Consider the following 72,089-nt stretch of genomic DNA (forward strand, 5'->3'; position numbering starts at 1 on the left):
TTATTAAGTCCACAGTGGGCTTTTGTTATGAATCTGGGCTTCAGTAGTAGCAGAAGCAGTGCAGGGCAGCAACAGAAGCAGTGCACAACAACAGCAACAGCAGTGCACAGAAGCATCAACAGCAACAGCAAGTAGTAGCAGCAGCAGTGCAAAGCGCAAGTGCACAGCAGCAGCAACAGCAACAGCAAGTAGTAGCAGCAGCAGTGCAAAGGGCAAGTGCACAGCAGCAGCAAGGGAGAGCAGCAGCAGTGCAAAGGGCAAGTGAATGCAGTAACAAGAACAGGAGAAACAAAAGAGAAGAAAGAGCAAATAGTGGCAGTGAACTGTGATATTTACAAAGCAATGAAGATGGTAGTGAATTAATGAGACAATGGAAATGAAGCAAAGAGAAAGACCAAGGCAGTGAAGTAAATGTGACAGAACAATGAAACTACAAGCAGAGAACAATAGAACCAAGGCCTAAGCCAAGGGCAGGGGTGAGTTTGCAGCTGTGGCTAAGCTAAGGCTTAGAACCCACCTTGTGTCCTAGCTAAACAATGCAAAAACTTAAGCATCCAACTAGAATGGTAAGAAAATCAGCTTGCTCACTGATTTGCCCCCACAGGCATATCAGAGCACCAACTACTTCCCATTACTCAAGCAAAACAGGCCTTCCTAGAAATTCATCATTCATTAGTGCACTAAGGTTTCATCTGAGCCTCATCTAGTGAGACTTATCTCATGACTAACATGCTAACACTAACATACATCATACAAGATAATTGAAACATGAATTCAAAAATTTAACATAAACAGAACATGAACAGAAATTGAAGAACCCTAAATAATAAATTGAAAATTAAAACTAAAATTAAACAGTGATTAACCCAAATTTGGGGGTATCTCGGCTAACCAAGAACACCCTTTAACATCCTACATCATTTCCTATTTATAGTTTACAACAAAACCCTAAATTACAAACCCTAATTTGAAAATCCCCAAATCAGCAGGATTAGGGTTTCGAGAATAACTAAAATTAACTCACCCTCTGATGCAAATAGACTCGACCCATGCTTCTTCTGACCTTCCTGCTCCTCTCTCATGCTTCAATTGACGCCTCTGCTGCTCTAATTGTTCCCTAGTTATTTTTACTCACCCCAAAACCTAGGGTTTCAGTGGTTGTGAGATGGGGAAAATAACTAGGCTAGGGAGATGGGTTTGAGGTGTTGTCGGGTGGTTGTGGTGGTGGTGTGGTTCGAGAAGAAGGTGTAGCTGGTGGAGGTGATGGAGTTGCAGAGCTCTGCAAATTTTTGGGAAGAAGGGGAAGAAGAGCTCGAGAGAAGAATGGGTTAGGGGCTGTTTGTTTTGGGGTATAAGGGTTCGGTTGCTAGGGTGTTGATCGGGGATAGCGAACTTTGATGACATCGAGTAAAGAGCGTTGGATGATCCCATATAGATTGAATCGAACGGCTACGATGGAGAGGTATGTGGCGACCGTTGGATTATGAGATACAACAAAATTGACGACACCAGATGGAGTTAGGTGTTGTAGTGTTAAGCGGAAGTATCGAGGTTTGATGCACAGGCAAAGAAGCGACCGTAGGATCTAAATGTGATCTAATCTGAAGGCTTGGAATTTAGGTACTATGGTGTTTTGCAGGGACTTCAGATTTTGATGAACGATGAATAAGCGACCATTGGATGATGAGATGGATCCGATCTAACGGCTGAGAATGGAGGCGGGTATGGATATAGAAAATGGGTTTGGGTAAGGGTTTTGGGCCTTGGGTATGCCAAGCCCATATCTTCTTTAAGAACAATTCTTCCTTCTTGATCCCATTCCTAGCTTTTTGGACGTGCGCTCCATTCTTTGCGTCTTCCTTGCGTAATTTCTTCCGGCTTTTCACTACTTTTCTGCTCCGCAAATCATCCAAACTTTATTTGGTACCTAAAAATGCAAAATTAATTAAGAAAAATATTTATTCATGAAAACAATGAAAATACAGAATATGGGATAAAATGTAGAATTAATGCACAAAAGATGAGTTAAATGCCAACAAAAAGGGATAAATATATACATTATTTGGCACTCATCAAATACCAAAAACTTGGTGGGCCCGGGAAAGCGTATAAAATTGAAGTGAAATGAAAACGGGCCTACAGTAATACCGCAAGTGCACGGTCGTCAGTTGTAGCTCGTGCAAGTACGGGTCGATCCACAGAGACTGGGGGTTTTTGGAGTTTCTAGCTATTTGGGCTCTAAATTGCTATTGGGCTTCTAATTGTGCTTTGGGCTTAGTGGGTTTGTTTGTAATGATGAAATGGTTTTAGGCCTTGGGCCTTTGAATGATTTTGGAATGAACTGTGAACTTGGGCTTAACAGTTCAATTGTGAACTGGGCTTGGGATTTTGAATTGACTGTGAACTTATGGGCTTTTGGTCTTTTGAATTGCACTGGGCCTTGGGCTAACAGTGAACTGGGCCTTAGACCTTAACCTGAACTGTGGCTGGGCCTTGAACCTGGGCTTTTATTAAGTCCACAGTGGGCTTTTGTTATGAATCTGGGCTTCAGCAGTAGCAGAAGCAGTGCAGGGCAGCAGCAGAAGCAGTGCACAGCAGCAGCAACAGCAGTGCACAGCAGCATCAACAGCAACAACAAGTAGTAGCAGCAGCAGTGCAAAGGGCAAGTGCACAGCAGTAGCAACAGCAACAGCAAGTAGTAGCAGCAGCAGTGCAAAGGGCAAGTGCACAGCAGCAGCAAGGGAGAGCAGCAGCAGTGCAAAGGGCAAGTGAATGCAGTAACAAGAACAGGAGAAACAAAAGAGAAGAAAGAGCAAATAGTGGCAGTGAACTGTGATATTTACAAAGCAATGAATATGGTAGTGAATTAATGAGACAATGGAAATGAAGCAAAGAGAAAGACCAAGGCAGTGAAGTAAATGTGACAGAACAATGAAACTACAAGCAGGGAACAATAGAACCAAGGCCTAAGCCAAGGGCAGGGGTGAGTTTGCAGCTGTGGCTAAGCTAAGGCTTAGAACCCACCTTGTGTCCTAGCTAAACAATGCAAAAACTTAAGCATCCAACTAGAATGGGAAGAAAATCAGCTTGCTCACTGATTTGCCCCCACAGGCATATCAGAGCACCAACTACTTCTCATTACTCAAGCAAAACAGGCCTTCCTAGAAATTCATCATTCATTAGTGCACTAAGGTTTCATCTGAGCCTCATCTAGTGAGACTTAGCTCATGACTAACATGCTAACACTAACATACATCATACAAGATAATTGAAACATGAATTCAAAAATTTAACATAAACAGAAATTGAAGAACCCTAAATAATAAATTGAAAATTAAAACTAAAATTAAACAGTGATTAACCCAAATTTGGGGGTATCTCGGCTAACCAAGAACACCCTTTAACATCCTACATCAGTTCCTATTTATAGTTTACAACAAAACCCTAAATTACAAACCCTAATTTGAAAATCCCCAAATCAGCAGGATTAGGGTTTCGAGAATAACTAAAATTAAATCACCCTCTGATGCAAATAGACTCGACCCATGCTTCTTCGGACCTTCCTGCTTCTCTCTCATGCTTCAATTGACGCCTCTGCTGCTCTAATTGTTCCCTAGTTCGAGTTATTTTACTCACCCCAAAACCTAGGGTTTCAGTGGTTGTGAGATGGGGAAAAATAACTAGGCTAGGGAGATGGGTTTGAGGTGTTGTCGGGTGGTTGTGGTGGTGGTGTGGTTCGAGAAGAAGGTGTAGCTGGTGGAGGTGATGGAGTTGCAGAGCTCTGCAAATTTTTGGGAAGAAGGGGAAGAAGAGCTCGAGAGAAGAATGGGTTAGGGGCTGTTTGTTTTGGGGTATAAGGGTTCGGTTGCTAGGGTGTTGATCGGGGATAACGAACTTTGATGACATCGAGTAAAGAGCGTTGGATGATCCCATATAGATTGAATCGAACGGCTACGATGGAGAGGTATGTGGCGACCGTTGGATTATGAGATACAACAAAATTGACCACACCAGATGGAGTTAGGTGTTGTAGTGTTAAGCGGAAGTATCGAGGTTTGATGCGCAGGCAAAGAAGCGACCGTAGGATCTAAATGTGATCTAATCTGAAGGCTTGGAATTTAGGTACTATGGTGTTTTGCAGGGACTTCAGATTTTGATGAACGATGAAGAAGCGACCATTGGATGATGAGATGGATCCGATCTAACGGCTGAGAATGGAGGCGGGTATGGATATAGAAAATGGGTTTGGGTAAGGGTTTTGGGCCTTGGGTATGCCAAGCCCATATCTTCTTTAAGAACAATTCTTCCTTCTTGATCCCATTCCTAGCTTTTTGGACGTGCGCTCCATTCTTTGCGTCTTCCTTGCGTAATTTCTTCCGGCTTTTCACTACTTTTCTGCTCCGCAAATCATCTAGACTTTATTTGGTACCTAAAAATGCAAAATTAATTAAGAAAAATATTTATTCATGAAAACAATGAAAATACAGAATATGGGATAAAATTTAGAATTAATGCACAAAAGATGAGTTAAATGCCAACAAAAAGGGATAAATATATACATTATTTGGCACTCATCACAAGACTTGCAGTCAATCCTCCATAAACTGCAAATGGTAAAGCGTTTTTCTGAAGGCTATATAATGTTTGCACCACCAGCCGCTTTAAGAAGTCATGCTTCAGGGGGAGTAAACTCGTAGAATCTTTGGATGGACTAAAACGCGTTGTACTCTTTTTCCTTTGCTAAGGTTTTTTCCTGATGAGTGTTCCTTGTCAAGGTTTTAACGAGGCAACATATGCGTGTTCAACACCATTATCGGGCAACGTCCGTTGTACTCTTTTCCTTCGGTCTGGTTTTGTCCCACGCGGTTTTTCAGACGAGGTTTTTAACGAGGCATTATTAGCATTGACGTCAGCATTATTATGAACTTTGGGCACTCAGGTTTTGTCCCAAGTGGTTTTCCTGGTGCGGGCACTCAGGTTTTGTCCCAAGTGGTTTTCCTGGTGCAGGTGTTCAGGTTTTGTCCCAAGTGGTTTTCCTGACGCAGTTTTGTCAAAGAAAATATTTTGTGGCGGCGACCACCCTCATTCTAAGCTCAGATTTTGTCCTAAATGGTTTTCCTGATGCAACTTTGACAGAGGAAGCATTTCATGACGGTGACCAATCTCATTCCAACTTTGTCCTAAATAGTTTTCCTAAATGGTTTTCCTGACACGATTTCGGCGACGGGAGAAAATGTGTGGCTACCGTCATCACTTTGAAGCTACCGATGTTGTACTCTTTTCCTTCGACTGGATTTTGTCCCACTGGGTTTTACCAACAAGGTTTTAATGAGGCAACATCTATGGGTCCAACACTGTTCCGAGGACTCATATTTTCCTACGTTCAGGATTTTGTCCCAACGGGTTTTTCTGACAAGGTTTTTAATGAGATAAAAATCTTAAAACGGTGATCATCACCTAAAGAGATGTATATCTATAGAGTTTTTCTGAGGTTTTCCTTAATGGTTTTTCTGACGCAATTTCGACAAAGGAGGAGACTCATTGAAAAGACCGACATCATTTGGAGTTTGAAGTGTTCGGTTTTTTTTTCCATGGAATTTTACGACAAAACTCCGACAAGAAAATATTATTAGAATGGTGGTCCAAGGGGAAGTATTGCGTGAACAAGGTAAAATAGGTGGCCCACCATAATTGTCCAGTTGGAATAATTCGGACATCACCCACCTCCTTTGACTTGTCAAAGAGCCAGATGTTTTACAAACATCATCTTTATCTCGCGTATGGGATAAACTTAGGCTAGTTTATCTTGAACTTAAAGGATTAAGCATAATGATCCATATGTGACACGTTTGTTCCCACATGGCCTTTTAATGTTTCATTTTAATGTTACTCATAGGCTATAAATAGCCGTGTACTTCCATGTAACCGAGAATAAGAAGAAATGAAATGGGAACTTTATACCCGATTTCTCCTCTTATCTTTCTTCTTATTTAATTTCTGTTATATATTAACACCAACTATATTTAGTTGTTTAGTTGTATCGGCATAATGTAGAAAAGAGTCAGCATGAAAACACAGAATGTTTGAGGTTAACTTCGAGGTTGATTTCAATGTACTATTTTTTGTGACCTTGTTGATCATTCTATTTCAACAGATTAGGTTAAAACCTCGCTTTAAATTATGAGGAATCCAAGGCACCGAACCAATCAGAGAGCTTATAAGTATCAAGAGCAACAAAGGTAATATCGATTATACCAGTGTTTTTTTAGTGTGGAATTTGAATAAATACCCCTTTTTTTGAGGGGTCTTCACAGATATCCCTGAAGGGGTATATTTTAAGTTTTTAGGATCTAGTTTTTGGCACATCCAAAATTGTATAAAGTCATATCAACCTACGGAAGAGGTTGGGTTGACGTTTTCACGCGTCAAAAGCATACTAGTTCATTTTCATTATCAAAAAAGATACTAGTTCATTTTCATTATCCACTTAAAATATACGGGTATTTTTGTAAAGAGAAAAAAAGGAGGGGTATTTAAATAATCTTCCCTTCTTTATTTTGATGGTTGTTGAATGTTTAATACTGATGCATTCATATTCACCAGGGTACCTGAATGTTTTGAAGACGATGACGAATATTCATCTTCAGAAGAAGAACGATTTTCCTGTGATTGTGGTAGTTGTGCTATGGGTAGATGGCGTGATCGGATAGCGAAGGAACGGAACTCGGACGATTGGATGTCGGTAGATTCTGCTGACGACGAAACAAATAACTCCCCCCATCAGTTTTTGAAGTGAAACACCGCTATCAAATGCTTAACCAGAAAGAAACATCCATGGATACAATTGAAGACACGGAAGAACCACAAAAATGTTTAAATCGAGTACAAGAAGAAGAAGAAGTTATTGCCCTCTTAGAATCCTCTAAAGAAGATATTCTCAATGACAAATTGGTAGAAGATGAAAGTGATTGGAATGTACATCATAGTAAATATGTCAAAAAAACAAATGAAGATCAGCAAGAGTCTTTCTATTTTCAACCTGGCTGTACAGAAGTGGATTCATGGTGTAAGGATGAAAGACAGGCCAGTGGAAGTTCGTCTTATGACGATGAGATTTCGATTATAAATACTGATGGTTTCTTTAGAAAGAATAGAAAAGCAGGATATGGAGTTGTTGTACGTAGTCGCTCTGGTGTGCCATTGGTTGGTTCTGCTGGAGTTTATACTCATGGAAAACCAGTTTCACCACTTTATCATGAGTTGCAAGGAATAAATAGAGGTTTAGAGCTTGCGATAAAGTATGGACTTTGTCAAAAAAGTCGTGGTTTATTGTTCCTCATATCTTGCTGCTGATCTTACCGAATCAAGGTTTCGTTGTACCTGTGCTGGTAGATACCATAATTCAACATTCCACATTGTTTGCAAGATATGTACCAAAGACTATATTCCTGAATGTAGTGAGGAAGATTTTCAACTACTGATGTATCCTCTCATTCAGGAAATCGTGGATAATTCCTATATGTTTTCTTTTACCGTTTATGACATTAAAAGAATACAGAATAGAGCTGCAGATTATCTTGCAAAACTTCAGTTAAACAATGAGGAGATAAACCCACGAGAGCTTCCACAGGAACTGAAAGCCATTCTTTACGATGATGCACAAGGCGGTGATTTGATGCCCATCATTCAGCGTGAAAGGGCCTGGTGGCTGCAGAATCAGTAATGGATACAAACCAGCTTGATTAGTTGATTAATCATTCACATGCATATGCTTATTAGCAAAGCATCTTCTGGATTATGAGGTACATATCCTGTTTGACTAATTGACATTAAAGACGGAAGACGCATATATTTCACCAGCCATTTTACATTCTTTGAGTTTGTCATTTCATTTGATAACTGGTCTGCTCAATAGAAATTTGGTCCATATCAGATGTATTGCAAACATTTGAAAGAAATTTCTACTTTTAAGCAAAATATGGAGTCAAAAACAAATGGGAAGATACTCTGAGCATTTTATTTTATTTCCGCTAAAATAGCATTTGGCCTCTTGATGTGCCTACCAGCTTTATCTTTTGCTGGGTTTGGTTTTAACGTACATTTGTGTGACCATGTAAATAGCCCCTATGCTCTGTCAGGCCTTCCAGGGTTTACCTGTGACATAAACAATTATAACTCCAAAAGTTATTTGGTCTTTCTAACATATAATGTACTTTCTCCAGGGTGTTGCTTAAGGCTGTCAGCAGATTCAATGATATAAGTTGGCTTATTCAATTTTGAACTAAGAGGACTGCCAATAAAACACCACGGGCTTCTGCAGCAACCAAAGGAAGGCCTTGATTGAGGAGGAGGGAGTTACTGTGATAAGACCACGTCTTATCGGTCACGTCAACGATTTGTTCCGGTATGTCACTTGAGCATATGCGGTCTTTTGGGTCCGGTATTCGGGTCAACTCTATCGAAATTATGGAAGCCACCTTGGCTAGCCACTGCGAAGCGCGACAACAACAAGTTTATAATTTAATATTTAATTATTTAATATATTAAAAGTTTTTATTATGAAAAATAGGTATTTTACTAGAATTAGAATTTATATTAAAATTAGTGTTTGTTAGGGTTTGTTTTCTTATTTTTCAAGTAATGTTATCTATAATAGGCCTTTCCCATTCATTGATAATTAATCAGAAAAATACAATAAAAACTTTTTTGATTAATACTCGATTATTTAATAAACTCTCTTAAATAATATTTTTGGTCGGTCCCAAATTGGGGACAACGTGACAACTTAATAATTCACTAAAGTTATAAGATAATACATTTTTGATTACCTATGTAGACCTCATATGAAATATAAATTAATAATGCATTATATATATTCAATACGTTAAAGATTTACGAAGACTTTTTGAAAAATAATTTAATTGTCTTCTGTTTTTTGCTAAAATCAATATCATATTGAGTTTCATCTCTAATTTTCCTTATCACACTAAGAATTTTTGGCGTTGTTTGCTCATAGCTCAACAAGAAATTATTCAATGTGGTTGTCGCTTTAACAACCTCGTTTCGTGAAAGGGGTTCTATTGTAGAACTTTCATCATCTTCTTCCACATCTTTATCAGTTCCCATAACACTCTCGATTATTTCTTCATCAGTCAACAATTATGTAACTTCATTTTCTTCCGGATAATTTAGAACATCTTCGACATTCATTGGATTTTGATAGCCCAACTTCTCGATCAAATTTTGCAAGTCTTGGGTGATTTCACTGTATGTTTGTTCATCCATATTGTCTAAACTTGTGTTATCTGTTAATCCAAGTTTGTAATGACGAATGCAGTTTGCAAGTGTAGTTGTACGAACATCGATAGTCCATGCTGAAATTGCAATATGCATTGCATCTAACACATTTATTTTTTCTGGATTGACGCCCCTAATTCATAGCCTTTCAGAAGACCTCTATAAAATCGACGACGATAATGCACTTAAATCAACATTTTTTAAGTTATGTTCGTTCAATTAATATCTCGCTTAATTAATAAATTTTGATGGTCCCGACAGCATTAATTTATAGAGTTTCTACTGTATTAAGAAAATTGTTATTGTTTGATTTATTGGTTCCTCGAATCATAATCCTCTGAGCTTGTTTCTGCTGTCCGTGAATAAGAAACAAATCATTTCTTATCATTGGTATCGGACAAGTTCTTTCCTATCTCAGCTTCCCCGACTATCATCATCAATCATATCTCAAAAAGAAAAAAAAAAAAAAAAAAAGCTTGCGGAAATAGTAGGGCAGCAATTAAGATTGGCCGTTGCTGGTCCAAGTTAAGAGTTTCGAGAAGCTAATTTTGAAGAAACCAATCGCACATCGTCATCGTGTTGGGGTTTTGTGGTTCCGTATTGGCAGGTAAAATTAATCCAGTTTGCTGCATAATTCTTTTCCCATTAGCCGTCGAAACCCTAGGTAGCCAAGCATACTATCCCTTGATATTCGGTCGTAAATATCCACACCCATCTGTCGTGTAATTAATTACCCGTATCATCTGTTAGCACTACCATAGTGCTTTCCTTCCATAAAGTTCCCAAAACGTACATCTTTAGCATCCCGAAAGCCAACAGAAGTTTATAGCATGTCAAGCCCAGCCCATTAATTCATAATCTTAAAACAATTGCCTACAAGCCCAGTTTTTATCTCAACGGTTGCGTCCTAGGCCATTACACGTTGGTAACTATATACAGAGACGGCCAGTTACATTTTCATCCGGTATGTACCAACACGCAAGTACAAAAAAAATTATTATTCCAACAATTCGATGACAGAAATCCTGAAGGTTGGTTATTTCAAGCACAATTAATTTTTGAAATTCATGAAATTTCAGCGGAAGACTTTGTGAGTATGGCTTGTGAACACCTTATTGGTAGTCCACTCAAATGGTATAAGTGGATGAAAGATTATATTTCAGAATTTTGGAAAGATTTTTGTTTTGCTTTATCGAAGCGCTTCGGAAGTGATAACCCAACGCTAGCACTAGCTAATTTGGAACAACATTTAGAAGAAAGTCTGTGTTTTTTGGAAAATGTGCATTCCATGAGTTCAAGGAGCATCAAAGATCTAAAGCAATTAAATCACAACCTGCTGCAACTACACTAGATTGTTCCATTATTGCAATTCCAGAACCAAGTGAGCCTATTGAAGTTTCTGATACCGTTATTGTTCTTTTCGAATTCACGGAAGAAGAAAACAAAGTTGTAGGTGCATCAAAACTGGACCTTGGGGGCAGGGTCCTATTTAAGGAGGATGGAATGATAAGATCATATGTGGAGCCAGTATCGATAAACATAGTGGATTTTGAGGGAAAAGTTCCATTTAAGGAAGGTGGAATGATAAGACCACGTCTTATCGGTCACGTCAACGATGTTGTTCCGGTATGTCACTTGAGCATATGCGGTCTTTTGGGTCCGTTATTCGGGTCAAGTCTATCGAAATTATGGAAGCCACCTTGACTAGTCACTGCGAAGCGCGACAACAACGAGTTTATAATTTAGTATTTAGTTATTTAATATGTTAAGAGTTTTTATTATGAAAAATAGGTATTTTATTAGAATTAAGATTTATATTAAAATTAGTGTTTTTAGGGTTTGTTTTCTTATTTTCCAAGTAATGTAGCCTATAAATAGTCATTTCCCATTCATTAATAATTAATCAGAAAAATATTAAGAAAATTGTTATTGTTTGGTTTATTGGTTCCTCGAATCATAATCCTTTGAGCTTGTTTCTGCTTGCCGTGAATAAGAAACAAATCGTTTCTTATCATAAACCTGGAAAAACAAGTTTGAGGAGAGCTTCACAGGCTCAGTTAGCAACCTATGCTTCTTTCAAAATTATTTATTTATTTAAAAAAAATGTTATCAAAGATCCTTTGCCATCATTATTAGCCTTCAGGGCCTTTCAAAATATCCTGAAAAGCGAAACAACTGCATCTTCGGCGTATTATATTACAAGTACAACAACCTGAGAGTGCTAGACTATGATGTACGGAGAACTGAATGATAGCTTCACGGATACCTGTATGGCTATATTCCAAGAAGCTAAAACATGGAAAAACGGTGGAAGAACTGAATGTATTGGTGCCAGTTAGTACACCAGCACCTGCTTTGTATCGCCCACAGGCTGTTCGCATAATGTTGAGATTATATGTTTTAAAAACATTATTTATTTCCAAAAAATTAGTGTCTCATTTAAATGATTTTATTATGACATTTATTCTTTCTTTAATGAATAAATTTATATCATTTTTAATGTCAATAACCGTTTTTTGTTGAATTGGTTAATGATGCTAATTAACATATTATTAATGCATTTCATTTAATTCTTTGGTTATTATAAATCATTTTTTTGATGAAAGGAAGTTAGAGAGACGTTGAAATTTTTTTCTTCTATTGAGAGAGTTTTTCTTTCTCTTTACATTTTTGAATTACGAAAATAAAAATGAATTTTTAGAAAGAAAACAAAAGTGTGATTCTGAGCAAGAATGAAAGTGTAGAAGTTGCACATCCTCTCACCGAGCAAGAGTGATTGTGTAAGAGATTGAACTCGGATGTTTTATCCTGGAGACGACGCGCCATTGAAGAACTGCTTGCACAATCTTGGGCAGAGCCGCGAAACGTCTTAAAGACAACGACCTAGTCCGCGACTCAGCCATAACAATGTTTTGTTTATCTTTTTTTTTGTTTGATTATTTTGCAGGCATAATTTGGCAATTGTTCTAACAATTTTAAGACGTTTATTCTTCCATGGAAATCAAAAGAAAAAAACGATTGCTAAAACGCGATAAGTATCATTGTTTCGTTTGTTTCGTTTTATAGAATTATAACCGGTATAATTTTAATTTAGTGATTAACATGATGCTTGAGATCTTAGGTAACCCGGTACCTAAAGTTAATTTTATGTCTAATTTTGATGGACTAGGATTATAATATGGATGATATGAAAATGTTATTGATGATAACCCACGAAAATGAATTTTTATATCCTACATGAAAATGAATTGGCTCTAGAAATTTTTACTTGATATACTAAACATCATGAGGATAACCCACGCCGAAATTCAGAATTTTTGAAGAACTAAAAGTAATTTTAAAGTATTTTAGAATACCAACAAAAAAAAACGTATCTGAAAAATTCTGCCGGGCAGAAATTTATTGCTAATTGAATCCGTTTTTGCTAATATTTGTGTACATATTTTGAAATAGTGTAACATGAAACTCATAGATCAGGAACTGATCTTTGAAACCCAATTTGAAGTTTTCCATTTGGATTTTTAGATTGAGAAATGTGGTGATTTCAAAATCGTTGTGTATGTCTATCTAAAATAGGAGATATGATATTTGAGATTGGAGAAATGTAATAAATTACATTAAAAATATGTTTGGATCTTTATTTCTTTATGTTATCGTTTTGGTAATGAAAAGGAAGATTATTGTTAGAAATCAAACTAATGCACCATATGTGCTTGATAATATGCTTATTAGAAAGTTATAATTATATGTACGATTTATAACTAGATAACTTTGATTCTTTGTTTGACACTAAAGAGAAACTTGGAGTACTATATTTTGATTGATTTTTAAGTAATTATGTAAGTGCATAAATTACTTATTTTTGATTTCAAATGCTCACATGTAAGTGGTTGTGACAGGTGCAAATTCACTTACTTGAGAAAGTTTTTATTTTCCAATGAAGTAAAAAATTGCAGGAGATTAATCGATGCGTGGAGCAATGGATTTGCTGATTTCTTTGTTGGTGCAAAGAATGGACAACGGGTTATAACCAATTGAGCTTTAAAAGAAATTGAGGTATGTTTGATGAACTATTTGTAGTTATTGTAGTGGTCAAATAATGGTATTCTAAATTGAATGAATTGATGTTCAATCTTAGAATAAATTTTAGGGAAACAAGTTATTGAGAATTATTGTGTATGACAATAAACATGTGACTCATGTAAGTTTGGAACTTATGAGATGGAATTTTATATGAACCAAAAACCGAATAATTAGAAATCTAGTCAAAACTAATGTGAATATCAACTCTCACCATGAAATGAACATAATATTGATTATGAATTTATTTGCTATTCTTGCACGGAATTGCAAGGATATCAAATGTTATTAACAATGCTTTTCAAGCTAAGTTAATGTGAATTATGGATACAGTGAGAGGTTGGTATATGTTGGTTTACACCATATTTGTTTTGATAGGTTATGGTCCAATATTTGAACCAAATTGTTTGAAAGAAAGTGGTGGTCAGATATACTCACATCACTAGGATTTTCGGTCTTGATACAATCTCAAAGTTTACTTTGGGTAAAACAATCTTGTTAAATATTTCATACTTCCGAAATGAGTGAGAATTCAGTTTCCGCATATCTTGTTATAAACAAGATTGATATTAGAAATTTTTTGAATTTGATCATTGCACTACTACAAATAATATGTTATGGATAAAATGTTTGAATATTATATTACAATTTTATCATAACATGAATTGAATTTTGAATATTTGAAATATGAGATTTTGTCATGCTTTTAAGAAATCAATGAGTTAGTAACGAATGTGAGCATGTTATATTTTCTTATAAACTTGGTGAATTTTTTGAGTAACATGTATGTAATCTTACCTAACTCATAAAAACATGTACACTTTGAAATCTTACGTAACTTGCCATGATATTGGATGAAAAAGAAAAACATTTGAGAATTTTATAAAGATGCTTGGAGTAACTTGTCTTGATATCAAATATGATCTTTTGAGTAGTTAATTAGGCAATGTAGTTTTCACAAAAATTGTTTGAATTTTTATTCACTATTTTGTGCAAAACGTTTTGGGTTTAGATCATTGGGTTATTATCTTTTCATAATTTTTTGGGATCTTTGGATATTGTTTTGAAATTCTTGTTTGAGTGAAAAAATAGTGGGGGTTCCATACCCTATGTTTTACCAACTTAGATTTAAATTAGAGGAACTTGAAAAATGAAAGTGACAAGTAATTCACTAAGAATAAACCTAGAAAAGCATACATAGCGAGACTAAATTTTAGTCATGAATATTTTGTTGCTTATAATTTGGAAAATAACTTCTTATAGAAGTAACATTGTTCTTCAGAAAAATTGAATCTTTGAAAAAAAAAAGGTTTTTATGTTATTAGACAAGCAAACAGAAAATCGTTGACACTTGCATTCATGTCACCAAATTAACTTACATGCTTGTTTTGTTGATGTTGTTTCTATGATGTATGATTGTTAAAGTCATAAGTAGAAATATATACTTTTGTGTAAGTTAAAGATGAGAATATATGTAAACCAAGCATGGAAAACTATGTAATTTCTACCATAAAAGAAAGAATATAAGTTATATAATTTATCTTTATATTCTGAAAACAACTTTAAAACAATTTAAAAGAAATAAATTGTTTACTTGATTCATTCGGATGATTTCAAAATTGATGAAAGTGAAATGCACAATACTCTCTGTTTTGTATGCATAGGTGATTTGTTGAATTTTTATTCTAACTTATATGATGAAAATGAAATTGAGAACATGCTTAGTTTATTGTTTGACATGAAAGACTTGAATGAAGATGGTGTATGTTGTTAAAATAAATTTTTTCTTTGGATCTATTTCATTTCAATGAAAATAGAATTTTAAAAGAGATAGAAATATATATATAATCTGATTGTAAACTATTTTTCACTCATTTGGTTTAGTGCTAATGCTTTTGAGATTGTGTGTGACTACACTACACATGAGTACGGTAGCTCAGTATGTTTCTTTTCTACGTGCTTGACTATATAAGTATTTTTTGTAGTGGGGGTTTATTATATTACCTCCGTCGTGGGGGTTTTATATTCAGATTTATCAATCCTAATATGGAAAATTGGTAAATTTTTTGAGAAGTTTATGAGGTGTTTCAAACACACCTTACACCTAGAACTACACTATCTAAATGGTTACCGCAATCCTTTAAGGATATTGCGAAGCTGATTGGACATCCTTTCAGTTGAATCCTTTAAGGGATGGAGTGATTCAATCCTCTATCGTGGATAGAGGAACATGCATATTAATCCAATGTCATAGTACCGCGGCTATTGCAAGAATTGAGAACGTAATGACAACTATAAGAGTTGATGTTATGAGAATGGATTATATAGTGTCTGGAAAGAGTTTTCATTAATCCTTTGATGAAAGGATTGATAATAAGGTGTGAATACATCTTATGGGATGAGGTTGATGTCCATTGAGATTGAGTTATCTATGATGGATACCCAACCTAGAAATATGTTCAAAGGGACTAGACGAAGTCATGGATGATATGGAGATGCGAGAATCATGCTTTTGAAGAATTCATCCCACGGCATAACATCCTGAAGTGAGTAAATGTTGAGTTTAATTTTATATTTTAAAATTATATTTTAAAATTTTAAATTCTTAATGATGTTTATATCTCTATTTAGAGTGGAGTACTTTCAGGAGTACTCTTGATAAACTCACCTATGTGAAAGTGCGGCCGCTTTCTATGAGAATAAGGGCAGTTCTCTAGATCATTCATTAAACTGGGAGACAAGCGCAGGGTCGTAATGCGTTGGCTTTAGACTTTACACTAGTGTAGTCGTGTGTGTTAAGCAATCTTTTTATCTCCTAGAGTTCAAGAATTATGTTCACTCTATGGTCAGATTTTAAGAGGGCATATTAACACTACGTAAAGGTTCAAGTCGCGAGACACCTTTGCTTATGCACAACTCTATACGTTCTTGCTCAATGTTTTGAAAAATATAAGTGGGGGATTGTTGAGATTATATGTTTTAAAAACATTATTTATTTCCAAGAAATTAGTGTCTCATTTAAATGATTTTATTATGACATTTATTCTTCCTTTAAAGAATAAATTTATTTCATTCTTAATGTCAATAATCGTTTTTTGTTGAATTGGTTAATGATGCTAATTAACATATTATTAATGCTTTTCATTTAATTCTTTGGTTATTATAAATCAGTTTTTTGATGAAAGGAAGTTAGAGAGACGTTGAAATTTTTTTCTTCTATTGAGAGAGTTTTTCTTTCTCTTTACATTTTTGAATTACGAAAATAAAAATGAATTTTTAGAAAGAAAACAAAAGTGTGAGCATCTTTTGTTTTCTACAAGAGTGATTCTGAGCAAGAATGAAAGTGTAGAAGTTGCACATCCTCTCACCGAACAAGAGTGATTGTGTAAGAGATTGAACTCGGCTGTTTTATCCTGGGGACGACGCGCCATTGAAGAAATGCTTGCACAATCTTGGGCAGAGCTGCGAAACGTCTTAAAGACAGCGACCTAGTCCGCGACTCAGCCATAACAATGTTTTGTTTGTCTTTTTTTTTGTTTGATTATTTTGCAGGCATAATTTGGCAATTGTTCCAACACATAAAGTAGCGGAAAAAATTCTCTTTACATTTCCATTCACACCAGTTCGTATAAGCCTTCTTCACCAGTACTTGTCCGCATCAACAGTGTGCACCTGATCAGCCTTGGTTCATTGCAGAGAGGTTTGCTTTGTGAATTACACCTAATGGTTCATATTAAGAAACAAATCTATAATATTCTCGGCTCTTTTAAATGCAGGATTTAGATGAAATGCGCCTTAAATGAAACATACTCTAAATGGATTCATTCCCATAAATCTCCGCCTTAGGTATAAAAACAGGATGATTCATGGATTGGAATAACACTCACTTTCGAAGAAAATAACCAGGACGAGAGTTCTGGTTGATTATCAGGTAATGAATTTTCCTATCTTTGTTAATATCAAATATTTTTCTTAACGATTTCTTGTTGAGTATTGTCATTTAATCATTATATTAGGTTTAGAACCAAATGTTGGTTTCTTTCAACGCATCAGGTTAATACCTCGTTCATCGCTTTAAATTAAGGCACCGAGGCAACCAGAGAGCTTATAAGTATCAAGAGCAACAAAGGTACTATCAGTGTTTCCTTATTTTGATTGTTTTTGAATGTTTACTTTTATGCTAATATTGATGCATTCATATTCACCAGGGTACCTGAACGCTTTGAAGACGAAGATGAATATACATCTTCAGAAGAAGAACATTCTTTTCCACCATGTGATTGTGATAGTTGTGTTATGCGTAGATGAGATGATTGGATATCCAAGAAACAGAATTCGGAGGATCGGATATCTGTGGATTCCGCTGACGATGAAACAAATAACGAAAATGAAACATCCTTGGATACAATTGAAGATAAAGATAGACCGCAATTTTGTTCTGGTGTGCCATTGATTGGTTCTGCTGGAGTTTATACTCATGGAAAACCATTTTCAGCGCCACTTTATCATGAGTTGCTAGGAATAAATAGAGGTTTGGAACTTGTGATAAAGTACGGACTTTGTCATAAAGTCTTGGTTTATTGTTCTTCATCTCTTGCTGCTGATCTCGTCGAATCAAGGTTCCGTTGTTGTATCTGTACTGATAGAGACCATAATCTCCGCACTGTTTGCAAGATATGTATTAAAAATTCTATTCCTGAATGTAGTGAGGAGGAATTTCAACTACTGATGTATCCTCTCATTCAGGAAATTGTGGAAAATTCATATATGTTCTCTTTCACCGTTATTGACATTAAAAGGAGACAGAATAGTGTTGCGGATTATCTTGCAAAACTTTAGTTAGACAGAGAGGAGATAAATCCGCAAGAGTTTCCTAAGGAACTGAAGGTCATTCTTTACGAAGATGCACAAGGCGGTGATCTGATGCCCATCATTCAACGTCCAAGGGCATGGTGGCTGCAGGATTCGGTGAAAGAATCTTTTGAGTTATGAGGTACATATTTGGAAGAAGCATATATTTCACCAGCCATTTAACAGGTTTCAGAAGCTATATATACCGATCTGTTTAATACTCCATGTTGGTAAGATGGTCATGGACTAGATCAGGAAATCTAGTTGGTTAAGGAAACCAAGTACTTGTGTCCTAAGTATAGAAGCTTAAGAGGTTTGTTCTCAGAGCTAAGTTAGGAAACCCTATACTTGTAGGAAAGTATTCCTTGTTAAGGAATGTTTCCACTCCTATTGATGTGTATAAATAGCCATAGAGAGAACTAGACCAGAACTAAGTAAGAGTTATCTTCTTCTCGTCTAAAGGCTTTGTATATTCCAACCTATACGGTGATATATAAAATTGCTTATTCCTACCCGAGGATTAAACCTCGTTAAATACTTGTTCTTCTTGTGTGTGTGATTGTGTTCTTGGCGATACTGAGATACCTCGTAGCAGTGCAAACCTAACGCTTCCGAGCAAGGAGACGCTCTTGGATACGAGTACTCAAATTGAAGTTCAAGTGAAGGTATTTTTTTCTGAAGATTGCTTGAGGTAATACTAATCTCAAGGGTTCTGTTTTTATATATATTTGGTTGTTTAAGAACAATGGTTGACGGAGATAAACCAGTTGATTCGAAAGATCCTTTAGGAGAACATTCGAAGTCCACAAGTAAACATAAAGAAACAAAAGAAGAAATACTTCATTCACATAGATCACAACTCAAGGTAGAAAAGTTTACAGGAACCAATAACTTTGGTTTATAGAGAACGGACGTAATGAATGCTCTTGTTCATCTTAACTTAGAAGAAGCTCTAGAAGATCAGCCAGTTGAGATGTCTGATAAGCAGTGGAAAAAGACGAATAAATTATGTCTTGCTTCGATACGAGGGTGTTTAGAAACTACATTAAGAGTTAATTATCATCACGAGACTTCATCTAAGGATCTCTGGGAAAAGCTAGAGAAGGAATACCTTGTGAAGAACGTGGCCAATAGGATGTATCTTAAAAGGAATTTGTATCGATATAACATGAAGAGAGGTGCAACCCTAACCGAGCACCTAGATTCATATAATAAACATCTTGCTGAGTTGGTTAACTACGATGAGAAGATCAACGACGAGGAACAATCTTTGTGTTTGATAAACTCTCTTCCTGAAAAGTATGAACACGTGATTGAAGATTTAATGCACGGCAAGGATAAGATGACATATGCTGAGGTCACTACAGCATTGCGTAGTGAGGAGTTCAGGAAGATGGATCGTGAAGACCTTGCAAGTGAAGCTAATAATGGTTTGCTTCTTGCAAGAGGTCGTTTATCAGACAGGAGAAAGAAGAATGGTGGTTATGGTAAAGGTAGAGGACGTTCTAAGAGTAGAACGCGACTGCATAAAGATGAGTGTGCTTGGTGCCATGACTTTGGTCATTGGGCTAAGGATTGTACCAAGCTTAAGGCAAGAGAAGGAGATAATAGTAATACCAAGGTGAACATTGCTAAAGGGAATGAAGAATCAGATTGCTTCTGATTTTTCGCTAACTGTGTCACCATCATCTTGTACTATTACAGATGGTACATGGGTAGTAGATACTGGAGAAACGTATCATATATGTCCATATCGGGACTGGTTCTCAAGTTTTGAAGAGCTTGATGGAGAAGTACGTATGGGAAACAATCATACCTACAGGGTGATTGGGATTGGTAGTGTTCGTATCAAGATGCATGATGGTATGGTTAGAGAGCTGAAGGAGGTAAGATTTGTTCCTGCCATAAAGAAGAATCTGATTTCACTCGGAATTTTAGAAGCTAAGGGCTATAAGATAGTCGCTGAAAATGGTGTTCTAAAGGTAATCTCTGGATCTATGGTAATCATGAAGGGCACACGTCATCATAACTTGTACTACTTGATTGGGAGTACAACAACAGGGGATGTGTCTATTTCTGAACACATTGAGAGTGTAGCTACCGAGAAGACAAAGCTATGACACATGATACTTGCACATCCAAGTGAGAAGTCGTTGCATAGGTTGATTCAACAAGACTTGTTGAAAGGTGTTATTGCCTGCAAGTTACCATTTTGTTAACATTGTGTTAAGGGCAAGAAAACAAGAACAAGCTTTGGCACAACTATCCACAATACTAGTGGAGTTCTTGACTATGTTCATTCAGATGTTTGGCGTCCTTCCAAGAATGCATCATTGGGAGGTAAACATTGGTTTGTGTCGTTTATTGATGACTATTATAGGAGTGTATGGGTGTACACAATGAGGCATAAGGATGAAGTCCTAGAATTATTTGTGAGGTGTAAAAAGGAAACTGAGACTCAAACTGGCAGAAAGATCAAAGTACCACGTTCGGACAATGGTGGAGAGTACAAGAGTGATCCATTCTTGCAAGTATGTCAGGATGAGGGGATAAAGAGGCACTTCACAGTTAAGAAGACACCGCAACATAATGGGGTAGCTGAACGCATGAATCGTACTTTGCTGGAGAAGGTACAATGTATGTTATCTAATGCTGGATTAGGTAAGGCGTTTTGGGCTGAGGTAGTTACGTATGTGTGCTTCCTCATTAATAGGTTGCCATCAGCTGCATTAGAAGGTAAAACTCCTATGGAGAAACGGTTTGGTAAACCAGCTTATGATTATGACTCAACTCATATCTTTGGTTGTCCTGCGTGGTATCATGTTAGTGAAAACAAGCTTGATAGCCGTGCCGTGAAAGGAATCTTTGTGGGTATGAAGAATGGAGTAAAAGGGTTCAAGATTTGGAATCCAGTTGAGGAGAAGATAGTCATGAGTAAAGATGTCACATTTGATGAGATGTCTATGGTAAAGTTTTGGGGTTCTCGGAAGGTGGATAACAGAAGCACCAGTACTAGTGAGGCTTTGCAGCAGGTGGAGATTGATGCAACTCCACCAATTCCAGTTAAGTCTGTATCTGTTGAGAATACTTCTGAAGACATTGGGTCCGCAAGAGAAGTATCTACTGAAGTTCCAAATGATAGTGACGCTTTTGAGGAATAGGAACAAGAGTCAGTAGAAGATACAGAAGCTACGGTCACGGAAACCATAGCAACCAGCAAACCAAGAAGATCAACCAGGAAGCCTGGTTGGATGAATGATTACGTTACTTATGCATTACCAGTTGTTGAAGATGGTACTCCTACTTCCTATTTAGAAGTTGTATGTAATGCAGAGTGTAAATAATGGGAAGGTGCAATGCAGGACGAGATGGAGTCTCTTTACAAGAATGGCACATGGATTCTTATGAAGCTTCCGAACGGCAAGAAGTCCATAGGGTGCAAGTGGGTATATGCTAAGAAAGAAGGATCTTCGGTGAATCAAGTTCGCTACAAGGCAAGGTTAATTGCAAAAGGTTATGCCCAAATAGAAGGGATTGACTACAATGAGGTGTTCTCTCCGGTGGTAAAACACTCATCAATCCGTATTTTGTTGGCCTTGGTAGCACAATATGATTTAGTCCTAGTTCAGCTAGATGTTAAGACGATGTTCTTACATGGGGATCTAGAAGAGGAGATCTATGTGACTCAGCCGAGTGGGTTCAAGGTTGCTGGAAAAGAAGATTGTGTATGTAAACTGAAGATCTCGTTGTACAGGCTAAAACAGTCTCCAAGACAATGGTACAAGAGATTTTACCAGTTTATGATAGGCCAAACATACATAAGAAGTCACTATGACCATTGTGTATACTTTAAGAAGATACGTGATGGGTCTTTCATATATTTTCTCTTGTATGTCGATGATATGCTGATTGCATCGAATAACAAGAAAGAGATTGATAATTTGAAGAACAAGTTGTCATCTGAGTTTGAGATGAAAGATCTGGGAGAAGCTAAGAAGATTCTTGGCATGGAGATTCAACGTGAAAAAGAGAAGGGTAAAGTTTGTTTGTCTCAAAAGGCATATTTGAAGAAAGTGTTACATAAGTTTGGTGTCTACGAAGGAACTAAATCTGTAAGTACTCCCCTTGCTGCTCATTTTAAGTTGAATGCTCGTATGTCTCCCACTACTGAACAAGAGCAAAAGTATATGGCCCAAGTCCCATATGCTGAAGCTGTTGGTAGCTTGATGTATACGATGGTATGTACAAGGCCTGACATTTCACATGCAGTTAGTATGGTCAGCCGTTATATGCATTGTCCTGGTAAGGGACATTGGCATGCTGTGAAATGGATTTTGAGGTATCTTTATGGTACGATTAATGTTGGCTTGGAGTTTGTGAAGGATAGAAATAATAATCAGTTGTGTGTTGGGTATGTGGATTCTGACTATGCTGGTGATTTGGACAAAAGACGTTCAATTACAGGGTATGTATTTACCGTAGCAGGGGCACCAGTAAGTTGGAGATCAATCTTGCAGTCTACTGTGGCGCTTTCAACTACGGAGGCGGAGTATATGGCAGTGACTGAGGCATTTAAGGAGGCTATATGGTCACAAAGTTTGCTAGATGACTTAGGAGTTGTGCAAGACCAACTGCCTGTGCATTGTGATTGTCTAAGTGCAATTTATTTGGCTAAGAATCAAGTGCATCATGCTAGAACCAAACATATAGACGCACGATTTCACTTTGTGAGAGAAATTCTTGAAGAAGAAGACATTCTACTTGTGAAGATCAATATCAAAGACAATCCAGCCGATATGTTGACTAAAGTAGTATCTGGGATCAAGTTTCGACATTGTTTGAAATTTATCAACATCCTTCCAGTTTGGTGAAAGGCCCTTTTTATGGTTAAGGTTCTTATGAACCTGGTGGAGGTCTTCTAGCAAGGCCATTTAAGAGAACTACGGTTGGGTTTGATTCCTATTGAGGATACGTAGGCAGCCAATGATGGTTCAATCGACGTTGGAAGATGGAGGTGATTTTGTCTATTGATCTTCTCATGCATGAATGCATGATCCGAGGTGGAGAATTGTTGGTAGGATGGTCAAGGACTAGATTAGGAAATCTACAGTAGAAACTCTTTAAATTAATACTCGTTAAATTAATTATCTCTTTAAAATAATAAAATTTGATGATCCCAACTAGGCTTGCACAAGCTAATTTAACTCGTTAAATTAATAATCTCTCTAAATTAATAAATTTTTCTGGTCCCAAGGCTATTAATTTAAAGAGTTTCTACTTTAGTTGGTTAAGGAAACCAAGTACTTGTGTCCTAAGTATAGAAGCTTAAGAGGTTTTTTCTTAGAGCTAAGTTAGGAAACCCTATACTTGTAGGAAAGTATTCCTTGTTAAGGAATGTGTCCACTCCTATTGATGTGTATAAATATCCATAGAGAGAACTAAAGAAAACACACCAGAACTAAGTAAGAGTTCTCTTCTTCTCGTCTAAAGGCTTTGTATATTCCAACCTATACGGTGATATATAAAATTGCTTATTCCTACCCCAGGATTAAACCTCGTTAAATACTTGTTCTTCTTGTGTATGTGATTGTGTTCTTGGCGATATTGAGATACCTCGTAGTAGTGCAAACCTAACGCTTCCGCAGGCTTTGGCGCAACACTCCATTCTTTCAATTTGTCATTTGTTTCAGATCAGTATCAAGCAAAATATGGAGTCAAAAAACAAATGGAAGGTACCCTGAGCATTTTATTTTATTCTACTTTTGCTAAAATAGCATTTGGCCTTTTGATGTGCCAACCAGCTTTATCTTTAGATGGGTTTGGTTTTGATGTATATTTGTGAATCCATGTAATTCCCCTTATGCTCTCTGGGAGTTTACCTACGGCGTAGACGATTATAAGTCCCAAAAGTTATTTGGTCTTTCTGACATATCATGTACTTTGTCCAGGGTGTTGCTTAGGATGTCAGCAGATTCAATGATATAACTTGGTTTGTTTAATTTGTGAACTAAGAGCAACTGCAGTGGTGCGAGTATAACCAAAGACCAGGGAAAAAAAGATCAAATTTTGGGTTTAGTATGGTGTGTGACGCTACGGTGGAAAGACTAAATTTGGTCAGACGTACATTATACGTTCGCCTGGTGTGGGGCGTAGATTATACCAACGCCTGATTGGGTAGATCCTAAAAAAAATGAAAGAAGTGGGGCGGAGGTATAAAGCCCGCCCCACTAAAATGGTTTTGAAAACAAAGAATGGGGCGGGGTATAATGCCCGCCCCATACAAAATAATAATAAAAAAAATGGGGCGTAGACTTTACATACGCCCCATGTGGAGCGTAAACTATACCAACGCCTGATGTGGGGCGTGGAATATACGTCCGATTGATGTGGGACGTGCACTATATGTCCGCCTGGTGGTGGGGCGTGAAGTATACCAACGCTCGACTATATCTGGGTTTAGTCTTGGTCCCAGACCAAATATACTCTGGGTTTTAGTCGTTGATCAAAATTTGATCGATAGTACGTTCCACTATGTCTGTTCAAAAGACCAAATATTTGGGTTTACTCTTCCACTGTGGACGCTCTAAGAAGATATATTCTGTAAAACACCATGAGCTTCTGCAGCAACCAAAGGAAGGCCTTGATTAAGGAGGAGGGAGTTACTGCCGTAAAAATTAAGCTCCTTCTGATCATGATAATATCGGGTCGTGGTGGGTTCCAGAATGGAGGAGGACTCTTTGCACATGAAGCTGGTTGCTGGTGACCAGCGAGAGTCTCACTGCAATAAATGTTAGCCGAGAAATTTGCTTGCTGGAGGGTAGTTTCTCGGTTTTGTTGAAGACCAGGTACTGTTTCTTGTTTTCCATAAACTCCGTAGAACTCAGATGCTTAAGGATCTACCATGATCTTGTATGTGAAGCCATTGAGCTATAACTCCTGTTATAGATGCTGCTGAATCTCTGACATGTGCAAGTATTATTAAGATTAGTGATTAATAATAATTAGTAAATCATATTAAGATTTTTGATAAATGATTAGTGTGTATTATTATTTGTGTTTGGGGTGAGTGAGGTGAGAATAGAAGGAGGGAAAGAAAATTTGAGAGGGAAATATTCAGGTGAAAATAGAGGATGATTGTGAAGAGAGAATTTTTGCAACTGAAAAAGCTCGGTGCCGGCATGAACGTGGAATGAATACAAAGTCGAAACCATATGTACCGGCATGGTATCCATACCACGTCCATGCCGGCACCGAGCTTATCCCCCATTTTGATTCAAGTCGGCATAGTATTCAACCCAAAAACTATGCCGGTACATAAGTTATTTTTTTCAAGCCGGCATAGGCTTTGATAGTGAAATTCAAAACCTATTCCGTTTTGAATATTTTTTCTGGTTTTCAGTCCACTTCCGGCACAGATAGTTAATTCTCGAGCATGCCGGTACTGCTACCGGCATGGTATGTTGCTTGAATTTCTTTGCCGGCACATGATGTAAAGTATCCCGAAACTTGAGTTTTTTTTCCACTTGACTACCGGCATTGATAGGTTTCTATCGAACATGCCGGCACTTAGTTACGACATTGAATGTTAGTTACCAAGCATGCCGGCACCATTTTCCGTCATGATCTTTATCAATTCCGGCATGATCTTCATCACTTCCGGCGATGTAAAAAAGAAATCCGTTTTGAATTTTTTCTGGTTTTAATCAGTCCACTGCCGGCACAGTTAGTTAATTCTCGAGCATGCCGGCATAGTATGTTTCTTTAATTTCTATGCCGGCACATGATGTAAAGTATCCATAAACTTGAAATTTTTTTCCACTCGACTACCGAAGTGATAGGTTTCTATCGAGCATGCCGACACTTAGTTACGACATTGAATGTTAGTTACCAAGCATGCCGGCACCGTTTTCCGGCACGGTCTTCCTCACTTCTGAATGTAAAAAATAAAAATAAAACGTTTTCAAAGTAAGGAGCCGGCAGAGAAGGAGAAGAAAATTTGAAAGGGAGTGGGGAGAGTTTAGAATTTGAAAGGGAATGGGGAATATTTGGATTTCAAAGCTCTAACCCTAAAAGAAATTAATAAGAAGTGGAGATGGAAATTAGGGATATGATTTTGTAATTATTTGGTTTCAAAGCTCTAACCCTAAAAGTCTTTTTCAAATTTTGTATTCAAACTAATTTTTGATTTTGAGATTTTAGAAATCGAAAAATAACTTTTAGCTTTTCGAATATATACATAAAATTGTATCGAAAGACTTTTAAAATAAAACAAAAGTATCTATATATTTATACGATGTGATTCTATATTTTTAAAAACTAATAACAAGCAACTACTCAGCTTCTTCCTACTCATTTGGCCAGGGGTTAAACTCTCGTAGTATAGGTTATAGGTTCAACCCGATGTCCGTAAAAAAAGAATTATTGGTCTTAAAAGAAATATAACTTTATCGAAAATCAAGAAATAGTTTCAGAATAGCTTTGAGAAACAAAAAATATTTTTGTCACTTCTCACTAACGTGTTTGGATATCAGAAATTGAAGTACTCTACACCTTCGGAAGTTAAATTCAATTCCAAAAACAAAGGTATTTTGTCTAGGAAATAACATCCAAACTAACTTTTTGTTTTCAAAATCGAAAAGTCGTGAATGTCCCTTCCAAACCGGATATTAATCATTTTTGCTTTTAAAAGTCGTGTCAAAATTATATCACCGAATCTCAAATAAACTTTTCAGTTCTCAAGGCTGCTAATGGGTACCATTTTGCACGGGAATGTACCTACCCAGAGGCAATTAGCAATCTTGTCAGTTCTGGGTACCAAACAGACTATCGATTTAACTTAAAATCGTTGTGTTAATGGGTTGACTCGGGTCCAGTTACCAATAAACCGATTCTAGGTTTCCTTTGTTTTTTAAGTCTCCATCCATTTCACTCTTCTTCTTCTTCTTCTTCTTCTTCTTCTTCTTCTCACTCTAACAAAGAGAAAAACAATGTCGAGAGCTCTGCAACTTGGAAGATATCTTCGTTGCATTTCTCGAAGTAACACTAATTTACGCTGTCAATCTTCTCCTCTATTTCTTCTAGTTGATCAATCTTCATTTTCTTCTTCTTCCTCCTCCTCACCTACCCACTCTTACAGATTTCTCAACAATCAACCTTCTTTATATAACAGAAGAAACTTCTCATCATCAATACCACCACCGCCTCCGCCGTCATCACCTCCATCTGACTGTAATCAAAATGAAGAACCACAGAAAATAGCTCAAGGAATATCAACAGAGCTACTCAAACAAGAAGACGACGATACTCTTCCATTAAACAAACGATTAGATCTTCATTTCTCGAATGTTACTACTGAAACCTCAAATCTCCTTCTTCTTCAGGTTCTTAATCTTTCTCCTGATGCTGGTCGGACCACTGTTTTAGGGTTTCACAAATGGATCTCATCTCGTCCAGGTTTTCAACATACTGATCAAACTTATTCATATCTTGTTGATTATTTTGGTAGAAAGAAAGATTTTAAGATAATTCATGAGATTCTTGTTGATGGGCGTGGGGTTATTGGTACTAAAACCCTAGAAACATTCGTTAATCGTCTTGTTAGGGCTGGTAGAGATACTCAGGCTGTATCGTTTTTTGATAAATTGGAAACTGAGTATGGTTTGGTTCGTAATCGGCAATCGCTTAAGATTGTTGTCTCGAATCTCTGTGAGAATGGGTTTGCTAATTCTGCTGAGAAAATGGTCAAAAATCTAGCTCATGAGTTCTTTCCAGATGAATCTACTTGTGAGATGTTGATTAAAGGTTGGTGTGTGGATGGGAAACTTGATCAGGCTAAAAGATTAGCTGGGGAAATTCATAGAGGAGGGTTTCAACTGGGGACGTCGGCTTATAATTCAATTCTCGATTGTGTCTGTAAGCTCTGTAGGAAGAAGGATAACTTTAGACTTCAATCTGAAGCTGAAAAGATTCTAGTCGAGATGGATTATGCAGGAGTACCTAGGAATGTGGAGACATTTAATATATTGATCAACAATTTGTGCAAAATTAGGAGAACTGAAGAATCGGTTAAGCTGTTTGAGAGAATGGGTGAATGGGGATGTAGTCCAAATGCAGAAACTTATCTTTTACTTATTAAAAGTTTATATCAGGCAGCAAGAATTGGCGAAGGTGATGAGATGATAGATAAAATGAAATCTGCTGGATTTGGGAGTGGTCTTGATAGAAAGGCTTATTTTGGGTTTATAAAGGTTCTGTGTGGGATTGGAAGGATTGAGCATGCAATGAAGGTTTTTGCTAAGATGAAGGCTGATGGGTTTGTACCTGGTATCAAGTCTTATGAGTTATTGATTGAGAAATTGTGCTCTCATGGGCAGACTCACAGAGCGAATCATCTCTCCAGTGAAGCAAAGTTGAAAGGTATACTTGTGGATCCCAAAGTGTATAAATTGGATCCGAGATTCACTAAGAAGCCTAAGGTTGAGAAGACTGCTGTCAAGAAGAGGGAAACATTGCCTGAGAAAATGGCGAGGAAAAGGAAAACTCTTAAGAAGATAAATCTAAGTTTTGTGAAGAAGCCAAAGAAAATGATGCGGAGAGCTTATTGATTGCAATAGCTGAACTAAGCGTTTGGGAGGTGGTAGTGTCTTGAGAGTTATTACACAATTGAGAAAAGCTTTTCTGGCGGTAATTTTTGTTCTATTGTGCTTCATTTTACTCTTGTCAACACTAAAATTAAAATTTCTTTTGGTTCTGATTTATATTAGCTTTTCTTTTATGCAATTTTGACTGCTCACTGTAAAGGCAAGTGGTTACCACCCCTTGATAGAGGGTGATCAGGCATCTGCCTAGTTCAATTATTCAATGAAGAACTTTTGGAAATAATATGAGTTCATGACAACAATAACAGTTTCCATTGTCACCAGAAAAGGAAAATAAAGAAGACAGATGAGTTACTGATCTGGAAATTCATAGAAGAATTAAACTTTTCGAAACTTTTCGAGTACCGAGTCACTGACACTGTAGATAGTCTGAATATTTTTTTCTGACACTGATTATCCTCGATGAACACCGATGCCAATTCACTTACTTGATTAAATGTTAAAGTAAAGATTTGAAATTATCGAGTCCCAGTTATCTAGGAAAATGCAAGTCATCCACCATATCTTTAATAGGCACATTATGAATTTTCAGACTGTAGGAATTTCCACGTTTATATGTTTCGTGACTGGTGAAGTTGAAAGGATGGTAACAAATAGTTAACTATGTCCTTATGTAGATTCAAATACTTTTCATAGTTGGAAGATGGTTAGAAATACTGAACCATTTTTATGTAGTTTTCGCTCCTTTTGAGTCCCAGTGTGATTGATGTTATTGTATACATGTTCGTATTGGCTTGATTGTCAGTATCATAGTTCTGTGTTGATATATTTGGATCTTGAAAAACTACGTAATGGTAGAATAAAAGGTAAGTGGCATGTCAGATGCAGCATATCTAAATGAGTTGGATACTGAGAGTTGGTCAGTTGAACTTCCTAATTTTTTATCCTACTGCATTGTAAAAGCTAATTATGCCCTAGTATGGCACTTGTGCTAATGTATGCTGGTAGGGTAACTAACAACTGTTTTGGGCCTCTATATGTAGATAAGGCTCTTCATATTGTGTTGGTCTACTAGTTTGAGTTTTGAAAGGTATATACAACGCAGGTCCAATACAGCTTGAATTCAAATGGCAGTCTGAATTGTTTTATTGTTTCTGATGTTTTCGTTAACGGCCCACTTTGATTTTTGGGTTTTTAATCTCTAATACTGATACTGCAAGATAGCTCATGATGGATCATGTCTTAATTTTTGTTCTATTGTGCTTCATTTTACTCTTGTCACTAAAATTAAAATTTATTTTAGTTTTGATTTATATTAGCTTTTCTTTTATGCAATTTTGACTGCTCATGTAAGGCAAGTGGTTACCATCCCTTGATAGGGTGATCAGATATCTGCCTAGTTCAGTTATGGAATGTAGAATTTTTGGAAATAATATGAGTTCATGACAACAGTAACAGTTTCCATTGTCACAAAAAAAAAACAAAAAAAAAACAAAGGAGATAGATGAGTTACTGACCTGGAAATTGATAGAAGAATTGAACTGTTTGATTACCGAGTTACTGACACTGTAAGTAAAAATTAATAAATTCCGTGATAGTCTGAATTTCTTGTCAGACACTGATTATCCTCAATGGACTTAGGATTTTCAATGTGAGCACCCATGCCAAGTTTGAAATGATCGAGTCCCAGTTATCTAGAAAACATGCAAGTCATCCCCCATATCTTTGTAGGGCGCATTATCAATTTTCAGACTGTAGGAGTTTTCACATTTATATGCTTATGGCTTATGAAGTTGAAAGGATGGTAACAAATAGTTGACCATGTCCTTATGTAGACTCAAATATTTTTTGTAGTTGGAAGATGGTTAGAAATACTGGGCCATTTAATGTAGTTTTGCTACATAAGTCCCAGTGTGATATGATTGATGGTATTGTATACCAGTGTGTGTCTTATACTCGTATTGGCTTGATAGTCAGTTTTTTTCACGGTATTGATATATTTGGATCTTAATAAGCTACCTAATGCTAGAACAAAAGGTAAGTGGCATGCCAGATCAGATGCAGCATATCTAATTGAATTGGATACTGACAGTTAGTCAATTGAACTTCCTAATTTTCTAGCCTACTGCATTGTAAAAGCTAATTGTGCCCTACTACTCTACTAGCCCTTCTGCTAATGTATCCTGGTAGCGAAACGAACAACTGTTTTGAGCCTCTGATAAGGCTCTTCGTATTATGTTGGTTTACTAGTTTGAGTTTTGAAAGGTATATACAACGCAGGTCTAATATAACTTGAATTATTTAAATGGGAGTGTGAATCGTTTTTCTGTTTCTGATGTTTTTTGGCAACGACCCACTTTGATTTTTGGCTTTTTAATCTCCAGTACTTATACTGCAAGATATTTCATGACGGATCATGTCTTACATTTGTGTATCCTGCAATGAATTTTGCTGGTTTGCAGCTAGTAAATATTATGATGACCAAATTTGAATTGCTCTTTTTTTGTGTGTTTGTTTTCTTAAGTGGTCTGGTCTTACATAATTTTACTGGGCTTCATCGACTAGTACTGGTAGGAATTTTGTTTTGCTCATGTTGCAGTTGGTATATAATGTTAGGTCCTACTATTTACATTATCTTTAGCCAAATTTGAAGTTAAGAAATCTTTTTGCGGATCGGTTTTTTCTTCAATCATGCGTTAAATATTCTGCTTCTTGAAGGCGTTTGATTGTCGAATTAAAGATGGTTCATTTTTTATCTTCAGTTAACCAATAACCAATGTTCTCATTTTAGTCCATCACTTCTTCGATAGGGATAGTCATGAATGCTTGATCTCTTTCTCGTCTTCTTATATTCTTTTTAGCACTTGCATGTGGAAAGTACTTTTGAGCACAATTGGCTGCTTGAGTTGGAGTTCTCGACTTCAGTGCGAGTCTCGGTATGCTCCTCTGATTTCCTTTATTGAAGGTTTCAATTCCTACAGAAAAACAACTGTATAAACCACATTATCTGATACGCACCAAAAAAAAAAAGAATATTGAAGTCCATCTTTCTCTTCCTGTTGCTGTTTTTGTTATGTCCTTGTTGTTCCACTTTGAGTTGTCAACGGTGAAAAAAGCTGATTGGCATAGTGCCAAAGGTGCGGTCATTGGACCTTAAACCAAGATTCAGCTAGAAGGTGCTGCCTCCTCAGATTATTGCATTTCCTAGCTCTGCCATTGAGTAGGTTCAACACTTCCTTGGCTGTCGGGAAATTGACAATCGGAATTTGGGTCGCCACTCAAAAAACGTGAACACTGGGAGAGGCACTTGGTGAACAAAAAAAATGAATTAGAAAAAGAGGTGAGCAGATGCACCTACTTCATCAGCAGTTTGACAAGCAAAGAGGTTTAAACAGCAGAAAAAGCAAAGCCACAAGGTACAATGATACTAGTTGTAGTCTTGTTGCAGGACTCTAGTTGTAAACATGGCCACATCCGGTATGAGTTGTTTTTGCGCCAAGGGCAGTGAATTACTACTGTTTACATTATCTTTAGAATGTTTTAGGGCCTGGGATTTCTTACTTTATCAGTTGTGCTTCCTTCTCTTATGGGCCAGGATGAATATGTCAGTAATGAGGTGCATGATTCTTGAGCATGGATGGCGGACAGTAAGGGGATTTTCACGGTCAAATCGGCTAGGAATCTTATTCGTAAAAAATATCCTGAGCTGCCTGGTGCCAATCTGCTTTGGAGGTCTTCAGTATATCCTTCTCTTGCAGCTCAGAATTGGAAGTTGTTGCGAGATGATTGATGTGCTACTCTTGATAAGGTGCAGAGTCGTTTTCAAAGGCCGCTGGCCAACAGATGTGCAGTCTGCAAGGGTGGCGTTGATTCTATGCTTCATATTCTTTGGGATTGCCCTGTAGCTGTGCAGATTTGGAGGTGGATTGCTAGTATTTCTAGTATCCAGCCAGTTTTTGATTTTGTGGCATCTTACAATGCTGCGAAAGGAAGAAGTCGCGTGATAAAGGATCTGTGGCTTATTGCTGTTTTGGCAGTTTGATCAGGGCTGTGGAACTTGCAGAACAGTACGATGGTGCTACTGTCAAGTTTTACAAGCTGAAGGCAAAGGTAAATCAGCAGATTCACATGTTTTCCCACAGATGCAAGGGTATGATGCTTGATTGCCCTGGTGAGGTTAGAATTTTGAATTCTTCAGTGTGGAGCACAGGCAAGTTAATTCGGTTACACGCCCATTCAGTGGTTTTGGAATGATCCTCTGGAAGATGAAGTTCTAATTTGTTGCGATGGAGCGTCCTTGAACAATCCTGGGTTGGCAGTAGCTGGCGTCATAGCCAGAAACATGGTTTGTGAATGTCTGGGTGCTGTTTCTTTTGGCCTGGATGATGATACAACTTATATGGCAGAACTTTCGCAATCACCCACGGCCTTGAATGGGCAGTGCAGTTTGGTTTCAGAAAGGTTCAGGTTAGTTCAGGACTATTCATGCTTGCAAGACAAAGAACTTGCTTTGCAGTACAGTCACAGATGGCTTGCTGCTAGCAGTAGCTTTGATACAGTTACCTTTGAACATGCTTATCGAGAAGTGAATTTCTTACTGGACATCTTAGCTAAGAGAGGTTGCAATTTGCAACAAGGTGATAGAAATGAGTATGCCGGCAGGCCTGACTTAATTACAAATTTACAAGTCTAGAGATTCCATCCTGTGCTTATTTTAGATTTAAGTAGGTTGTAAGTTTTGGGGAGTTTTGGCCTCCTTTCTTGCTTTATCCTGTAACTATCATGTAAAAACGGTGTTCTTTTAATACAATTTTGACTTGTAATAAAATAAATAAAATGGAGGTGCATGAAACCTCTTCTGCTCCTACTTTCCTGGCGACTGGTTCCTCAATGCTTATTTCTGGTCTTGCTGAAGCATTGGTCGGTCTGCAAGAATTCTTCTACGATCAGGTGCCAGATTGGATTGGTTGCGAAATGTGGGTCTCTCCCTCTATTTTTAGCATCTTTGGCCTACAGAACTTCCTCAGCGGCTGGCTTTATCATCTATGCCATCGACAAGATAACAGTGGAAACAATCGAGATACTTGGTTCTCGAATAACCTCAATCGAGCTCATCTTGATTACTTCTACTGGTTTCTAGATGCACTTAGCGATTGCTTACTTGTATATTTCGAAGTGTTACCTTCTATAAGAGGAAGTATGGTATGGTGTAAATAACTGCACTGCTTTTCCACATACAGTGTAACATTTCCTGCAAATTCTTCACGCTGGGAATTAGGCTGAAAAAACTAATGTTTCAAAAGGAGTGAGCTAGTGGGGGTAAAGGTTTAACTTGTTAGACCACGTATGTTTGGTGCTATTAATTAATTCTTACAAGGCATAGTCATCTAACGTTGTATAGAGATGATCGGCTTAATTATGTTTTAAGATATGTACAATATTTTAGTTTTACCATCGTGGTAACAGAAAAATGATGTCTCAATAATCAAAAGAGAGAGAACAATACAAATAGAGAAAGCCTGACTAAAGGCTACAATGAACAGACTTAAGAACTCAAACTACTCTCTCTAAGCAGGACTTCACTGATGACATTAGGTGGATCATTCCACCAGACCTGACTACAGATACTTTTTCTAGCATGTTTTGCCAGCAAACCTGCCGCATGGTTGCAATCCCTTCTTTTAAAAGAAACAACACACCAACTTAAACTACAACGGACTCCCTGACACTCTAAAATCAAACTTTGATCTTCCTAGGGAAAATCTTCAGTCGTACCATTACAACTTTTAACAACTTGATTATCTCCTTCTATGATGACTGTTTGAAGCTTTAGATCTATAATCCATTCCAAAGCTTTAAGCAAAACCAAAGCTTCAGCCTGCATCACGTCTCTAGCTAATGCTGAGAAGGTCATTTCCCCCAGAAATTCTCCTGTACAATCACGAATAAGTAGAGCAAATCCTGCTTTACAATAATCTAAAAACATCACTAGCTGCCTACTATCAGCAAATAACAATAAGATTTAGAGAACAGAAGATCTACTGTAACGTTACTTCACTACTTTGTGGCAACATAGTTCATATGATCTGTTGTTCATAATGGCTTTGACCTCCTTCGGGTTTGGACCCCTAATGTATATCCCAATTTAAAACTCATAACTGATAACCCGAGCTAGGATATACGGATGATGAACTCTGAACCTAAGACGAATCTGGAATAACTCCTCAGTGGGTGACACTAAATCAATTCCAACTAGTTATAAAATTAAGATGTTCTCTACTGAACGATTCCCTTAAGTTCCATTGCTTGAATAAACATAATCTTCCATAATTACTTGTTTTTGTTCTCTGCACAAGTTAAACAATCAACCACAACTTTACAAGAACATGCCATTTTTTCTCTGCACAAGTTAAACAATCAACCACAACTCTACAAGAACATGCCACAAGTACCCCATTTTTACAGCAGAAGCTTACTACACTCACTATGTGGCAACTATAAACAAACCTAACCTTTCACATATTCCACACCCATACTGTGAAGGAAGGTAAAATCAATCTGCAAAATGTAGTCAACTGCAACCTTGACGGACTCTAGGTTGACAGCCAATCAGTAGACCTAAACCTTTGAAGGAGTGGGGTGGAAGTATAAATAGAACAATTTTCTCATTACATCTTATTTTTGTTTTCAGAGAAGTCAAATTCTCTATACTACATTTTGGGTAAAACTGACGAAGAATTAAGGTGGAAGTATAAATAGAACAACTTAGTGAAGAACAGCTTTTGCATCACCAACTGAAACTGAGACCATTCAGTAAAAATGAAATCGAAAGAAATTTGCACCCCTGCATCATTTAAAAACCCTGAAATTGTTTCAGCTAATCAAAAGTCATTCAGGGTGTGAACAGACATTGTTTTCAGATGGTCCTTGGACATGCTATTTTTCTCTATTTTACTGAAGAAGGCTAATTTACTTCTCCTCTCTAGAACAACAAGACTTTTACCAAAAATAAAACGAAAAGTTACAGCATTCCATCCCACTGAAACGCATGTTTGCACATAAACCTATAACTACCAAGACAAAATTCAAACACATGTAATTTGCGATTCTCAACCATCATAAAGGAAAAGAAGTCATCTAGAACTGGACGAGATCACCATGTACCAACTCACATGGGTTAATAGAAAGGATCTATACACAAAGTAGGAAAAAAAATTAAAACTCACTATTTGTAGGGCGCACGCCTCAGAGCGTTAACTTCTTTTCTTTTATAATCCGATGCTCTCATCTTCTGGTACCTGTATAAGAGACAAAAAATTATTTATATTTGATCGCTTAGATAATTCAAAGGATCAGTTCAATTGTAAAGAGTGACTAAAGCTCTTAGAAAGCCTATCAGACTAACAACACTTTGCTCATCATTCACAGGATAATCATGACCATCTAATCAATCTATTTCTGAACATACATTTTTGATTATTGGGTGTAGTATCGATTTCCACCATGCTAGTTTCTGAGCAATGATTTAAGAAATAAACGAGCAATGAATTAAGAAATCAACATATGATAAAGATTCGAGTTCGGTACCTGCACAATCTTCTTCTTTTTTTTCCTTTTTTTATGAAGGGAACCCGCACACTCTTCTTGATGATCAGACCGACCTCTTCTTAAATACAACCTTTTACTTTCATCCAGCTCCGCACCTTCTTCATCCAAAAGTTTTTCAAGTAAACGACCAATAAGACTATGTGCTCCCAAACTTCTCTCATCACAAATTTCTTGTATTGTAAGGTATTTATTCACATGTTTCTGCTCCTCGCCAGCTCCATCGCTTGAATCTTGTCCCACGTTTTCCAGTGTAAAAGCATTTTCACCACTAGTTGATTCAGGCAATACAGCTTGTATTGTAAGGTATTTATTCACATGTTTCTGCTCCTCGCCAGCTCCATCTTGTCCCACGTCTTCCAGTGTAAAAGCATTTTCACCACTAGTTGATTCAGGCAATACAGAACCATCTGCTTCGCATTCCCCAACACTTTCATCACTGTGATTACCTCCATACTTTAACAAATTATCATACTCATCATAACTATTCACTTCGATATCCTTAAAGTATGCATCGTTGTAATCATCATCTATATTATGGTCACAAATTTTATCCAGCATAATTTGCTTATACTGAGCACTAAGATCTCCTACAATCTCTACCTCTTTCTTAGCTTGCTCGTTTTTGTTGCATATAGCTCGTTCATGATGCATTTGTTTGATGATCTTAACAGTTTTCACTACTGAATCTGGGGTCTTCGCAAGCTCACTGTACTCAAAAAGGTGCTCAATCAGCCATCTTTTTAAGGCATCTTGGAATTGTTGCGGTTTCACTTTAGAGTCATTTATTGGATCCAATATAGTTCTCAACTTCTCTACAGTGTCGTCAACCAAGTTTTTGAGTTTGGTGCCATTGAGAATTCCAATACACTTAAGAAGATCCCCATGTATTGGTCTATAAGCATTGGAACCACAAAGCTCAGGGATAAATATTTCCGGATTGTCCAATTTCATTCTAAGGCCCAAAACAGCAACAGACATTGCTTTAGCCAACCCTATGGGAAGTTCCTCTCCTGCCCTAACTTTACAAAGCTCATTTCTCACTTGTGTAATTAAATTGGGTTTCTGTTTATACTTCAATTTATCACCAAACTTAGGTTCTTTCACTTCACCTTTAAGCCTCCTAGACATTGCAGACAATAACTGAAAACTCATTTCTTCGAGGCCTTCCAGTATCTTCCTTGCAGCACTGTGATGAGAAAAGTAAGCAGGGTCTACAACTTGCACATGACTAGTTATGTGGAAGTTAGATGGGTTCTTAAGAAGTTTAGGTAATTCTTCAATAAATCTTTTACGGTTTTTATGCTTAGGGTTCTGTAATATCTCCTTCAAATATTCCAGAATAATCTTTCTCATCTTGAAACGAGTTTTCTCATATGAGACTGAGCCTCCTGTAACTATATTGGCAAACCGCAGCAGACCCGTGCAACTCATAGACTGAATAATGGACCTTAGATGCTTTTTAACATCTTGAAGTATGTCTTTGCTGTCCAAAAGAAACAGAAAGCGATGTACCACATAACCATCTCCTTCAAAACTTGGTAATGCAAAACATTTTTCGACCGATGCCTTCATATTCTCGTATGAGACCTGATGACAAAGTAAAGACCAAACTATCAGAACAAAGAAAAGGAGAAGAGTCTAATTAAGACCAAACTATAGAATAAAGAAGAGTCTAGTTAAAATTGATAAGAACAGGGTTGGAAGTGGAGAAAAGTGATCACTTACATCATCTTCCCTCAAAAGTGATTCTGGCATAGGTCTAAGTCACCACCGAAGTAAAGAAAATATCCAAATAATTAGTATCATATACATAACCAGGAAAACAAGACGTAACACTATCAATAAAAGTTATTATCTACTACTCGGGATGAGATTTAGCGTTCCTACACATTTGAAGCATTCGTAAATGGGAAAAAGTTACTTGTGTTTCCTACAACAATAATAATAATTCAGATGTATGTTTTACAGCTCTCTTAACAATGAGGGATTCGTAATAAGTACTAGAACCCTATCCCAACAAACATCAAATACACATACTAATTTACTAAATTAGACGGACTTACATATCATCCAAAGGTGGAGCAGAAGTACTTCCATCCTGAAGTCCCAATAACGACCTGCAAAACATATTTTAAAGACATCAGATTCATAATTTCTAGATTAATTAGGAAATGAGGTTAATAATAACAATAATAATTCCAATTGAACTCTGAATTTGTTGTTATTCTCTGACCTGATTTTTGCCATGCGTCGACCCTCTTCGCTCTTCATAGAATCCAGTCCATAAACGAGTGCATCTTTAACATCTTCACCGGACTGGAAACACAATCAGAATATCCATGTAATCAAAATGTGAACCCTAAAAGGATTAACATAAAACCCTAAACACTGAGACAGAAAAAAAATAATTAAAATAAGTAAAGAAGTTACCTTTAACTTTTTCATGATAGCTGCTAAGTTTACTTGACTATCCATTAGATCATCAACATGACTATCATTACCAGTATCCATTAAATCATCATCACTATCATCACCACTATCCATCAGATCATCATCACTGTCATCACCACTGTCATGAGTAGAATATGGGCCGTCGTCGTATTCTTCAGCCATCTTAGGTGGTTGGAGTGATTTTTTTCTTCGGTGGCGGCGGCAAGGTAAACAAGACGAGAGAAGAGAGCGGCAACAACAAGATAATAAGAAGAGATAACAGTATGTTAGGGTTAATGTACTTAGTTAAGATTAAGTAGGGTTTATGTTGAAAACACCGTCCGTGCCTAACGGCACGGCACGCGAAGAGACATGCAGCCAGGGTCAGTTGCATCTGAAAATGGAGTGGAGCTCCTCCAATGGATTCCTGATCCTAGTAGCAACTCGATTCAACGGACTATTAGCTTGTTTTTTTTTTTTTGGCTCACCTGATTTTGTCTGACCATGGATTTGACTCAATATGTTTGTTTTTTTTGAGTCAGTGGTCTGTTCCCATAAGTCAGGGATATTTTATTATCCGACTCAAACGGGATCGAATCAAGGGTTAGGTCTGACTCAGATCGCGAGTCAGATTTGACTAAAAAATGATATTGACATCTGACTCAGACCAAGTCAGAGGCCAGATCCCCAAGTCAGCAAAAAAACAAACATGATGTACGTTACACGAGGAGATTGGTGCCAAATACAGATTGAGCTTTTTTTTTTCTCTGCTGTTCTGGAGAAGCCAGTTAGAACTAAGAAAAAGATTTAACTTCAAGTAGAGTCTTATAACTAATGAGAGTTAACTGCACAACAGAGGGTCAATTTCTGTTTGGGGTTTACAACAAAACAAGAAAGTAACATCTCATGCAAAAAAAAACATATGCAGCTAAAACAGATTCTATAGAGCATATTTGGATATTGAGACCTACAAGATTACAGATGCAAGCTACAATCTACAACTGCAAACTGACAAACACCTCTAATTGCCCAGTCAAAAGTCACAATTGGCAGACTCTCTATAATCCTGGCTTTTTCGTTCTCTCTATAAGACCACGTTTTCTTCGCTAGTGTTCAGTTTTTACACTGGGATTTTGTTGGAGATAAATGTTCTTCAAATTGAAAAGCCAGACATCCATCTGCATTCTTTGGTTGTATGGCACAGCATTTCTTTCAAGCGCTTAAAGTGTTTCCTTCCAGAATCGAACTGACCTGTCAGTCCCACATGAGATAAAGGCTGACTCAGTTGGTGAATGCTCCAGACAACGTGGTGCGCCAGTGTGGTTAGACGGCCACCTTGCAACTTTCTCAGCAGTTAAAGCGTCCCAGACAACAATCTGCAACTCGTTTACATTGGTTAATTACAACCAGCTATTACCGTAGTTTGAACCCTAAAGGACAAGGAAAAGAGAGAAAACCTCATTGCTCGGTTCATCAATGGATAGTACAAACTCTTCCGTTTCATTGAAAACAGCCTGTATGCAAAACATAATTCAACCTTTTAATACTTAGATAAATAATACTAGGAAAAGGGATCCCCAACGAGTAATCTTCATCATGTAAATAATGCCTTTAAATGGATTAATGAACATAATGACAGAGAGATCTACCAAATTTGCAGTTACTTTTCAGGAGCGGACACACATCATTTATAAATGGGCACAAACGTCTAATATAACAAATCAAAAAAACAAGTATCATAAAAGAATAGCCGAACAACGTGAGAATCAATTGTTAGATACAGCTATTGTTGGGTTACACGGGATATAAAAAGGCCTTGCAAATCAGGATAAAATTCTATTGCTAATCCGGAAAGATAGAAACACATCACAAAAGGATTTAATGCTTGAATCCTAAGTGATAAAAACATGAGGGAAACTATGCAAATATGAAACTAATTCGCGTTCATTACTGTTTCCAATATTAACCTCTAACAAGGTTATTAACAGATCCAAAGGCAAGAATGAAGATACCAGAATGAATCCTAAACTCGTGAGTACCTGGCAGCGCAATTGTGTATGAGTAGCTCCAACGTATTGTTTGACTAGTCTCCCTGTACCAACCTCCCAAAGTTTCACTGCGGAGTCCTTCCCGCAGGAGAGAACAAATCTAGTAAATCAAAGACGCATGGTGAACGTTAGACTAAAACAATAAATACAAGTGAAACAAGTCAGTCAGTCAGTCGCACACCTGTGGAAGAGCAACTTCTATTTATCACACAAGGATAAAAGAATTCACTGATTAAAAACTGATTTTTCCTAGGATATCAGCAAACGATGCACCGGCAGCAAAGAGATTTTCATTGATATAAAATAACAGTGCTCCTGGTGACATCCAGACTGAAACCTAAAAGACTCTTTTGGTAAAAAAATTTAGCAGTAAAACTAAAGCATGGTCAGAAATAAATGCTGTTGCATCAATGCACCAATTTTCATTTGCCTATAATGTCAACTTATGACAGCATGGCATAGCAATCCAAATACACAGTTCAGGGAAATAGGCCCTCCAAGAAAATGTGATTCTAAAAAATAACTGGCCCTTCCTCCACTTAGGAGAAGTACCAGTTCATTAGCATCATTCCACAATTTTTAAGCCAGTCAAAAACACCTAAGTCAAAAACATCATCACTTGAAGAAACATAGAGCATGCAAAAGCCTGTTTTGTATAAAGGATACAGCCAAAAACGCTCCAGCACATATTGAGCTACTCATTAAATACAGTATAATATGACACATGATTAGCAACATGGAGGTATAATAGACTACTCTCTTCTAACAACTGCATGCTTGAGAAATCAACTAATTAGTAATTAGAATATACAGGAGACTCTTACCTTTGGTCCTTGGTGAAACTTGCACTGGTGGCTTCAGCTGACCCATGTGCCCCAACCATGGAGCGCACACATTGTGCGGTTACCCCGTCCCAAATCCTCACAGCACCATCTTTAGAAGCTGTTACATAGGTGCCACCGGTAGATGAATACCTGACCTGCATGACCAAATAATATCTGTGAGCTGAACTGATGCTACAATCCGACTTGGACATTTATATTGAACTCTCAGTTAATGTAAACATGCCTGATTGATTGCGCCATTACCCCCAATTTCTGGTGCATTTGCTGATAGGTAACATTGGAAGGTGTTTATGTCATACAGATGTGGAATTGAATGATCCGTCCCTGGAAACATATCGCATTCTCATCAATGGTCAAAAAATGTTACTCCAATACATGTTGCAGGGTTTAATTCCAGAAGCAGCACTAAACTATGACGTCATGCATATCGGGGTTCTATCTGTGACCCAATGAAAGAGAAATTGCTAGCAGAATTTATAAAACTGCGAAATACCAAGCTAATAAAGCATGTATATTCAATTTACAGACTTCATCTGGCTCAAATGCTTGAAAATATGGCCGCCTACCGATCTCACTCAGTTGATCGGTGGTGTTTCCCTAACAACAATGCCAGGTAGAGTGACGTGTAATTACATTTAGTACATAATATCACCATGAAAACAAAAAAGTAAAAAGTAGAGCAAACAACAAATACCTGCTAAAAGAAATTCCCCTGACGGATGAAAAGATACAGATCTCACATTGTGAGTATCCTGCACAGAAAACCACATATCTACATAAGAACTCAGTAATAAGTCCCACTAGGAGTGTTGAGTACTTAAAGTTAAGAACAAATACTGAAGTGTGAACCTGAATAACTCGATAAGCTCTCTTCGCCGCTGTTTTTGAGAAATCGAAGAACCTGAATTAAAGAAGAAGGAAATAAATTAAAAGCTATGAAATTTCTGAAGGAAAGGTTTATTTATGAGCTCCCAAGCTACTAAATCTTACTTTATAGTGTGATCTTTGGCCCCAGATATTAATATAGTAGATTGAGGATGGAAATCCAAATCATTTACTGGCTGCAGTTCGAACAATGAAGCTTTAGATCAATGGAACGTATAAAGGAAGATAGTGGAGCCCTTTAAGAATAATATACAGAAAACTGAAAGAGCTTAATAGAAACATATTGTAACTGAATCATCAGATGACGAAAGGCATCGTTTAAGCAACATAAATAAATATCAGATCCTAAGAACTGGTATAGCTTAACTGAAGCATAGACAAATCAGATTATAAGGCGACGAAAAGCATCTTGATGCATGTGCCAGACAACCTTGTTCAGTCAGATTTATCACATTCCATTGGGTTTTCCATACAATTCTAATGTACCTTCATATAAAAAAAAACACAATACTTATTGAACAGGATACTTGTTCATTTTAAAACATAGGAAGCGTGTAAAATTACCAACTGAAGAAAGAACATCAACAAGGACCCAACAATTCTAATTGGGGAAAGATACAGATCATGATCAAAGATTCCTGATGTGTGTGCTATCACCAAAAGAAGTAAAACTAGGACCCACAAGATTAAGGGAAAAGAAAGAAACAGATTGCAGTTTCGAGGATGATACTAGGCCAACTATATTTAACATCTAGAAGATAGATCTTTAACATAAGAGTTGATATTCATACTCAATGAACTAGGAAGCCTGCACTTAAAGGGATTTATCCTTATTCTGTTACATAAAATGTTATGTATATGCTTGCTGTCATTACATATGTTTGGTGATTGTTAAGGGACTCTTCGCATGGGACCTGTCACCTTATCAGTATGGACACCAGAGTATTTGCAATCAGAGGAAAAGAAGAACTCCAGAGAAGCAGTCCATGCAGCAAAAAGAAAAACAAAACACAAACAAGGATAGGAAAAAACAACTCGTACAGTAGATGCTTTTTGTAACCCAAAGACTTACCTGCAAATGATCATAGAATGTCCTTATTACGGGTCGCACCGGACCATCTCTTGTATCTGGCAACATCATTTGCTTGATTTTTGAAATCTACAAGAAATTCTGGTATGTATGAAATTCAAACCATCCATAACAAGATGATGTTGTATCTAAGAGAATAACTGACCTCAAATAGCTTAATTGACGTGTCAGCACTTCCAGTTGCAACATATCGTCCATCAGGACTAAATCTTGCACATCTGGCAACATTCTACAAGATATAACCAGGAAAAGTCACCGCAGTAATTCTTTTTTTATGATATGATAGTGGCAAGTGTTAACTATGTTAGACAGTATATACACAACATATTTGTTATCTGCTCACATTCCATGATAACTGATCTGCATGTTAAACGTAAACCACTTGCTAGAAAAAACACCTAATCAAATGAGTTCACAAGAGTCAAAGATCAATATTATACAATAACTAACCAGTTGACATCCCATTTTCTACACAGTTTGTTCAGTTGCTTATATTTCCAGGTTCTCCTGTTGTTATGCTATGATAGTTAATATACTAAGTTGTAAGTCTCCAATTCTGCTCCATAAGTTGGCAAATGTAAAAGGAAAATTTGTTGAACATATATCTTGCATTGATGCCCAAATGGTATATGTACCTTATGCTCTGAAACATGTCTAGTTTCGTGTTTTGGGAAACTCTTGGAAGCCCCTTTTGTATCCTGCACAGCACTGGTGTTGACAACGAAATTGATCATTAGCAGTAATGGTGTCAAAATTTAGTACACTAGTTGGACAAAAAATGGCTGTGACAGAAGAAATGGAGTCTTGGGCTCTAGGAAGCCAGCTACAAAAGCAGCCCCAAACGAGCAATGAGAAGAATGTGATTGAAATGGATTACCTTACCTGAAATCAACAGAAGTAATACGAGGTGGGGGGACCAATCCATATCCAGCAGGTATAGCTGCTGAACCATAATCAAAGAGAGCAGCTGCAGGAGCAACTCCCCTGAATGCCTCATCCCTTTCCACTGCAAGTCCCTGTACACAACTTTAGAACAAATCCAGGGAAATGAAATATGAGAACAATTTCATTTTTTCGAAGTGGAAAAGATTAAAAATGGAACCTTTGCTACAAGCTCGATAAGCTTGTTTGGAGGTGATTCCACATTCAATGGTGTCATTGTAGCCGAAGCAACCGCTATGGCAGCCTGTGAATTCAGATACTCGATCAATCAATCAATCAAATTGAAAATTCAGTGGGTTCTTTAAACAAACAGTACTAGTACCTGATTGAGGTTGTTGTCGCGAAGATGTGCAACGATCAAGTCATTAACCTGACGAAGCAACTTCCCGTCTTGCAAAATCTGTTCTAAACTTGTCTCCATTTGGAATTACCAATAAGAAATCTAAAACCCTAATTCAATCTGCTCCTGTTATTTATTTAAACCCTACTGATTCATTTGGTTGTTTTTACTTGGAATTTGAACTAAATTGACATCCATAAATCTAGACGAGAAACTGCTACCACCACCGTTAATGATTTTGATACAGGCACCCACCCGCCGCATCCAGTTTGTAAGAAGGGGATGGAGTGAGTCTTTGAAACATCAATTACCCCGTAGTTGAGGCATATTCCTATGTACATGGCATATCAAGTGGTTTGCAATTTTTGCATCCATTACGAGTATATATGCCAAAGTGACAAACATAAGTGGCAAATATTACACTTATTCATACGTGATAGAATCTCTAGCGATTGCTCGATAGTCTTAATTATGTTCGATGGTAATCACAGGGGCGACGATGATCTTTCCAACGTCAGCGATCTCTTTAAGAGTCTCTTAACCGTGGAGTGTTGGAGTGCCCATATACAAGATTGTGCATTAAAACATGTAAGAACTCCAAGTTAGGACAAAACATCCAAACATAAGCTCAAAATAAGCTCCTTCTCCTTGATGCACAGGCCCAGGCCCAACAACCAACAACAAAAATCGAATCCAAGGTTATTTCAAAAAAAAAAATCGAAAGAAAAAGGTTTTGAATAAAAAGGCAAAGCCAAGTACAAGAGTTTCCTTGATTACTGAAAAGATCTAAAGCAGAGTACTGAACAAACATAGTTACAGACTCTAACTCATGTGCAACACTAACTCCGATTGATGCAAGACTTGATTGCAACCCAGAAATTTGAAAGTTTCCATATCACATGTCCATATGACAATAGTTTGCTTAACCAGATAAATAATCTCCTTCTCGGTTTTGTCTAGCTCCATGCACCCTTCTATTATGCTCGTTCCAGATTGTACAAATTATGACATAGTGAATGATTCCCCAAACCTCCTTGCATCTTCCTTTGAGCACATTCCAATTCCAAGCTTTGAAGAGATTGATAACCGTAGCAGTTATTTCAATATTTTGCTAATATCTTTTTTTTTTTATTTCAGAAGTGAGTGATTTTTGGCTCGTTCGTCGTTTCATTCTCTAGATTGATTGGTGGAATGTAATAGAAAAGGAGACCAACGAGATAAAGGTAGCTAATCCTAGGTTTAGACACGCAATTTTGCAGCATTTTCAAACAGCAACAATGAAGATGAGCTTGTGTTTCTACCTTAATTTGAGAGTCATTTCCTTCCTTTTGGATGGCTCAACCTAACAAGAGACCTAAAATAAAAAACAAACATAAGAATGTGATTTAAAAGAAATCTCGCAAATAAAGGTATGGATTCAGCGCTACGATATAATAAATCATACACTTATCGTTTCACATTTATTGTAGAAAATCATCTTTCTTACAGTATCTTAAAGCATAACTCTTTAGATTTGTAATAATTTGCATTGGGTTTCATTTTTGTTTTAATAGTGTTGACCATGAATGTAAAATTTATGTACTAGACAGTTATTGGCTGAGACAAACAAAGAGATGAAATGAGAAATAAGTTTTTCTTCTAGGTTTGCTTACGGAAAAGAAACTGTAAGGGTGGAACTTTTCTTTCAACTGAATTTTTTTTAAGTTTCATTCGTTTGTTCCACCGAGAAACGCTCTAAAATACAAAAATTTAAATAAAAATAAAAATCGACCAATGAAAATTCATTACAAACTTGATAGGTTTGATTGCAACTTTTCTTCTTCAACCAAAGAGGCAGCAGAAACAAATATCCAAACAAATGCAAAATCAAGCTTGCAACAAATAAATTTTTTTTTTTTTTCTAGTTCATTTAACAACATATTTTTCATTTTCAATATCATATGTGAGAAAAAAATTACGGTTGTAACTTTTATCATCTATCAAAAAATCGAAAGCGCAATCTAAAATATCTTGACGATATATTTTTTTTAAAAAGATATCAATAGCTTGCTTTTGATAGGAAGTGCTTCTGAGAAGCACTTATGGACTTCTCAGAAGTACTTCTAGAAGTCATAAAGTCTGAGAAGTTAGTTTGTCAAGCTTACATCAAAAAAGAAAAAAAGTTCATCAAGCTTTAACCAAGAACAATTATCCTTAATGGTTGGTTTTGAGATTTTTTGTTGGATGTTTGTTTTTATATGCGATTGAGTTCATATTTATATGATTTTCATCAATAAGCTTAATAAATTTCATTCAATCATGAAAAAAGAAAAGAAATTGTTCTATCACTTTACTCGGATTAATGAAGAACAAAAAAATGGGGTTATGGGAAAGATGACCACTACAGGAATAATAAAATTGACGATATGATCTAATAATACTTCTAAGTAGAAGATAAAAGTTCAATCGAAAATCTAGACTGGATCGAACGAAAGATTTGATTAAGATGAAGTAAAACATGGAGTAAATATTAGGTCTAAACGCAATAACGAATGATGAATCAACTGATTGGACAAAAGATTTTGATGAACTCGGATATTGTTTACACTGATTCGTGGAAAGAAAATTGATTACAGAAGAAAATAAGTAATGGGTTTGTCAGTAGAAAAAAGAGAGAAAAAATCAAAAAAGAAAGGGAAAAAAACATGTTTCTATTAATACTGAGAAGTCGTTTCCTCATAAATAGAGAAAAAAGTTTCAGCTCCAAAAATAAGTTACTTCTTAACTTTAAAAAGTTGTTTCTAAATCTGGTTCGCAAACTTACTTCTTGTTTTTTGAATTAAAAAAGCAAAAAAGTTATTTTTTGAAAGCTATCCAAACACCTTATAAAACATGACAATCTGTAAATTGATTAAATCATATGGTTATTTGCAAACTCTGGAATATAAAATGATTTTATTTTTCCAAATTATAGGTAAATAATTTTTTTAGAATGTTTAAATAATATTTTGAAGATTTGATTCCCTCAAGATGGTCGAGTGTTTATTCCCTCAAGATGATACCTCCATTTTGTTTTCTTTATTAGATTAATTGTTCGTGATTCAAATCCTCTAGCTTTGTCCCAAAGTGTTCGAGTGGGTCTTACATAATATTACGGTTGTTATTACTTATTATTGTTGCGTGTAACAACTAAAACAAGAACACACCTGATATCTATCATATGTGGTATTGTTGGAATTTACACACACAAAGCGGGATTTCATAAAATATTATTATAATTTATTTGTTTTAGGCTTTTCGTTGGATATATCATTTGTGTTTCGATCCTTTACAAACATATCAGAACAACTTTTTCCTGAATTGTAGACAAGATCATTAGGATACTAAGTGCATAAAACTAAATATGATCTATAAATCTTCATTTGCATCTTACGACCAAAAGTCTGAGTTTCTTGGAAGAAGATAATAAAAATAGCTACAATTTTCAATTATATAGGCTTAAGAAACCTAAAACAAATAAGATGGCTCAAGTTTGAGTTGTTTATTAGCTTTTAACTTTCTTTTTTTCCTCAAAAAATGAGAAGAAACAAACATCTCTCTTTTTTATAGCACAACTTTAAATTATATATTTTTCTATTTATCACCTTTATTATAAGAAGGAGGGGCTTGGATCAATGGAGTGGAAAACCCTGACTCAACTCAATGATTCCTGTAAATGATGAACGATTTAATATTTTTTTAGACCAAAACACTCTTTAAACACATGTAACTACTAATACTTATAAAAAATTAAAACCCAATTTCAATTATGATTCATCACCAAAATTGTATTTTCTACAAAGGTACGACGGTGATGGGTGAATATTGAAGGTTGGGAACTATTTTCTAAGCTAATAGAATCTAATGAAATATTTAAAAAAAAAAAATTTCAAAGAACCCCAAGTTTGTTGGAAACCATCTCAAGTACCCAAACGAAAAAATCAGTCAATAAAACCTTGGTTCTTCCATACCAGTAGAAGAGAAATGAAACATTCGCTTTCACAATACAAAACGTGAACACCAAATTTCTCCACCGTGTAAACTATCATGATTTTATTTATCTTATTGGCTGGCTTCAAAAAGAAGAGATACCATATTTAGTAGTAATTTTAATTCAAGGCTGTCATCTGAAACTGATAATAAACATCCACATATCTTGTGGCTTCTTATTTAGCTCTCAAGTTGCTTGTTTTCCATACTGATAATAAACATACATATATTTTAATTTAGTCAATATTCACTCAGATAAGCAACATTGAGTGAATTTTGTTAACAAAGTGATATTATATTAACAATGCATAAACTTCTGTAAACATAAATGCAAATAAGAACTATGTACCTCCTGTAATAGGTATTTAGCGGCCATGGAAACATTGTTATAATAACAGATACCCATTGGGTTATTATGCTCTGTGTGATGCCCAAGTTGGCTCACAATTGATGTCGTACAAGTAAGATCCTCTGCTACCTTCCTTGCAGCCTATTACGAAAAATAAGTTAGATTCATACAAAGTTCATTAACGAAAAGAGAATTACATTAATGAACCACCAGGAAAGAGTACTGCGGTTTACTATCAATTAAAGATACAAAATTTACCTCCACTACAGATCCAGCAGCAACTAATGCTGCCTCAGAGGTGAACTTGTTAAAGTAAACACTTTTTTTAGCTTTCATGCATCTTTCTGGTCTCTTTGTTTTCTTCTAACAACGGATTGTTCATGAAGTTCACATGCGACTGTGAATGGACCTTTAAGATCCAGTCATCTGTGGCTTTTCGTGTCTGGATTATGGAGCACCTAAAAATGAAAATGGATCCTTCGATCATTTATGGACTTCTAACATACATGTTATACTTTTTTTTAGAGTGATTCTTCACCACAATGATGTATAACTAAAGGCATCCAATATTAAAAGCATAATAAACATCAAACTTTGCGATACAATTTTCAATTTTTATCGTACCTTAATTTAAAATTTAATGTTGTTTTACCCGCGGCTCTAAGTAGTATTGAGGAGTATCCTCCAAATTGTGATTTTATGTAAATCAAAAATATTAAAGACTTAGATGGATTTGGTAAAGAATCTTAGTTACAATTATGTTGTGAAAAAATATTAAATACCCTAGAGCGAAAAATCATGTGCATAGGAAACAACAACGAGGAGGATGAAATGTGGTATTATCAAATAAGATATACGCAATGCAGGATGTTTTTCTGTAAACTTTTGCAGGGTCCAAATTAGAACAAAGATGTACTCTTGAAAAACTCTAATTTTGCATCACTTCAACGGTAAAACTAAAAAACGACAATTAAATTTGTACAAGATACTAAACTAACAATTAAAAGTTGATGGAATAATTATGCAGTGACAACACTCACGGGTAAGCAAGAAGTTAGTCATGATATAGTCTCTTTAGTCTTTAGTCATTATTATCTAGTTTTCGGTCTTTTACATGTAAAATCATCACCAAAATAGATTTGAATACTAAACTATTACCTCTCTAGATTCGTTTGTGGTATAGTCTTTAGTCATTAATTTCCTCTCTAACAAAAACTTTAGCATTTACAGAAGAAAAAAAATGACTTCTTCTACTGTTTCTCGCAATTGCTTTGCAGCATTGGCATCATAACTGGTTGGTTCTCGTTCGCTCTGGAAGAAGAGGCATCTAATTTTCACGTTCGCCGGTGTAAACGAGAAAAATTTTCTTCCATGGTTTTTTTTAAAAAACAAATCTCGTTCACCCTGGATAACGCGATATGTTGGTTTTTCATTTTCAATGAGATTTCAAAATAATCCATGGAGCTCTTTACTGAATGGTTAAAATCAAACTTTTTTGCCCCCATTTTTCTGCAAGATATTTTTGCTTAATAGGTATTCTCTAAATTGAAGCTCTTAAGAAACCCTTACTGATTATAAGTAGAACTTAACCTTAAAGAGTTGACATGATGAACTTATATGGTATAATAGTGGAACATGATAATTAAAATCATCTGATGACAAGATAAACCTTGAACAACACCTGAAGATGATTTGGTTGAAAGTTTTCAATTAAATTTAAAAAAAAATATTTATAGGGTTTGATCGTCAGTATTGAAGTTGGGAGGAAGAAGATGAAAATGTTCTTAGAAGGAATCATGTAATATGTTGGTGTGATACTCAATTAGATGAGTTTTTTTTTTGATTTCTCCACACCCTTGATCCAAAACACCTCTTCATATAAAAAAAGTGTTATTTGAAAACTAATGGGACACCAAATACACCCAAATTTTTCGTTCGACAACCTTTATAGACAAAAATTAATACAACAGCAAGTAGATCAACTGAATGATCCTTGACAATTTGTATATAGAGTTTCAACCTCTACCCAATCAGTATGTGTATAGATACAGAGTCTGTGAACCTGATTGTTAAGCAAAGTACTTGGACGATCTCAAAAATCAATATCCAAGATCAATAAAGTCGTATCCAAACAATCCAATCGGAATTCTACCAACTGATTAAACTTGTTATCTATCTTTCAAGATACAAATTATACAAGAAACAAGTCTCGTAATCGATTACAATTAAGTAGACGTATCTACTTAGATTGAACACGTACATACCTGTGTAACTAAAATTATAAAAATAAATAGTATATTGCAGAAAAGGAAAAATACAAGACACGAGAAATTTTGTTGACGAGGTAACCACAATAATTTAAAAACCCCGGACCTCGTCCATATTTGAACGCCAAACTGTATTAAGCCACTACAAACACTAACATACTATAAGATTTCAGAATGGAATATAGTTGAGACCGAACCCACCCTCCAAGCGGTTCAGTTACAATCGCACTTCTTACGTATCTTGAACCTCGCAAGGATCTACGCAATTGATTCCCTTAGCTAACGTCATTTACATCTTGAGAGTTGCTTCATCCTAAGTTAATACTTTTACCAATCTTCCTCTAATAGATAAGCCTATTTGAATTTTCATTTAGATCAAAGATCAAGGTGGGAAATCTGTTTGCAATAGACAAAGCTAGCAGACTCACAATCCGGAACACTTATACTCACTTAGATGAGAATATGGATCTTTTTACCACCTCTGAAGAACAATCTTCAAAATATCAATTAAGACAAGTTTTCAGATATCTGTCTTGAGGAATCACAAAGTGTGAGACGAAAATAACTTTGCGATTACTATCTATCTTGCCTGAAAGAGATTAAGAAAACCTCAATAACAGAAAAGCAAAATCAGGATACACGAACTATCAAGGTAAAGATAGTTAGACCCGGCTTCAAGAATCCCCAAAGTGAAGTCTTTTAGTCATAGACCTTGTTAGAGCATAGCTTGGTTGAACCCACCAAACGTTGGTATGTCAAGTTTGGTTGTCATATTTTAGTATCAAAACTCATATAGAGTTGCTTGATTAAATACTAAAGTCAACTTCGTTTAGGTTAGACTGGAAAGTCTAGGAATGTTGAGATATACAAGTATTACTCTGAAGACCTAAAGAATGAGAAGAAGTAACGACTATAATGACGACATCATCCTTCCACTTAAGATAATATTGAATTGATCTTGTTACCATTCCTAACGTATCTTTCAAGTCGTGTTATATTGAAAACATAACATGAGAAGCTGTATATATTGTATATAATACTCTATTGGTGAGACTTGGTCATAATAGTATGATCAAAGTGTCAAGAAAAACATATTACGAAGTATAAACGCTTATCTTTTGGAACTTCGTAAATACGACATCGACATAATCTATTGTATATATTTATTGGATTATGTGTGTATTATATAGATGTGATTTCATCCTAGGAAACTATGTATCTTTACATGAGTTTAAGGAAGTAGATGTATGAACTTGTTTTCACAATCGAAAGGGAAATCATGATTGGTCTTGCTATTCTTTGAATATCTTTTGGATGACCAATGGAAGATGACTTTGGTAGAACCTATCTTAACTTTGCTGAGACTTGAGATATAATTGGTCATAGCCTATATAGTATAGCTAGTTTTAATTGGTCATGAGCTACATTGTAAATCAAGGTACAATCGATCATAAGCTATATTGGAATGCAAGTTGTAACCGGACATAAGTTACTTTGGGAACCAAGGTATAACCGGTCACAAGATGAACTGGGAAGTTAGTTGTGATCGATCACAAGCTACCTTTGGGAAGCAAGTTGTGACCGATCACAAGCTAACTCGGGAAGAAAGGTGTAACGGGACACAAACTACTTTGTGAGCAAGGTGTAATCGATTACAGCATGTATTGGGAATCATGTTATAATCGGTCACAACATATTTTGGAGTGATGGTTTAATCGGTTCCATGTACAACACCAATAACCATGGTTCACATATATCTTCATGGTGTGTGTGAATTAGGGTTTTGAGTTTGTCAAGTTGAGAAGCTTCCGGATGTCGACATATTTGAACATGTAAATAACTCTTATCATTTATTTTTCAAAGATATTCCTTGATACTCAAGGTGATCCCTGATCTGAAAAAGTGAAAAGCATTTAATTATGATTTTCATCATTTATATTTTAATTACCAGCAATTAAAGCATATCCTCTGGAAAATATTGTTAGTTAATGTGCTAGACCAATGATGGAAGTTTTTCCATGAGAGTTTTCGGAAATGTTGGTTAACATTAATTAGAAATAGGAAAACTGAATTTAGGTACTTTAATGCATATCTTGAGAATATTTTCACTTTTGGAATTCCCTTGTTGTCCAAACAACCTTGGCCTATAAATACTTGAGTTTGTATTTCTTGCTAACTATCCTAAAATCCAGGCAAACTTCATTTATTGTAGTTTCTGGTGGATCCGTCTATTCTGAGAGGAAAGTACCTTATAAGCGAAATCTCTTACGACCGCTCGCTTAAAGACTTCTGTGGGATCAAGAAGCTCTACGAGTACCGTTGGTAGGAAACTAGATAATTGCAGTGTTATTAATTTTCGGTTATTTATTTTATTGACTAACGGTTGTTATAAATTTGATTGCACCTAGTTTGTTTATTCTTGAGAATCTTCTCTTTTGAAATAAGATTCACTCAAACTAGATCAAAATATCGACGGGATCTTTAGAACCATCTTTGGATGTAAAGACATCTTGTGATAGTCCGTTGCTAACAAACTCCGTTATGTACGTGATTGATCACAAGAGGATTCAAGTGTTATTGTGTGGGTATTTGAAGGCAATAGAAGATTTAAAGACGAAGAAGAATTCTTATTAGTTTTCGTATCTTGTGTATTTAGTGCACAAACCTTGATCAGCTGGGACCCAACTAGAATCGGTTTATCTTTGATAGACTTGATTGATTAGTTGTGTGAGATCGACATCACTTTATAATTTTATTTTATTATAATTAAAGTAAATCGCACTTGTACGATAATTCCTTAACACTTGATATTGATCCTATAGAGTTTTGGTTATTACCGAACTTTTATCAAGTGCACAATTTGTTGTCATATACTCTTGATCTTGTGTCTGTATTCAATAACTCAAGTGACCTTGTTGTTTTATTATCTCAATCTCGTATCCATGGACGATCACACGAAGTTTGAACCGAATCTGTTGTATTATCTCGACCCTATCCATAGACGATCACATTCGGTAGAGGACTTATAGGTTGATAAATAAAATTTTTGGTGTATTTGGGTACCCTCATCTTTTTAATTGGTATCAGAGCAGGCAAACACGAAAAGATCTAACAATTTGTGTTTGGTGCGATCCAACCTATAAAGTTATAAACGTACCTACAAGATTTCTTAAGTTTTTTCTAATAATGGATAAGACAGACAATGAAATTGTCAATTCCCTACGCTCCAAAGAAATTTGGTATGTAGAAGATTGTTAATTGTATCTCAGACTCACTGAAGATCCTAAAGATAAAATGAGTCGAAAACTCATTGAGTTTGCTGAAATTGAAAAACAAATCAATGATCTATCTTTAGAACTTGAACTTTACGAATTAAAGGAAGATGAGTCCTTAAAAAGAACCTGAAAATTTCTCAGTGACAGTCAGCAATTACAAGATGATGTGGACAGTTTTCTTTGAAACTTGAAGTTATAAAACAAGCTCCTTGAAAACGCCGGGGGTATCAAAATACACCACCAACTTTTTCTTAGGCAATCTGTATGGACAAACTTAACACAACTTAGAGAGTAAAAACTCAATCAAGGAAAGTGCCTAGATTTATCTCTCTCTCTCTCTCTCTTGTTGTTGGAACGTTTACAGAATTGAATTCGTGAACCTAACTACAAAGAGAGTTCTTGGATGGTACCAAATACCAATGTCCAAGGATCAATGAAGTTTTATCCAACTAACAAGGTTGGACCTAGCAACTGTTATTGATCAATGCACAACCTGTGATATTTCAATTATAAAGATAAACAATATAATACAGAAAAAATAGATAACACAAACACCTGAAATTTTGTTAACGAGGAAACCGCAAATGAAGAAAAACCCCGGGACCTAGTCCAGATTGAACACCAAACTGTATTAAGCCGCCCCAGACACTATCCTACTACCAATTAACTTAGGCCTGGAATGTAGTTGAGATCGAACTCAGTCTCTTACTGATTCAAGTACAGTCGCGCTCCTAAAGCCTCTTGAATCCCAGCAGGACTCCGCGCAATTTATTCCCTTAGACGGTATCACACCAAATAAGAGTTGCTTCAACTCAACTGAAGACTTTAAACCAAATATTCCTCCCATAAATTAAGCTTATTATTGATCTAAACTGATGATCAGGTCAAACAATAGATCCAAGTGATGAAAATCGATAACAACTTTTACAAAAGTCTAGCAATCCTCAAAATCCGGACTTATGCAACCCGAAATGCAGCCTAGATTATTATTCACTTCACAAGTATAAAACTTGCATAACCAATAAAGTATGAAACAAAGAGACTTTGTTGATTACTATTTATCTTGATTGATGGATCAAGACTCCACAAACAATCAAGATCAGGATATTCAAGTTACCAAGATAAAAGATAATTGGACATGGATTCACGAATCCCAATGAAGTCTTTGTAGTCGCTAAACCCTAAATGGGTTTCTGGAGAGTACGACTCTAGATACAACTAGCACACACCAAAAAGTAGTGTCAGGATTCAAATATCCCAGTTGCTAAGAATTCTCCTTATATATTCTTCAAATCGTAGGTTGTTTTAGGTTTAAGCTAAGATAGCTTTGGAACCAAGTAATCAATATTCACCGTTAGATGAAAGCTTTGAATCTTATTCACATATACAAGATATACACTATGTTTAGGTAAACCGTAACCGAGGCTTGTATAAAGACTATGTTCAACATGGGTAGCTGAAACTGAAAAAGTGGGGTCTAACAACCACACCCAATATTTCTCTTAGAAATCTGTATGGACTAACTCCAATATACTTTTAAGAGAATAAACCAGATAGTCAGACTCAATCTTATTAAAAGTATATCAAATAGTTATATCTCACTTTCTCGATTCAATACTTACTCAAGCAAATAGAAATCTGCAAGTCTAATTGAATACAAGAGAAATCACTTGAACGGTACCAAAGACCAATGTTCAAGGATCAATCAATTTCAGTCAACAACCAAAGGTTGGATTTCCCAATTGATCGATTCAACGCACAACCTGTGATGTTTCAGTTATATAACAAAATATAATGCGAAAATGAAATAACACAGACACCAAAATTTTTGTTAACGAGGAAACCGCAAATGCAGAAAAACCCCGGGACCTAGTCCAGATTGAACACACACTGTATTAAGCGCTACAGACACTAGCCTACTACAAACTAACTTCGGTATGGACTGTAATTGAACCCCAACCAATCTCACACTGATCCAAGGTACAGTTGCGCTCCTTACGTCTCTGATCCCAGTAGGATACTACGCACTTGATTCCCTTAGTTGATCTCACCCACAACTAAGAGTTGCTACGACCCAAAGTCGAAGTCTTTAATAAACAAATCTTTATCACATAGAAAAGTATACGGTAATAGATAAATCTATCTCCTACAGAAATACCTACGAGTTTTTGTTCCGTCTTTTGATAAATCAAGGTGAACAGGAACCAATTGATAACCCGGACTTATATTCCCGAAGAACAGCCTAGAATTATCAATCACCTCACAATAATCTTAATCGACTAGCGAAAGAAGATATTGCTGAATCACAAACGATGAGACGAAGGTGTTTGTGACTTCTTTTATATCTTGCCTATCGGGGAAATCAATCTCAAGCCAATCTTACGATTGTACTCAAATACGATAAAAACAGCAAGATCAGATCACGCAACTATAGAGAAAATAGTTGGGTCTGGCTTCACAATCCCAATGAAGTCTTCAAGTCGTTAACCTACAGGGTATCGATAAGAAACCTAAGGTTAAAGGAGAATCGACTTTATCTAATACAACTAGTATCACACAGGAAGTGTAGGGATTAGGTTTTCCAGTTGCTAGAGTTCTCCTTTATATAGTCTTTCAAATCGGGGTTTGCAATCAATGTTAGCTTAGTAACAAAGCATTCAATATTCACCGTTAGATGAAAACCTGATTAGATTCAAGCTAATCTTTCAACCGTTAGATCAAAACTTAGATTGTTACACACAAATGAAATGCATGTTTTAGATTTGTGTAACCGTACCCAAACATGTACATTTAATTGGTTCAACAGTAGTTAACCAAATGGTTAGCCATATGAGCACTTTCATATCAACCATATTCTTCTTTACCACAACTAGTTCAAATGACTCAAATGAACTGGTTAGAGAGTTGTTCAATTGTTTAGATCTTATAGAAGTATACAAGACACAATCGAAGCAAAAACGATTTGATTCACTCGAATCAATTCATGAACTTTATAGCCACGGTTTGCAATTATGCATTCCTTAGTTTATATAAGTTTTAGTTCACGAATAACCGTTTTTAGAAAATAACCAACCTAAGTACGCGGACTGGTACGTGGACTTAAGTACCCGGTATAAGTTTATTTTCAGTTCACAAACTCCAGCAAATTTTCACGGGACGTGAAATTCCGATGGTTCGCGTACTGGTACACGAACTTTAGTTCCGGTTTTCCTGAGCAGCAATGTGACTACTCGTTTTCCCGTAGTCTACGTAATGTGTACAACTCAGAGAATCAGGTACTAAGTAGTATTGATGTCTCTGTTGAACTGATAATGCTAAGTAATAAAAGGTACTCAAGATCACAATAACAACCAAGAACACAAAGATAATGTAAAAGCTGCTAAGTTATCATGAGACACAAGAGATTACGTGGTTCGACTTTCGTCTATGTCCACGGGGTAATGAGTGATTGTTTTGTATTAAGTTATGGTGGTTACAAAGATCTTAAATGCTTCCCAAAATAATAGAGAGAACCCAAGTTGAAGTAAATACATAAGTTCTAAACATTAAAAAGGTATAAGCTTAAGACTAGATCTTCTCTCCTAGATATTGAATGCCTTTAGTTTGTTGGTGAGGATTGGTATTTATAGCCCCTTCTGCTCCAAGTATATCTTTGCTGCCTCTGGGTCCATCGTTTCCTGATATACCTTTAGTACAGATGTTACCTTCGTTCGCCGCGTGCTTTCTCCAGTCGAACTCTACCACATCAGCTGACCCACGTTCCTTCGGGAACTCCCCAGTCTCAGTACAGATTGTACCTTCGTTCACCGCCAGCCTCTGCCAATCTGGTTCCGCCACATCACCTCTCTCCATGTGCCTTGATTATTCGTGTAGATAAGAGATTTGTGCATTTAATGCTGATAAGATATGTCATCTACCTCTGTCCCTTTTCCAACTGCTTTTCCATCGATTAGGCTTTTACTTATTTCATCTTAGCCGTCGAGGCATCCTTTCTTGGGACGAGATAAAGTAGATCTACGAAGGTATCCTATGTCAGTTGGATTCCTCTGTATAGCAAGGGCTACACAGTTATCTTGTATGCGACCATTGAGATTGTGACACGTGATCCATGGAATATTGGTATTCACAGTTTGCCCCTTTTCTTTCATATTCTACCGTTTGGCAGGATTGAAAGAAAACTCTCATAACGCCGCCATTTTTGCACGTACCGATTGGGTGGTCCCCGCACGTCCTTTCATGCAATAACTTCCCCTTGAATTTCGGGACATCCAAATTTTTGGATTCTTCAGCCGCCTATAAGAAGAGAATAAAGAGGATGAATTTTCATTAACTCATTTTCTTCCTCTCGAACTGTCGCTCTCTGTCTCTTTCACAGAGATTTTATTCCACCGTCAACTGTTGATATTTCCTTCTATTTGCCAAGGTTTTCTGGTTTAATACTCGATCATCATATACACGTAAGTGACACTTTGCTCTTCGATGTTGGTTTTCACATTTCTCCATGCTTAATTATGTCTTCCCTTCTTCGACTTGTTGGAAGTTGCTGATGTACTTGCATGCGAGAATCTTAATTCTCTTTTGCTTGTTCATGTTGCATGAGAACTTGGGTTTGATCCTATTTCATATTTAGATGATGATTCTGTCATGATTGTTCCTCGTCTGCAATCCTAATCATGGTGATGAATAACCTTTGATTTAGTCTTATCATGAGTTTAAACCGCTTCCTTTGGTTGGTTTAGGAAAACCCATACCCAAAGTATGCTTGTTTTTGCCCCCAATTTGCTTTTGAGTCGACTGTGATTTTCAGTCCGCCATTGTTGATGAGACATTCTTCCTGTTGGTGTTAGGAATTATGAGACTTCCGAAGAATCCTACGCGTAAGGGGCAAAGAACCTCTTCGTCTACTGACCCACCTCTGCGGATGAACCATCCTGATGCTACGCCGTCTCCACCCATTGAGGATACTGAGGTACCTGCTGGTATTGAGATGGTTGTTGTCCCTGAGGCTGCTGTGGACCTAGAGGTAGAAGAAACTGCTGTCGAGGATCTTCCACCTCCTCCTCCTCATTATGAACTTCAAAGGCTGACACTTCGTGATAAATATAGCTACACTCATCTAACCTTGGCTGAGATCACCAAGTCTTTCCGCCTCCATAAGTTCGATATATCCTTTGTCAATGGCTCCGATGTGCTCACCGAATCCCTGATCCGGAGTTTTCCTTATGATGAGAATAACCTCCTGATTAGTGTTGGTCAGTTGGCCGCAGGTATGCTCATCCCTTTGTTTAGTAGAAATGATCCCTTCTACTATGGCATTTTGTCTACTAGGGATGACCCGGTGAACAAGACTCAGGTCCGAGGAGTTATGTAGTACACTGGTAACTACTGGCGTGCCCTTCGTGAGAGCTGGTACTGTATTAAGGGAAAGACTGCTTTGAAGTATTATGACCCCTTTGCTGATGGAAGGTCTAAGCAGGAGGATTATACCCCTGCCAACTTCAATGCTACGTACGATGATGCTATTTAGAAGAGCAATCTTCTTCCTTAGAGTGTAGGCCCTCGTCGTATCCATGTTACTACTAAGAAAATCATGGAAGTTAATAGCCTTCGTCTGCTGGAGGAGATCGATAAGAATGGTTTGACTGTTATCCCTTATTCTGCTAAGCTACCTTTGCCAAAGTCTGACCACATCTGTCTTGATCATGATGATCACTGGGCTTGTACTCCTATTCATGTGATGGGTCTTTGGGCATACGGTTTTACTTCCGCAGATCCCAATGTCCCTCGTACAGCTCTTTCCTTTCCTGAGAAGTATGATGGATATCATCCTTGGGTGGATATCAGCCTTGGGTTTTCAAACCTGCTGCTTCTCATGAGGTAACCTTCGTTTCTGTTTGAAGGCTTTTGCTTTAATATATTTGTTTGATATTCTGATGACTTTCTTTTGTAGTCTACCTCTGCTTCTTCTGCTGGAACTGCTTCAGCTTTTGCTGCTAGGACTGCTCTGGGCTCTGCTGGTAATTCCGTAACCACCAAGACTAGAAAGAGAAAGGCTTCGGCTGAAACAGCTACGCCAACACCTGCGGAGGTAAGGATTATTATACCTTTGTGTTTGTAGGTCCCTTAGTATCTTGCCCCTGATCCTTAGCTGGCGCATGTGTTTTTCCACTGTCCTCCAAGAGAAAGGGCAAGTTGAAGGTTGTTATTGACCTTGAGGCATCAGATGAAAATCCCAAGGCTGGTGAGGGGGTGCCGGATGATGAAGATATGGAGGATATTGAGGATACTAGCCTCAGCCCTCATTTGGATGATATTGAGGAAGATTTTTCCAAGGGTAACCCCAGTCCCATCCGTACTGGCTCAGTGGAGGGTGAGAACCTCGTAGCTGGTGGTGATGCTCCATTTGTTAACCTTGTTAATGTTCAAGATCCAGCTCATACTTTGTCTCCAAAGGTGCCTTCGTTTTCTTCCCCTGGCTTGCCTGTTGTCTCGGCTACTACTGGGGCTGCTGTTGTAGTTTCCAAGAGTCTTCCTTCATCTCCTGCTACTTCGCTTCAATCGAGTGGTTCGTTTTCTAAGGTTGTTACCCCAGTGGTGAGGGTTAGCAGCTCAGACTCTCAGTCGAAGAATAAGGTTGTGATTTCACTGGCCAGCTTCTCCTTCAATGCTACGCCAACCCTGTTAGGGAGCGCTCAGTCTGTTTCTACTGCCCCTAGCAACAAAGTTGTTGGACCTCCGCCTTCGTCACCAGGTTGGACCGTACTGGGCAATCTTCCTTCTGCTGGTGATATGGACTTAGGTGGTGCTCAAGCTTTTTCTTCGGTTCCCAGCTCATCCACCATGCCGTCTCTTCGTCGTGGTGAAGGCTCAGTAGTCGTGCCCCATGTTCTCTCTCAAGCGATTGATGGAGTTGTTGCTGAGTCTAGCAAGGATAAGCTGTCTGAGAGCTTGAGCCTTGGTAGTTCTGATGATGCCATTCTTGAAGCCATTTTGCGGGACTCGAAGGGTCCTTTTTCTGCTGAGGTTGATCATCATCATCTGGATAGCTCCTTTGAAGTAGCTTCGTAGTTGGATGTGTTGTCGGCTCAATATCGTGCGGCTAAGGATCTATTCTTTGACCCGGATTGGCTTCGCTCCTTCCATAACTTTGGTGAAATTCGCAGGGGTAGTATCCAAAAGATGAAGGCTTTCATTGACACACGCTGATTTCTTTCCTCGTCTCTCAGCGTTCTCGGTAAGTGATTCCCTTCTTACCGCTTCACAACTTGTTTTGATTCTCTGTTTATTCTTATACTCCTCCGTTTGCAGTTTTGCAAACAGATAGATGCTGGTTGCACCTCGTTCAACTTCTATAGGGCTAAGTGTAATCACTTGAGTGCTTTGTTGGAGCGCGCTCGTCAAGAGTATGCCCTTGTTAGCACACAACAACCTTTGTTCGGTGATGTTGCTTCTCTTTCTAGGGTATCTTCATTGGAGGATGATCTGAGGAAAACTCAAATATCCTTGGAGGCTTGTTTGATGGAACTCGAGAGAGCTAATAATGCTGCTAAGGTTGCGAGGATGGTCGTAAAACTGCTGATTCTGCTCTGGCTGCTGAGCCCTCCAAATCCATAGGTTCTTTCCTTCTTTCCCTTAGCTTTGTTGTTGTTCTTGTTCGGTTGCATAGTCCTGAGACAACCTTCGCCTGCCAGCTGGTAGCTATGGTGAGCTTAGATATCTCCGGTATCAAGTAGCCAAGTTAACCTCCGATGTTTGGTATTATCAGAAGAAGTCTGATAGGTTTATGAACGTAACCGTCCATAATGAATCCCAACTTTCCCTTGAATCTGCTCATAACTCTGATTTAGTGAAGCAGATGGCTTTTCTTCGTAAAGAATGTGACGAAGCCCTTAATTGGAAGAAGAGTCTCATTTTAAAGCAAAAAGAGGATATTGCCTTAGTTGAGAGACGCCTCTCATCCCAAGAAATTATCCACAAAAAGTTTCTTGCGGATTTCGAAAATGCATGTGCCTCTTTAGCTAAGGTTACTGCAGAGCGTAACGTCTTGTCTTTTGGGGTCTGTTCTCTTAAGAACAAACTTATTTAGGCTGACCCCGCATCATATTCCATGTCTCATGCATCTTTGATCAAGAAATTTGAAGAGTTAGAAAATGTTTACCAAGTTCTATCCTCAGAGAATGCTTCGCTCCGGATAGATGTTGATGAGCTCCGGATTGAGCGTGATACCCTTGTGGAAGATCTCGAGGCCGCTGAGGTAGATCTTGCTGAGGCTCAATATAGTTTAGAAGAATCCCTTAGCTACGCAGGAGGTTGCTTAGGGTCCTTATATTCCAGCAACATCCTTTGTATCTTTTGTTGCTTCCCCTTATTTCTTACACCCTTCGTATTCGCAGGTCTCCAGGAGCAGCTGGTGGGTGCAAATGCCAAGATCAACCGTCTTGAAGGCCAAATATCTTCGCTGGAGATATCTCGTCAGTTTGATACTGCTGCTAAGTTCAAGGATGAGGCTCTCCAGCGAGCTAACTATCATCTTACTGCTCAGATGACAGAGCTTCGTCAAAAGTCTGCTTCGGATTTGGTGGCTCAATCTGCTCAGATGAAGGCGCAGTTTGAGAAATCGGTCATCGATTATATTAATGATGCCTTTGTAGAGGCCGAGCTCCAAGCTGAGGGTGTGGTCTTTCCTCGTCTCCATTATCCTTGATCCTGTCTTGTCCAGTCTATCTTAACTGAACTCTTTGTTGTATGGTGCCCCCAGCTGAGGGGCCTTTGTGTCGTCTCTTTTCTTTGAAACAATGCTTCGTGGTGGTTTGAATCTTTGCTATCTGCAACTTTTAAGACATGTTAGTCATATTTTGGTAACATTATTATTGTACCTATATTATTGCATGAATATTTTTTTTGTAGACGTGTCGTGTCTAGATGATTGCACGTTCAAGTCATCACTAGGTGCTAAGGTATGTTTAACCTTGGGTGGAACATTCATCGTCCTACCTAAGTATCCTTTGGACAGAAGATACCGTGGTGGCGAGGGATCCTACGTGGGCAATAGTTTTTCTGTAACCCTATGCGTTCAGCGCGAAGGCTGCTTTACTTCGACAAGGTATCTCTATAGGGGATATCTTACTTTTTATTATTGCCTCATGAATGGAGCTATCATTCCGAGGATCCGAGTATTGACATATGCGTAGTTGTGTCTTGCCTTGCCTCATCGTCAATCCTGACGGAGGGTGTCTATTCTAACCCAATTTGTACCTAATCAAAAATTGACTTTCTCTTAGCAAAAAGTTTCTTTCATTGATTAGTAAGGTTCATAATACCTTTTATCAGGGATAGAACATGGTGGGATATAGCCCGTTCCCTTCTTCTCCTGAGTGATCACCATTCTCTTACGGGTAGTACTTTTGTAGGTACATTGCATTCCAATGGTGTTGTAATACTTCACCTTTGAGGGTCCTTAGGTAGTATGACCCTTTTCCAGCTTTGTCGTGTATGATGTAGGGCCCGTCCCACGTCGGAGCTAGCTTGCCCCACTCCTTCTTTCTTTGATATGGTGGTATCTGACGTAATACGTATTCTTCGACCACAAAGTTTCTAGGGATGACCCATTTGTTGTATTCGCGAGCTAGCCTTCGTTGATAGTTTACCATCTTTTGCAAAGCCACTTCCCGCCTTTCTTCAAGATCATCGAGCTTTTCTAGCATTAGGCCCGTCGTTAGGTTCTTCTCCCATGCCTCTGTTTTTGTTGTGGGAAGTATTATCTCCGCTGAGATGACAGCTTCGGCTCTATAGGTTAGCAGGAATGGAGTTTCTCCCGTGGCCACCCTTCTTGTAGTTCGGTAGGCCCACAAGAAATTGTACAGTTGTTTGCACTATCTTTTCTTGTATGCTCCTAGCTTTTTCTTCAAGTTCATCGCTATTGTCTTGTTAGTCTTCTCCGCTTGTCCATTTCTCTTAGGGTATATAGGAGTGGACTTGTTCTTCTGAATGTTGAAAGTATCGAACAACATATTTACGTTCTTTCCTTGCAATCGCTTGCCATTGTCAGAGATTATGGCGGCTGATATTCCGAACCTTCATATGATTTGTTCAAACAAGAATTTAAAGACATATGTGTCCCTAATTATTTCCAAAGCCTTTGCCTCCACCCACTTGGTGAAGTAATCCGTAGCCACAATAAGATATTTTCTCTTCGAGGTTCCCTCTATCAAGGGTCTGACAATATCAACCCCCCACTTGACAAATGGACAAAGGCTGATGACTGAGTTGAGCTCCGTTGCCGGTGTTATAATTTTCCTGGCAAATCGTTTGCATTTCTCACAACGCTTAGCCACATTTTTTGAATCTTCGTCTTAGCCAGTTGCATTTTGGCTTTGACTGCCAAGGACCTTCTTCCGCTGTGATTGCCGACATCTCCGCTGTGTATATCATGGAGTATCATTCTGCCCTCAGTTCGTGAGAGGCACCGCATTAGGGGTCCAAGAAATGACCTTCTATACAGTATCCCGTCACATAGGCTGTACATTGCTGCTTTCGATTCGATCTTCCGAGCTTCTTTGACATCTGCTGGTAAGGTACCTTTGTCAAGGTATTGATGAATTGGAATCCTCCAATCATCCTACGCTTCGTCCTCGTTGTCTTCGTCCGACATAGGTTGATCTTTGTCAGACCCTTCGACTTCGTTATCTGGCTCTTCTTCGTCATATTTTTCTTTCTCAACTTCTATCATGGCTCGAGTTTGAACGACCATAGTCTCCTCAACTCCTGAGATTGGTCCTTCTATTGAAGGCTCATATACCCTACCAATTTTCATAGATGTGGTATTTATGTCCCTTAGCATCGATGATATGAATGTTAAGGCATCTGCGTGTATGTTATCTTTTCGACAGACATGTCTGAATGTAACGTTGTTAATTTTTGACACATGCTCCTGTGCTAGCTTTAGGTACGAAGATAATAATGGATCCAAAGTTTGATATTTGAGCTCGATTTGTCTATTGACTAACTGTGAGTCACTAGTCAAACGAACATCTGATAATCCTAGCTCCCGTGCCAAGCATAAACCATGTATGACCGCCTCGTATTCTGTGATGTTATTAGTGTATTGTTCAAATTCTAACCTGAACGCATAAATGAGTCGGTCTCCGGTAGGGGTTGTTATTACAATCCCCATGCATGCGCCTTTTCCATTGGAGGAGCCATCTACGAATATCTCCCACCTTCGTGAATTCTGAGGTTCCAGGAGGTCTTCTGGTTCTTGCTTATCTTCCTCCATTCCTGGGATGTCATCTATCTCCGCTTCGTCGTTGAGAGGTAGGTCCGCTAGGAAGTATGCTAAGATTTGTGATTTCTCATCCTTCCTAGTTTCAAAGATTATGTGGAACTGCTTGATCACGGCGTTCCATTTTTCCACCCTTCTAATTTTCTCCGTGTTGTCGAGGATTTGACTGATTTGAGCCTTTGTGAAGACTCGGATGGTATGTGCGTCGAAATATATCCTTAGTTTCTGTGTTTCCACTACTAAGAGTGTTTGCTGATGTAGTATATGGGCTTCTCTCCTTGTCCTTGGTCTCGTACCAATACTACGCTCACAGCGTAGCTTGTTGCTGCTAAGTACAAGGTGAAAATTTCACCTGGCTCCGGCTTCTGTAGGATGGGTACCGAAGTCAAATATTCCTTGATTTTTTGGAAGACTTGCTCGCACTCCATGGTCCACATGAACCTGCTTCCCTTCCTTAGTGTATCAAAAAATGCTTTGCATTTATCTGATGATCTTGCTATGAATCTTCCCATGGAAGCTAAGATTCCATTTAGCTTTTGTATCCTTTTAGTGTCTGTGGAGATGGCATTTCCATTATTGCTCGGACCCTTTCGGGATCCACTTCTATTCCTCGCTTAGTTACCAAGTATCCTAGGAATTTTCCTGAGGTTACTCCGAACGTACATTTCTTCTGGTTTACCTTCATGTGGAAACTTCTCATGGCTTCGAATATTTACCTTAGGTTTGATAGATGATGTTTCGCTTCTTTTCTCTTGACAAGCATATCGTCCACGTAGACATCGAGTATCCTGCCTATCCATGGTTTAAATATTTTGTTTACCAATCGCTGGTATGTTGCCCCCGCGTTCTTTAGTCCAAAAGTCATCCTTGTATAGCAATACAAGCCTCGTGGGGTAAAGAACACAGAATGCTCCTGGTTTTCTTCTGCAAAGGCGATTTGGTTTTAACTGAGTATCCATCCATGAAGGATAGCCTCTGGTGACCCTCAGTTGTATTGACTAGTTGGTCAATGTTTGGCAGCGGGTAGCTGTCTTTGGGGTATGCTTTGTTGAGATTTCTAAAGTCGATGCAAATGTGTATACCACCGTTCTTCTTGGGTACGATCACCATGTTGGATATCCATGTGGGATACTTGACTTCTCGTATGAGTCCTACGGTTAGTAGCTTTTGTAACTCCTTTTCTACCACTTCGTGGTAGATGTCTGCCACCTTATGGATGAGCTGCTTGAATGATGGTATTTCTGGTTTGAGACGAAGGTGGTGGGAGACCAAATTCGGGTCAATTACGGGCATGTCTTCCATTGACCACGCAAAGACATTTGCGTAGTCTCTTAGTAGCCTTCGTAGTTGCATCTCCTCTTCCTCTTCAAGTAAAGTTCCGATGTTGATCATCTTTGGTTCCGCCTCCGTTCCGATGTTGATTTTCTTTGTTGGTTCCACCGGTGAGAAGGTTTGTTTCTGAGGACGTTGAGGAGTGATTTTCTGTAATTGTCATTTGGCAGAGACGTTCACCCCTGCAGTGGCGGAGGTGCTTGTCTCCGGAGCTGAGGTGGCTTCGGGTACCGAGAAGGCTCCGTCCTTCACTTCTTTAGTGTTTGCCTTTCGTCTTTTTCTTTCGTGCTGCTGGGCGACATATCTTTCTTCGTTGAGTCTGACCTCTGCTAGATTGCATAGCCTTGCGTCTTTCTAGTCACCCTTGATTTCCATTTCATCCATGGGTTTAGGGAATCGAAGGTACTGATGATATGTCGAAGTTGTTCCTCGTAATCTATGGACCCATAGCCTTCCCATGATTACATTGTAGGGCGAAGGCGCCTCCACCACACAGAACCTTGTTTTACTAAGGGTCATGCACGTACCTGCAAGACGATTTCTTCTTTTGGTCTAGAGACTGCTCTATTGAAACCGTATATTGTGCAAGTGGAAGAGTCCATCTGCTCCACTGTCAAACCCATGCGTAGGTAGGGTTCGTAAAACAATACATTTAACGAGTTGCCCCCGTCAACGTAGACCTTCATGACGTTCCATCCATGTATTGGAAAAGTGATCACAAGTGGATCATTGTGCATCTCAACCTTCTGATTGACGTCTTTTGTTGAGAATGTTAATGGTGTGGCCATCCATTCTTCCCAAGTGCTAGTAGGTGGTCCGCTTAGCTTGAACACTTCGTGGGCTTCTAGCTTTCTCTTGTTTCGAGCTAACTCGAGGATGTCTTCGAGTAGCTCCTCCTTACCTCCGCAGGAGAAGGTAATCATGGTGATGTATTTGCCGTCCTTAGGTAGTTCTACTTTTTTCTTGGGGGCTACCTCAGTATCAGCTGGTTTTATCTGCACGTACTCCATGAACTTGCCTTCGTCTATGAATCTCTGGATCGCGTTCCTTAGGTGATAGCATGTATCAGTTGTATGCCCGTAGTACTGGTGGTACTAAAAATATTCCTTAGCCTCCTTTGTTTTATCTGGTTGCTCTCCCGTAGTGTTAGGGTAAGGAAAGCCCGGCTTCGCTCCTTCCTTGCTTATGATGTAGGAGAATGTGGTGTTTGGCTTTGTGTAGATCTTATCTACGTACTCGTCTCTTTCTTTTCCTCTACCTTTGCCATCTCCGTATTTTGATCTTTTGTCTCGAGAGCTGGTTCTGCCCCCGGTCTCGTTTTTCCTCTTAGGTATCTCCGGAATTGGTTCCAGAGAGTTGGTTCGTTGCGGACCTGTTGTTGTCTTTGCTTGTGCCCTGGGGTTGTCCTTCTGGATTTCTTCGAGTCTGATGTAGCGGTCCTGGACAACCGTGATCTCTCCTTCGGAATCAAGGGCTCGGTTGTGAAGCTCCACGAAGATGGCTGAGGTTCTGTCAAGCCCATACTTATAGCAATTAATGTTATTTTCTGGATTAACTTTCCTTATTGCTTGGCATGTCCTTTGCCACCTGTATGTGTATTGCATCAATGTCTCTCGGGGTCCGATAACTAATGCAAATAGCCTATCTAACCCTACCTTTGTTGACTTGTTGTATATGTATGTCTCCAAGAACACCGTAGATAATTGCTCAAAGGAGTCAATTGAGTTTGCTGGTAAATTGTCATACCATGCCAATGCTGATCCCGTCAAGCTTGTCGGGAAGTACCTACAAAGTACTACCTCATCTCTTTCCCAATGGGCAAGGACACGAGTGTAGTATCGTAGGTGGGCTTCGGGATTAGATGTACCGTTGTATGCTTGAAATGTAGGTACATGGCATTTCGGAGGGATGGGTTCCCTCAAAATGCGAAAAGACAACGGAGATGTTGTCGCTTCTTGTATCTCCTCCCGTATTTTCTCAATTTGCTCCATAACCATGTTCACGTTGTGAGCATCTCTAGAAAATGTCTCGTCGTAGTAGGACTGAGAGGGCTTGTATGTAGGATCCGTCTCATCTGGATCATGGTGTGTTCTTCTGGCTCCCCCTGCTGGGTTAGCCTTCGCTGGGTTGAGATCCACCCTTCGTCTTCCTGAGATAGCTCCGTTTTCACGCCTCTTTAGCGGAGGGTGAGTTTGGGAACCTTCGATTTGCACGTCTAGCATATCCTTTAGGTTATGGTTTTCCTGGGCCATCACGTGTATTGCATCCTCATGCTCCTTGTTTCGTAGTAGCAAAGCTGCTACTTGTGCTGCCATTTTTTCTTCGATGTGTATTCCACCACCCTGAGGAGTGTTGTCGGCCGGATGCTCAGAGTTATCCATTCCTTCTTCTATGACCGGTGCGTATGGATATATATGGATCGGAGTTAGGTTTCCCAACCCTCGTCTTGCAGGAACTAAGGTTCTGGGTAACCCTGCGTTGGCCGCAGGTGGCTGTGTCACATTGGGATGCTCTGGTAATGGCATGTCGTAAAGTAGTTGAGCTCCCGATGTTTTACCCATCCCTTCAGCAGGAATATGTGGTTTGTAGCAATCGTCCTTCGTGTTATTTCACTTTGCCCGTCCTCTGCTTCCGTTCGTTGATTTGCTTGAGATGGCTTTTGAGTTCTTCCTCGTGTGACTGTTGGTCGTGAGCTTGTTGGTACATCACTTGGTTTCTGCATGCCTTCGGCTTTTGTTATCCTGCGATCACAGAAAAACGACAAAAATCTGCTACTTGGGTGCCTTCGTTAAAAGTGGCAATTAATGCTCTGACGGGTAAGCAGCTTTTTCAGAAAAAAGGCTGAAATAACGTTTGGAAAGACGGGTATTAAATTTTTATGACACCCTTGGAAGAAACAACCTTAAACGTTGAAAACCAATATAAAAAAAAGGTGTCAGATCTTCCCAAAAAACAGGGTTATTAAATGCTTTAGAAGATCTTTTTTCCTTAAACTTTCACTGAGATTCCTCTGCAGTCTGAGGTACTCAGATCTAAAGGATGCTTTGTCGGAAAAGGCTGTTTTAGTACAAAAAAAAAATTTAGCGTTTTGTGAGTGGTTTTTTTTTTGTGAAAATTTGTATAGATCTGTGAGATTGCTAGTCTTTAGAGGCTATGAACTCAAAGAACTTGCGAAAACAATGGACGAACCCATCACTAGAAAGTGAGATTCATCACTGTTGAGCTCAGATCTCTTCGTTTAAAAAAATGCATAAGTAAAGCAAATGACGGAATATAAAAACTCAAGCTGGTGAGCAAAACTTTCGAGCGCCAAATTGTAACTACTCGTTTTCCCGTAGTCTACGTAATGTGTACAGCTCAGAGAATCAGGTACTAAGTAGTATGGATGTATCTGTTGAACTGATAATGCTAAGTAATAAAAGGTACTCAAGATCACAATAACAACCAAGAACACAAAGATAATGTAAAAGATGCTAAGTAATCATGAGACACAAGAAATTACGTGGTTCGACTTTCGTCTACGTCCACGGGGTAATGAGTGATTGTTTTGTATTAAGTTATGGTGGTTACAAAGATCTTAAATGCTTCCCAAAATAATAGAGAGAACCAAAGTTGAAGTAAATACTTAAGTTCTAAACATTAAAGAGGTATAAGCTTAAGACTAGATCTTTTCTACTAGATATTGAATGCCTTTAGTTTGTTGGTGAGGCTTGGTATTTATAGCCCCTTCTGCTCCAAGTATATCTTTGCTTCCTCTGGGTCCATCGTTTCCTGATATACATTTAGTACAGATGGTACCTTCATTCGCCGCGTGCTTTCTCCAGTCGAACTCTGCCACCTCAGCTGACCCACATTCCTTCGGGAACTCCCCAGTCTCAGTACGGATTGTACCTTCGTTCACCGCCAGCCTCTGCCAATCTGGTTCCGCCACATCACCTCTCTCCACGTGCCTTGATTATGCGTGTAGATAAGATATTTGTGCATTTAATGCTGATAAGATATGTCATCTACCTCTGTCCCTTTGCCAACTGCTTTTCCATAGATTAGGATTTTACTTCTTTCATCTTAGCCGCCGAGGCATCCTTTCTTGGGACGAGATAAAGTAGATCTACGATCCTCTGTCACTTGGATTCCTCTGTATAGCGAGGGCTACACAGTTATCTTGTATGCGACCACTGAGATCGTGACACGTGCTCCGCAGAATATTGGTATTCACAAGCAAAGTACGCATACTTTGGTTCAAGGAATAAGGACTTACACATATGTGTTACTACACAATGTTTATATCCTTCCAAGGTTATATATTCTAAACTCTCATTTCAATCATTGAAACATTCTTAGAGGACGTTATATAGTTGTTATTCACAAACCATTTTTCGTCAAAGCCATTTTCAAGTAATTGAAACTAATATGACTTTTGTCACTAGTAAAGATGAACTTGGCCAAAGCGAAAGCTTACCAACACATATTTTGAGAAATAGATAAGCGAGATAAACTCGGCTCGAAATAGCAAATGTGTATAATCATAGTCTATATAGCAATATGACTTTTGTCTCAAGATAG

General features: G+C 37.7%; 3 protein-coding genes and 1 long non-coding RNA gene across 4 annotated transcripts; 2 read left to right on the forward strand and 2 right to left on the reverse strand.

Annotated features, from left to right (window-relative positions):
- The first annotated feature begins 5,967 nt into the window (after window positions 1-5,967).
- Window positions 5,968-8,402, forward strand: LOC113277228. Its single transcript, XR_003324797.1, has 3 exons — window positions 5,968-6,239; window positions 6,604-7,802; window positions 8,223-8,402. It is a non-coding gene; the product is annotated as an uncharacterized LOC113277228 (long non-coding RNA).
- An 18,767-nt stretch (window positions 8,403-27,169) lies between these two features.
- Window positions 27,170-29,106, forward strand: LOC113280916 (pentatricopeptide repeat-containing protein PNM1, mitochondrial-like). The gene has a single exon (XM_026529525.1). The coding sequence runs from the start codon at window positions 27,216-27,218 to the stop codon at window positions 28,830-28,832; it is 1,617 nt and encodes a 538-aa protein (XP_026385310.1). The 5' UTR covers window positions 27,170-27,215; the 3' UTR covers window positions 28,833-29,106.
- A 5,180-nt stretch (window positions 29,107-34,286) lies between these two features.
- Window positions 34,287-39,136, reverse strand: LOC113280917. Its single transcript, XM_026529526.1, has 7 exons — window positions 38,865-39,136; window positions 38,668-38,750; window positions 38,498-38,551; window positions 38,160-38,193; window positions 36,414-38,021; window positions 36,053-36,124; window positions 34,287-34,757 (listed from the first exon to the last, which is right to left on the reverse strand). Exons 1-6 carry the CDS (start codon window positions 39,045-39,047, stop codon window positions 36,095-36,097), a joined length of 1,992 nt encoding a protein of 663 aa, XP_026385311.1. The 5' UTR covers window positions 39,048-39,136; the 3' UTR covers window positions 34,287-34,757; window positions 36,053-36,094.
- Window positions 39,137-39,690: 554 nt separating this feature from the next.
- Window positions 39,691-45,339, reverse strand: LOC113280918 (cleavage stimulation factor subunit 50-like). Its single transcript, XM_026529528.1, has 14 exons — window positions 44,997-45,339; window positions 44,835-44,918; window positions 44,615-44,748; window positions 44,368-44,440; window positions 43,878-43,961; window positions 43,715-43,801; window positions 42,748-42,818; window positions 42,607-42,658; window positions 42,452-42,509; window positions 41,981-42,081; window positions 41,737-41,891; window positions 40,904-41,012; window positions 40,322-40,378; window positions 39,691-40,240 (listed from the first exon to the last, which is right to left on the reverse strand). Exons 1-14 carry the CDS (start codon window positions 45,093-45,095, stop codon window positions 40,085-40,087), a joined length of 1,320 nt encoding a protein of 439 aa, XP_026385313.1. The 5' UTR covers window positions 45,096-45,339; the 3' UTR covers window positions 39,691-40,084.
- Between the last annotated feature and the right edge of the window lie 26,750 nt (window positions 45,340-72,089).

The sequence above is a fragment of the Papaver somniferum genome, chromosome 5 (assembly GCF_003573695.1).
Source record: "Papaver somniferum cultivar HN1 chromosome 5, ASM357369v1, whole genome shotgun sequence".
In the NCBI taxonomy this organism is placed as follows: domain Eukaryota; kingdom Viridiplantae; phylum Streptophyta; class Magnoliopsida; order Ranunculales; family Papaveraceae; genus Papaver; species Papaver somniferum.

What these genes read in the sequence shown, in the direction of transcription:
- LOC113280916 (XM_026529525.1), top strand. Translation starts at nt 27,216, where the DNA reads ATGTCGAGAGCTCTGCAACTTGGAAGATATCTTCGTTGCATTTCTCGA.
- LOC113280917 (XM_026529526.1), bottom strand. Translation starts at nt 39,047, where the DNA reads ATGGCTGAAGAATACGACGACGGCCCATATTCTACTCATGACAGTGGT. An exon ending in CACTTTTGAGGGAAGATGAT is followed by an intron (nt 38,022 to 38,159) that starts GTAAGTGATCAC and finishes CTTTGTCATCAG; the next exon opens with GTCTCATACGAGAATATGAA. An exon ending in AAAAGAAGAAGATTGTGCAG is followed by an intron (nt 36,125 to 36,413) that starts GTACCGAACTCG and finishes TCTCTTATACAG; the next exon opens with GTACCAGAAGATGAGAGCAT.
- LOC113280918 (XM_026529528.1), bottom strand. Translation starts at nt 45,095, where the DNA reads ATGGAGACAAGTTTAGAACAGATTTTGCAAGACGGGAAGTTGCTTCGT. An exon ending in GACATGTTTCAGAGCATAAG is followed by an intron (nt 43,962 to 44,367) that starts GTACATATACCA and finishes TATATCTTGTAG; the next exon opens with AATGTTGCCAGATGTGCAAG. An exon ending in AGGGGAATTTCTTTTAGCAG is followed by an intron (nt 42,082 to 42,451) that starts GTATTTGTTGTT and finishes ATATGTTTCCAG; the next exon opens with GGACGGATCATTCAATTCCA.